At 38.3% G+C, this 54,103-nt stretch overlaps 1 protein-coding gene across 3 annotated transcripts; it reads left to right on the plus strand.

The window, feature by feature from the left end:
• Positions 1 to 6,806: 6,806 nt before the first annotated feature.
• On the plus strand, positions 6,807 to 53,388 carry LOC137261304 (sorting nexin lst-4-like). Of its 3 annotated transcripts, XM_067799028.1 has the most exons (17): positions 6,809 to 6,845; positions 28,653 to 28,682; positions 33,834 to 33,920; positions 34,164 to 34,238; positions 36,458 to 36,706; positions 37,315 to 37,427; positions 37,697 to 37,793; positions 38,171 to 38,296; positions 38,783 to 38,897; positions 41,354 to 41,484; positions 41,898 to 42,001; positions 42,165 to 42,268; positions 42,667 to 42,744; positions 43,257 to 43,333; positions 47,595 to 47,684; positions 48,816 to 49,022; positions 49,534 to 53,388. In XM_067799028.1, exons 1-17 carry the CDS (start codon positions 6,831 to 6,833, stop codon positions 49,579 to 49,581), a joined length of 1,746 nt encoding a protein of 581 aa, XP_067655129.1. In that variant the 5' UTR covers positions 6,809 to 6,830; the 3' UTR covers positions 49,582 to 53,388. The 3 variants fall into 3 exon arrangements, with proteins under 3 accessions (XP_067655130.1, XP_067655129.1, XP_067655131.1); XM_067799029.1 differs by lacking the exon at positions 28,653 to 28,682 and having other exon boundaries at positions 6,807 to 6,845; XM_067799030.1 differs by lacking the exons at positions 6,809 to 6,845; positions 28,653 to 28,682 and adding an exon at positions 12,459 to 12,666.
• Positions 53,389 to 54,103: the final 715 nt, after the last annotated feature.

Consider the following 54,103-nt stretch of genomic DNA (forward strand, 5'->3'; position numbering starts at 1 on the left):
GGTATAGGTATATATCTTGCATTATTAAACACAGTAAGTACCAAGAATGTAAAAATATATATATACCTTTACTATTGGGACCGTTGACGCCATCCTCCTGGGGGCAGAATCGGACCTTGAAGTTCCCCAGAGGCCGGACGACAGCCAAGAAGACATTCCGTGGACAGAAGTGGAGCAAGGACTTTTGTGGAGGCAGGACGACTGCCACGAAGCCGATATCGGACCAGACTTTCAGGCAAGATTTTTCAAACAATCTTTTTAGACAAAATAAAACATGTTCTTGTTCGCGAGGACGTCATGTGCAGATTACAGCGTTTGTCACAAACGAGCACATGCATGTACCTTTTCATTCATTATCGATGTAGTAGGTGTCAATGGTGTGAAATATTGATTGTGATCCCTTTTAATGGGCACTTATAGATACAAATCGTTAAAAATACAAATTCAACTGATAACTTGCGATGAAAAAAACCCTTCGAGTTCACTATTTTTGTCCCAGCGCTGAGGTGAAAAGTGGTTTCAAAAGCTATGCTCTGCTTCGCTCATAGCAAATGCGCAATGATGAGGTTCGCATGATTTTAACTAGGATGACTGGATGGTATATTCGCATGACGGTGACACGTAAACACATAGTAAGTGATTCGTGCAAGGGTCATCGCAGTGGTTGAAGTTGGAGAACAAAAAGATGTTTCTTGTGATTACAAGCGTCTTTGATCTGCAGTAAAAAATAAATACACTGGTCCCGTTCTTTTCCTTATTTGTTTCACATTTTGAATTTGAGAGGTTGGTAGATTTAGATCCATGTTTTCGAGAATGTGTGGTATAAGAAATACTAATATCATTGATAAAAAATGCTCAGCTTGAAAACTGAATTGGTTTAATTCATGCATGTGGACACATAGAAAACAACATGTTGATTGTGATGAGCAGCCTCTGCCACAAACTAAACTCAGTATCGATTATATTGACACCTATGTGCTTATCCTTGGCTTTTCAGAGAAATGAACGTCTGCATGTGCGCGGTACCCCTTCCTTCTTCGTGACCATCTCGCCAAAAGGATGCTGGGTTCCTCTTGCAAAGGAGGACGAATGCATCTTCTCTCCAGAATGAAATTGTATGCACTCCCTGATACTGAGTGATGGAGTTTAATTGATTTGTAATTGTCCCATCTCCGGTCATGTACATATATGCATACACTCTATTTTGTGTGCGGTGTAGGTGCAACCCAAGTGTATTGCTTTCGGGTATCAGGAAACAATAGCTATATTTTGTACGAGCAACGTAGCTGGGCTATGCAGCGTTTTCATTGTTCATGTCCAGTTTCATGGGAATGAGAGTGTAAATCCTGCCCGTGCGTATGCTCGCTGGCTGCATTATATGGATGCTGACCTGTTTATGTATTTTATGACACTGTATTATGCGTATCTACTTCTGTAAACCGTTGACTGCTTTATGTGGGTGTTTAACTGTTCAATCATTTTTTGACAATGTATTGTACTTGTCCACTATGCTGTAAACTGATGGCTGCATTATGTGAATGTTTGACTGTTCATACATTTCGTGAAAATGTATTATGCGTGTCTACCACTGTAAACCCTCCAGTATAATAGGTAGTGTTGCATACGTTGAGGGAACACGGTTCCAGAGGATTTTCTCTTCTCAAAAAAGCCATACACTGCCAACACAGCAAAACGTCTCACGTTTTGTTACAATATTGTAACCATGTAATAATCAATTTGGATACAAGCTGTTATATTGCCTATACGGAATAAAGAAGTTGTACAAAAATAAAAAATGTCCTCATCCTTCATCTACCCAAGTTCTAGAGCAGTCAGAGAGGTCAGGGGGAATAGCATATATGTACCGATGCTACTTTTAAAATGTTGAACTGAACAATTCCTTCCAGCAAACCTACCCACTAAAAAAGAAACAGGACGAGTTCAACATTCAACACAAAAATACATCAGCAAAAGGGCCTATTATAATATCTACAAAGTTGCAATACAAAATGCTATCAACCAGATCACATCGCATAGACTAATATTATTACAACGATTTCTTAGTGTTATATGTCCACGTTAACTGATGTAAACAGATAAGGCACTCATTTTAGAAAAGCAATTGAAAAAATGAATACTGAGCAGCTTTCATTTGCTGAACTTTCGATTTGGTCGTGAGTGTAACACATTCTATTTGTTACATTTGCAACATAACTATGCAGTCACTGGACATTTCCACTGATCCACGCTTAACTGAGGTCGAAGGTCGCATGTCCCATTTGGTTATGGAACAACCTCACCTCTTAATTGCTTCTTTGTACATTGTTCAAACGTGAGATGTCATCAAATCTACTTTCATGTGCAGTACAGTAAATATTACTTTACAGTGTCACAAATAGTGTCATTTGAAGCGGACTCTCGTTTACTAAAAAATACTAACGTAGATTTCCTTGACTTCCCTCTTCCATTTTGAAAACTCACATGACGAGCATTTATAGAAGTATTTCACACTTTGGTGTTCCGTATAATGCGGCCTCTCAATCAGAAGATCTATGATGTGTGGTCTGTCCGCCGTGAGTGTCATCAGCTTAACGTAGCTTTTAGCAGCAACGTGACGTTAGAAACGGATTTGGCATTCCGTATTGGGAATTCGAATCCCGAATCTGAATTTTTTTCTGCTTCGGGATTCGAATCCCGAATGAGGTATGCATGCGCACACACATACGTGTGTGTACAACACTACGTACGTACCCTTTTACTCTCTCTCTTTCTCTTTCAAGATATTGAAGGCTAAATGCTGAATTTAATTTAGTGATGTGTACTCCAAAACATCAGCTCTCTGCAGTTTTTGACTTTTAGTGATATTAAATTTGTAAATGGGACTTTCAAGGTTGGAATGCGAAGGTATTTAGTAAATATTTTAGTTTCTCAAATATACCTTTTCTTTTGTATTTATCCGAGATTTTGGATTGTCATATACATACTCTTCAAAAAGGAAAGTTGCTGCAGACGAGAAATGGCTGCAGACGACAAAACGTTTGGAAAGAGAAACATTGAACAAAAACGTCTGAAGTTAATCACTAAGTGAATATGCATGAAATGCGCATACATCATTAAATTCAGTATCATCTTTAGATGAAGCCTATGACTGTAGTCTTTAAAAAGTAACATCATTGGTACTCCACATGCATTGCTTTTGGCCACCATAGACCACACGAGAATGAAGAAAATAACAGAAGCTCAACGACACAATGCCATCGGTCGTTTACATCGGCCGTTCGCAGTGTGAGGTGGCACGTAACTTCAGCGTGACCGTTCAGACCATCTGAAACCTGTACGTACGTACCTACCTGCCTGCATGCACGCAAGCACATATGCAAGCACATCCATCCATCAAGGATGCGCCTGGGTACCTTAAAAAACATAAACAACCAAAGTACAGTTTTCCATATTTGAACCTCAAGTTTGACATTTCTCCACGTTCGGGTTTTGGCATTTGAATCCCGAATCTGAAAAAAATATTCAGATTCGAGGTTCAAACATGGAAAGCTGTACTTAGGTTGTTTGTTTTTAAGGTACCCGGGTTCACAAGGAGCATCTAGAAAAGTGGAAGGGGGTGAAATAATGCATATTGACACTGTTCGTCAGAATTTTGAATCTGAAAAAAAAAAATCAGATTCGGTATTTGAATCCCAAATGAGAAAAAATTATTCAGTTTCGGGATTCAAATTCCGAAACCAGAATATGAACAAAACCCCAACTTCGGGTTCAAATATGGAAAACTGTACTTTGGTTGTTTTTAAGATACCCAGTTACAAGGGCGCTGAACTACAAATGTGTGCGAGAAATACATACGTACACACATACGCACGCACGCACGCGTGCACATACACATACATGCTACTATGCTTGTCGTAAGAGGCGACTAATGGGATCGGGTGACTTGTTTGACACGTCACCGGGGCCCAACTGCGCAGATCGATGCTCATGCTGTTGATCACCTGGAATGTTGCTGAGTCTGTTGTAAAACTAAACTCACTAATTTTTTCACAGCGCGTAATTTGCCGTAAAGCTGGTGTGCTATTTTATATATCAGCGCGTGTTGATGAGGATGTTTACGTCTTTTGTCAGAGGAAAGTCATATATTCCAGAATGACGAGGATTTGATTGAGGTGTATGTTTCACTATGTGACAAGCTACGAGGTCCATCTGCCAAAGCTGTAATACATGATGACCCACTTTGTTGGAGAAGCATATGCTGTTTCCGCTGTTGCATTGTATTCAACATAGGGACAAAAACATTGTATGTATTGCCATGATTATTAAATAATTTTTTTAGTAATCTTTAAAATACACTTGAACAGGATTCCATTCATCATGGCATACATCGGCGTTAGGTTGTCTCACAGTCACTGAACCACATAATTTCCCTTTCTGCTTAGCCTTAATGCTACAGCCTCTAATAAGCCAATCCTGAATGGCGCTTTGACGTTGTAGTGTGAAGATGTTCCAAACTCTGCCAGAACGAAAAAGCCCGAGGTGGTGCATAATAGGCCTCCTTGTCTTAGCATTTGATTTGAAGTGATCACATCGATTTTGTTTGTCAGGGATGGTCAACCTGCATTGCTTATTCGACATAGCACACATGTACAGGTACTGTGTGGTACATTCCTAAACTTAAAAACACTCGCGCATTGCGCTGTTATACTACACCGATAGTTGCAGTTTGTGAAGCTTATTTCTCGTGCTGGGATATTGCTGTGTGAAATACTTTTAAAGTCGGTCAAAAACTCACAAGTCCGCGCGCTGAACATTTTATGTCAGTTTACCGTATAAGATGCATGCATGGGTTTCATCTAAAGATACTCCACAATGATTCTGGGTCAATGCCATAGGTCACTATCATCCAATGGTCACTCAAGGCGTCTGGAAGGATCTCATTTGACCTCCTGATACCAAGCTCCCAGTTTATACATCTCTGTGGTTCCGTTCGCCTGTTCCTCTCTGAAACCAAAAAGACGCTAGGTTATTCTGTCATCCTCTACAATTCGAGTAAGAATTGGTCTTTAATAACTCAAGCTTGTCGTAAGAGGTGACTAACGGGTTTTTTCAGACTCGCTGAGTCATATCATCCTTGAGTGCTCTGGGCCTTATAACAGAACTCTAGTGTTCTCAAACTTCGACCACCCTAACACGAACGAATAAAAACAACAACAACATAAAATGATTCAGAACTTCATTAACATCTACACTGAATACGAAACGTGTGATTGTTATCAAGTTTTTATTACACCGTGGACGGGTAAATGTAGTGTTATAACATCTGCAGTTAAGAAAATGGTCGGATAAGGATGAGATAACTTCCCCCATTTCTCTGAACCTACAAACCATTGTACATGTATGCTCTGGAATACCTTAAACTGAAAATGTAGCACATCACCACCAGTTTTAATACCACGGCCATGATACCACACTCGACATTCACCTTGCTTGGCACGGTATCGATAGTGATGTGGAGGTCGGCTTGAGCATTACTTCTGACGCAAGCGACGATGTTTGGATCCTCTGAGGCTTTTGTCTTCAGAGCCCCGTCAGTCTCGGCAAAGGTCACATCCTATGATAAATATGCAATAAATACATAAATATACACATGTTGAGGAATTTTCCTCTTGCAAAATATATGTATTTTTATCATCAGTTTCTTTAAAACCTTTGTTGAATGACGCGTCCACCGTTCTGCTTGAGTATACTAGTTTTGAGTATACTGGTACGTCAGACTATAGTTACGGATTTTAAGTCAGTCGCTATATTGTCAATGCGGCTTTGGCAGATTCACAACAATAATTTTACAGGCAGATTGGTTCTGTAATGTGGGGACTGTGTATCTTGAACATCTAAGCTGAAACATCACTCCTATATGACCAAACAGGAACTGGCTGACAGAATGGTAATTGACGGTCTTGTAATGTTGAAACACGGATAGTGAGTGAGTATGGCTTTAAGCCTCTATCAGCAATATTCAATCAGCATCACGGCAGGAGACAGCAGAAATGGCCTTCACACATTGTACCTCTGTGGGGAAACCCAGTCTTCGGCGTGACGAGCGACCGCTTTAACCCCTAGGTTACCCAAACGCACCTGAACACTTTTGTGAACGGTATGTTTAGAGTGTTCTCACAACACAGCCAATGTGCTTGATCGTATCATTAAGTTGGGTACCAAACCAAACCTACCAAACCACCCACATACGAACATTCACACAGATGACCTACTGTTATTACACAATGAGTCTTCCTCGTATTGAGGGCCAACCTCCTGGTAATGATAATACTAGTAACCCTCAAAGGTTCACATAAGATTTACAAGGAATCTTTCAACTGATCATCTTAAACTATTATTTAGTGAAAAGAAGGAAACTTCACTCCCAATCTGTTTGTAACCATGAACGTATTCTGTTTCAGGGGTGGATACACGTAACACGGATTGGATCTGCCCCTGGGTTTTATGTGCGATTCATGAATAATTCTTTTTTGAAACCCAAATCAAACATTTGTCTATGGTGGGTGGTTCTGGTATATGTTATGGAAAATTAACATGTTGTTTGAAAGTACAATCCTCAAATTGTGCATCCTTTGGAAAAAAACAAACCACCTCAGGAATAGATAGCGTACGTTAGCTTATAACAGAATGTTAACAACCATTCGAATTCTGTTCCTTGTGGTAAGTTCAAGAAGCCGGGAGGTGAATCCTAATTTACCAGACGAGGAAAGAGTTATCTACCTTTCATCAAAAACAGGTGGCAGCTCCAGTCAGCTGACCTAGTAATAAACATGGCGGAGATACAGGTTAGTCATCGAGTATGGAATTTAGTGTTTGTCAGTAATTTGTTATTATTTGCTGCAGCGCGTAATTTGACATGTATTATGCACAATATAACCAGTGCATGCCTAGGTGACAGCATGTCGTGCATTTAGGTAGAGCGGAAAGCCAGCGTACATTTGATATGACAGTGACAGTTCTGTTTCTACGCCCCCACTGGCCCCAGTGACGGCTGTGGACAGTGGCATTACTCAACAACAGCAGTCCGACAGGGCTCATGTCGCAATTCATTAGACTGATTCACAGAATATCCGGGTGGTGTGACTTCATCTTTTGTCAAGACATCACAGATATTTTATCATTGCATTCAATCTAAAGTTCACGCTTGGGGAAAAGATCGAAACAACTTACAAAACCCAAAGACGTGCTGCTTTTGAAGTATTCAAGTGCCGATCTACTCTTGTATTTGGAAACTTAAGGTTCGGACTAAATATTTTGATTTAAGTTGGAGCAAGATGCCGATTTCAGTTGGTGAAATTCAACAGTGCCAGTTGGAGGTTTGTATATTCGGTTCAGTGAACATACACCACGCACGTTTCAGTAGCAATAAATACCACTGTTTGTTATATGCCAAGAGATCTATGTGTAATTAAGGTATTGGATGGTCCCATTCATGAACTAGTGCAGCAGTCAAATACATCTTCATTCAACTTTCAGTAATCATCATGATAAAAATAATGTTCTTATTAAGTAATTTACACACATATTTTTCATGTTGAAAGTCCACTGATGATTTCTCAAACTTCTTACATTTATGTTTTCTCTTGTGCACAAACTCTTACCTAAATATTTCCATACACAGATCATATTTTCAGATCAACTTCTGAAGTGAGAAGGTAGTATTGTGGGGAACTTGACAAGGTTTCAGTGTATTGGTACATTGACCCTCTGATAAATGGTTGGGGAACATGGCAAACAGGAACATTAAAGTGGCTAATATGTTGTTTTTCGTGCATATATAACAATGCATATCACCATCTGACTCGATTAGAAAGTTATTGTAGGATGGATTCGATGGTGTGTTTTACAGTTTGATGTCATGGTACATAACTGTGAATGTGCAGTTAGTATTGCAAAGATGTCAGTTTGTAAGTGGAAGGAATTGACAGGAGAACATAATAACTTCAATTTTTTCAATTTTAGCTTTAAGGCTATAGTCGCATGACTTTTCCCACCAGGTACCGTTTTTCTTCTGTGTGACCTGAGCTCAATGCAGAGGACCATGTGCCAAGTAATTACTTGTTTAGCCTGCATTGTCTCAGTGGCATCTCTTCCATTTACTGGCATGGGTCCGCCGTTCAGTGACACATTCTTGTACATTAGGTGCACTTGTTTGGTGTGTTAATCATCTTAATGATGCCTGGGCATTCTTTCCAAACATTTCCTATGAATGGAATGTTGGCATCTGGTCTTAACCACAAATGAGTGATGACTTCAGGTTTCTTGGAATTACTTTCAAAGTGGCCACTATTTCACAAATGGTGTTGCAGTGTGACAGGATATTGGGGCCTGTACAATGTTCAGATGTATGACCCATTGAAAATTCACAGGACCCAGTGAATAACAATTAAACACACATTTCTTATAATTGGCGTTGAAATTATTAATAAGTGTAAAATATACAAGTGTTCCATGTCACAACAACCTCAATTAGAGTTATTGTGAAATATACAGTCAGACACTGGGGCTGGTGGGTTGTGGACTTCAATAGGGCTTTCAGTGAATCTTTTGGATTTGTGAAAGGACCTGACACTATTCGTGAAGGTTAGCTTTATGGTCAAAATGATATTGAAGACTGATATGTTCACACACTCTTCATGTATTTGAACAACGTATATATGAACATAATTCACCTTTGTCCTCTGTCATTACATTTATTTGTGACATATTCTACTCAGTTGTGTCACGTGTGAGACACTTTGTTAATACCTTATTGGCTCTTGGGTCGCTTTTGATTGGGATAATTTGTTCATGGATAAGGTTTTCTTGCATAGTGCATTAAGCACAGCAAACATGATTTAATGCCATGAGGCTGAATTCCAGCACTTTAGGATTTTTAAGGGGACAATTTGTTTCATCTGCTTTGTATTATTTTCCTTTTTCAAATATAATTTTGGTAAGGGGAAGAAAAACATGTATAATGAAGTCTTTTGTTTCCAATCTTGTATATGTCTGCATGTTTCTGTGTTGTTTAAAACACTGTTGTGTACCAGCTCAAGAGCTGATTAAGGGATACAGCACAATAAACAGATGGAAGAGATGGTAAGGATTAGCAGGGTTGGGTCCTGTACATTGTCTTGCAGGTGGTCACATCCTAAATTGCGGTCTGCCCAGTCATACTGGTGTTGGGGTGCTTGAGGTTTGCTCATTTATGAATCTTGGGCCCACTTTATCATGTTCAAGTTGAGGGTTATAACAAGGAATGATGGAGTTTCAATAATTTATTTCAGTGATTTATGAAGTTTTGGACTTATAGTCCAAAGTTAACTGAACAAACAGACCTGTAATCTCTTTTATGACAGTAATAACTTGCATAAGAATTGACAATTGTATGTTTTCAATCTTTTCCATAAGACTTCCTGTGGGACTATAACTAAGGGTGGAGTAGTTGTTTGTGACGGGAATTTGAGTGTCAGGTCATACTGAGCCTGCTGCTACTTTAACAGACTTATTGATATTATTATAATGATAGTACCCTTCTACCCCAAACCATTATTTATGTTTTGTTCATTATTATCATGAATATATTTCAGTGTGTGAATGAATATATTAATCTTTCAGTGTTGATTGAAATATTAAGATCACATGAAAACATTTTTTAATTGGTTTATCTCAAACAGTTACTTGTCAGACTGTTCAATTCAGCATGTGTATGTGTGGAAGTGTTTCTGTAAGTGCAACAAGGGTTTACTTATAATAGACTGAGTTTTCTTATGAAAGATAAGCTGTTCAACTTTGCTGTCTATTTTATTATTACATCATTTACGATTACATTTTGTTATGCTTGCAGTTTTTGCAGATCAGTATTTACAGCAACCAGGATCAAATGAGTCATATCATTCTGACACTTTCAGACTTTATTGATGAAGTGTTAACATACATGTAGATAAATAGCTATGTTTTGAATATGTTTGATGAACTCTAAGCACACTGTGACTGGTAGCTGTGTAGCAGAACATGGCTGTACGTGTGGTGATGATTATTATGATGGTGACTATGATCACTGTATGATGTCATCTGTATTTGTCCCAATGACTTCCCTCTGTAGTGTGGGTCACCTGTAGCAGGTACTGTCTTAGGGTGTGTGTGCAGTGATGTAGTGTGTAGTTGATGGCCTAGTGTGTCTCACCTAGTCACGCAGTATGTGCAGGTAAGTGTTTGACCTTTAGCTTGACACACCTCTACCTGTTGAGGTTAGACAACAGTTTCCTACTAACTGACATATGTAAATGCATCATCCATCATGACCCATGGTGTAGGTAACAGTGATTGTTGTTTGTATTGTTCATTGGACGGACCATTGCAATGGTAACAGAATCAGTATTGCTTAGTAGCACGGCAAACCTTTTGACATTCCGTAATGTCAGGGCACTCTGGAGCATGGCTGATAGGGCTACATCGATTCACACATACCTTGAGCTTGACCTGTACTCCCATAGTTTTTCACACATTGACACATCACAAAAGCAATAGGTTATGAGAGTTAAAATCACTGTAAGTATTTTACGTTGTAGACGTGACAAATGTGAATCCTTACAGAAGACTAAAACCAAGCATGTCCAGGGGTGGGGCTGTGGGGCTGTGGGGCGTTGGGATGTCACATCACTATTAGTGTATTGACATGAAGTTTCATGAACGATGAGCATTGAATGAAAATCATCCTGTTTCTGTTTTGAATCAATAACATTATAGTTCAGCACATAAAGGGTGCAGATTTTATTTTGTCTTAACTTATTCATAATTCCAGCACTCGATCACTAACCTTTGAACTGAATTTCCATTTTTGTTTTATGGACTCGACAGATACCATGCAGATGTTATAAGCAAAATATAACTGTCAATTTTCACCTATATCTGTATTTTTTCCCAGAGAAAACAAACATTACAACATTGCAAACAACTACTCAAAAAGTCAACTTTGACAAGCTCAACCTAGGGTAGAGATGGCCATTATTCTTGTCAGCTTATGTTTGCATCAGTCTACATTCAAGATGAGGGCAAGTTGTTTTTTTAGAACAAATTCCAATTTTAAAATTTCTTCAATACATCAAGGTTTGGAACACAAAAGTTTTATATCACTAAATGTATGTCACATTTGGTGAATCACATGAAAAATTCAGAAATGGCGATAGCTGGTCATTTTAGTCGTTGGGAAATCACAATACACACTACCAGAGTTCCTGCTCACCATGTTTCGGAGAAACACAGTCGGCAACTGTAAACAAGCAGGGAACATCAGTGAATATCTAATCTTATCACATTGTTGAAAGCCACTAAAATGGCGATACCTAGTCACTAGCCAGTAGAGATGTATGTTTTCTGTTTGTTACCCATTGTCTTTTTTCTAAAGAAAAGTGTGCGTGTCCTGGAGGCAAGGACATAAGCACAGTAGCACAGTGAATCTAGTCATCATTGTTTAGGAACAATTGTCACATTCACACTTGCATGCATCAATGGATGAGGTCATTTTCGGCTTGTTGATGGAAGACACGTCGCAGTTACTGAAGTGAGTTATAGTCTGTTTGTAAAGAAAATGTACTGATGAATTTCACTTTAAACTAAACAGTAATTCAAATAAAGTGAAATTAAAGTGAATCCTCGTAATTCTACCCAGCCAACTCAACATTTAAACCTCAGAATTTTATTAGGATAAAAATTGTTTAACAAACGATCATAGTTTCAAATTGCTATTATTGGATTATTAGAATGGAGAAACTGCTTCAACAGTATAAAATATAAGTCACTCCGCCATCACATTTCAGTGATTTGATTGGATGCTGTGTGCATGGTCGTAGTTAGGTTATAGGATTTACAGTAGCGGGAGTGTCAGACCAGATTGCAGTCACAAATGATGAAAACTGTGTCACTTTGTCCTGTGTTTAAGACTGCTGAGTGTGCCTGATGCAGATGTGTGAGAAAGTGTTGTGACTCATCATGAGCATATCTGTATGGTACACATGCATAGACTGAAACATATACATGAAAATCATGATGAATATGGTAAAGGACTCAAATCCCTTGTAGTATCATTAAGCTCATGAATAAGCTATAGAGAAGGTTAGACAGGTGTAAGAGTTTTGAAAGACAGTACATTGGGAAAGGACTGTATGCTAGAGGTTTGTTGTGAAGTGTTAACCAGCCAGCACTGTGTACATAAGTTCTAGCAGTGTCAACACATCCGCTTGACAGTGTACACACTGATGCATGCAGTAGATGCTGGTGCTGCTAATGCTGACATTTCCTCCTCTATCGTAATGTCATTAACAACCCTTCATTTCCTCTCAACTAGCCTGACTGTATGGATGGGACTTAGGACACAGTTACAGTCACTAATGAGCCATGGTTGACCTCACCACTCATGGCCTGTAGTGTGTGACAACAGTGGAGAGAACTTTAGTACATCAAAGGCTCAATCATTGTTTACGTCCTCCATTTGTCAGCTGGCAACATTCACCAGTGTCTCGATGTGAGAATATTTGACTAGTCTGTTCATCTGGTCTAGGATTGTGATTTTCTGTTGTTGGATTTACCTTAGCAACTTATCTAGCCGCCATGCACCAGGCAAAGGTATGTGTTGTATTTAAGGAATGATGGGTATTCAGACATCTCAATGTCCATTCCCTCTGGCAGTGTTTGTCACATTTAAGTTGGAATTAGCAGTGATTAGTTTGTTTTCTTTGTCACGTTACGCCCATTTTGATCGGCTTTAATCTTATTAGGTAAACAATTAAGCCCAAAGTGCCACTTTAAGGCTATTGAGGGAGACCTTTATTCCAGCTTACCCCATTTCTTGTGTGAAATTTAGCTTGTGACTGATTGTGGTTTGAAGTATTTGTGGAATCGACCCGAGAAAGGAGAGTAATACAGTATATGCATGGCAGTTGTTGTCTGATATTTGGACAAAGGGGAGCGCTGCTCCTGATCATATCTCTCTTTTACATGAAACATTGTGTATAGATGGGGATGATGTCACTCCTGACACAGAAGCATCTTCAGTCATCTTATTCATGTCATGCCATATGAACGTGCTGAGATATGACACTTTGAGAACAGAACAGAACACTTGTGTTTTTCAATACTATAATGAATATACTCTATTTTATGGTTATCAGTTAACAAAATGTAAACATTACAAGTGGTCTCTGTAGTGGGGTTTTGGTTGGAGATGTTCTGAGAAAGCAGGACAATTACTATGGCAACGTTCATTATGCTATTTTGAATAGGGGATAAGGGGATGCAACCTTGCCATCAATGTTTTAGTTTAGTCTACAGGATCCAGCATGTTCAGTGCAGGATCTGTGCCATGTTTAATGAGTCAGTAGTAGTTTCTCTACATATAAATATGGTATAGATAAGTACAATTTGCTGTACTGAAGTATAGCTTAGAGTAGTTTTATAATCTAGGTTTCACCAGTGTGCACTGGCATTTAGCTTGATCTTACTTCATCATTATGCTCACTTGATGGACTTTACTCACATTCCAAAGCTGTTTCCAATTTTGTAATTGCTTGTATCAGTGGGTAGTTCTACTGCCAGTGTTATGATGTAACTATTGAACAACCTCATACCTTACTCTTTGATCAACAGTATTTATGGCAGAACACTCCAGCCAACTTTCTGGGGTGAATATCCAATTTTGTGTACTTGTTAGTTACTTAATCTTTCATGTCTAGGTTAGTAGCAAGTAGGAAACAATTGGGGACTTGTTTTTCGCTGTAGGCTGTGTTACACAATTAGAATCCAAACCATGTGGTTGTCTTTTGCTGAGCATTTGTGCATTTTGTTGATCTGTTCATATACAAGTAAAGAAAACAGACTGAACATTTACCTATTTATATTATTTGAAAGGGATTAATACAATATTTCTTGCATTGTGAATGTTGATGCAGTGAGAAAAGATTGAATTAAACTGTTTTGAATCATAATCAGTTCAAATATTGCATGGCAGTAGAACTTGCATGTCAGTATATTTTTGTGTAAGGGTATTCACATTATTGGATGGATATTTTATTCTAATTAAATGCTAGAAGCATTTTGACTATAGTTCATTTGGTTCGAAAGCAGACCAATGAATTGCAATCTAACTTGAAAACTAATAAGCATAAATTACTCAATGAAATGCTGATCGTAATCACATCTTACCAACTTTGGAAGTTTTTGCAGACGTTTTGTCCTAAAATTGAAAACAAGTTGTGTAACAATCTGTCATTAAAATATTGACGCAGTTCACTATTTGGTACAAGAGAGGTGTGCAGAGAATGGGACAGCCAGGTATGTGAGAAAGGATGGAGATATCACAGGTTAATGAATAAATAACTTTGTGCATGTTCTTCCCAAACACTGTGGCTGTCCCTTTCTCTGCACTCCTCCCTTGTAACACACTGTGAACTCTATCAATATTTTAATGATAGTTTGTAAAACAAATGTTTTCTTTTTAGGAATAAAATTCTGTAAAAACCTCACAGAGTTTGTATCATCTTTTGATTATGATCAGCGTTTCATTGAGTATTTTATGTTTATTAGTTTTAAGTTAGATTGCAATTCATCTGTCTGCTTTTGAGCCAAACATACTTTAACGGCTTTTGACTGAATCCTTTGTAAGCTGAAATATGGTTGGTATGTGATGATACTTATTCATTAATCCTAAATGTGCTTGTCATATATCATGATGACTTGTATATTACAGCATTTATGAATAAACAGTATAATCACTCACCTGACGAAATTACCCCAGTATCGGGTAAATATGCTGCAAGAACCACACAGCTAATGTCTAATGACATGACACATGGTAGTCCAACATTCAACTTTGTGCCAGGACAAAAAACATTTTATGAATTACATGGGATTTGATCATTATAGAAATACCTGAACATGTTTATTAAGTGCCCTCATTGATACTTGTCACAGGTAATGATGATGTATTTTGTTGACAGGTGTCATATTAATTCCCCTAGTCATAAAATTAGCGTCATGTGCACATTCTTGTCATAGATTGCATAGTTAACGTAGCATTATGTTAATGTGGTAGGGGGGTCAATGTTGACAGGTCTTGGAAGATTAGTAGCTGTAGTGTTAATAATATGGCTTTACAACAGACACATGTTTACATGTTAAAGAATGTTTTCTACTGTTCAAGTGGGGAGACTGAACTGTTAACATATTTTTTTAGAATGTAAGATCATCTGTTAGTGGTTCTAATTGTGATGAAGAGGCCGGGCCAGCCTACTTGTTGTACACATCTTCCTTGTCTTATATGCTAAAATGCACCCTTAACAGAATGTTGTCAAAAGGCTGATGGTTGTAACTCACACTAATTTTATGGAGAAAAATACTAAGCACCTTTAGATATTCAGTTGGATGTGACAGTTTCAGTTTCATTTGGTTTCTTGTCAGAAAAAGAATGCCAACAGTGTCACATGAGAAAAGGGTATGAATATGAATTGAGTTTTGCTTGTTTTTTGTATTTTTCTCAAAGTTTGATATTTCCATTGTCATATTGTTTTCTTGCAAAAGGTCATTTGATATGGTTAAATGATATGTAACTTGACTCTGAAAGTCAACCTGCAAATCACATATATGCAAGTTATTTAGCCTTTCAATGAGGCATCTATCAGCAGTATGCTTGGTGTCAAAACTGTGCCTGGGGGTGTGAAGAGCTACTCATCACTTATCACCAAATGCTTGTACATCAAGCACCTTCACCCCCTCTTTGGGGCCTCCATGCTAACACACCCCACACATCACACACCTATATACAACACATGTACACTTGATGGGATTGCTGTAGTCTGACATGGTGTTCCTGATAACAGAACTGGTGCTTTGTGTTTTAATAGTCTGTGTCTGTTGTACCACTGATGTACTACAGGGTTATGATGACATTAGCAACCCTGATTCTAAAAATGGTTGGACAGACAAACATCTTTCATCTTCCTTTCACCTGTGTCTCACAGGTCACTGGAGGAGACTACAATACCATCATACACAATTAACTGGATGATTGTGAAGGACAAGAATGTACCACAAAGGTCATGAACCAGTATGTTCCTCTTGGTGTTTTGAACTGTGAAGTTTGATGGCAGTGGGTAGGTCATAAGATGACAAGTGTAGTTTGAAATGCATGTCGTCCAGAGCTTATGACCATGATAACTGTTGCTGACTCTGTATGTAGGTTCAACTGTTATGAAATGTTACCTGGGGCATTGCATATCATGAATTCATGATAAATAGCCTTAATCCACAGATAAGCCACACAGATTTAATCTACCCTGTACTGGATACCCATACCCACAGCTCTACCATAGAGATTGCTGGACATGGTCAGCTATTGTGAACTGGTTTCAACATTGAATTGTGTCTGACCTGGTGACCATCACTGTCATTTATATTGTCATTCACACTTACAAGTAAACAGTAAGAAGACGGAATGCCATCGCCCTTCATGTGTGTCTTGAAGACTGTTTACAGGATTGATTGTTCTCACAGATAATGTGTAAATTGTCTTAATTTGGTTGCATCTTCACCCTGATGATCTCGGGACCTTTTCATTAGGTGTCAGTTCACACCAGTTCCTGTTGACGTCTACAAGTTAAGGTCACCCTAGCTTCTCATAACTACAGGTGACAAACAAGCATCAAGAACTTGTTAGGAGGTCATACAGTTGGATTGCATTATCTTTTTTGATGACAAGGATATAATTTGTTAGAATGGTTTTAAATGTTTCGTCAACTTCTCAAGTTTGTTTTTGTGACTTGATGTATTGATGGTGTCTGACAGTGAAACAACTTATGCTGTTCATCACAGTGTGAAATCATAGTGATGCAAGAAATGAAATCATAGAAAAATGCCTGGGAAAATGCTGCTTCATACATTCAGTATAGCAAACATCCAACATCGCCACAACTCGCGTGGGTCCTACACACTGTATCCGCTGGAACAAAATGTGGAGAGTGAGTTGCCGCTACCTGATCCGCCAGAGGAAATCAGCACTCCGGTAGGTGGGACGTACTGACACTTTGAGGAAGTACATGATGATACAGTCATATACTACACCCTTGTTAACTCACGTCACTGTGTCTCCACACAATACATGAATGCTGGTCACAGTTCATGATGTCAGAACCCTTTCTCCTTGTAATGATTCTGTGTGTTCAAGTGTAAATCAAAGTAACTGAAAGGGTCATTAGGAACGTTGATGATGAAATATTTATAGTTATTTGAACATAGGGTGCTCTGAAATAGGGTGCTCTGTCTCCACTGCGAACAGTATATTTAAGAATATTTATAATCTCAAATGTGTTGTATCTTATGTTCTCTCAGCATAAAGACATAAGCCCCAGTTATATTCACTGATACTTACAAGACTCTTATCTTGATAAAATGGTGAGCAAGATATATGTAAATCATGGTTTTGTTGTCATAAGGATAATGAAAATGTATATGGTTTGGTGCAAACAGATTGTTTGTTAAACCATTCATATTCACAAGTTTTCTTAGTTTGCCTTTTGAGTTTGAACATGCTGACATGATCTCTTCTTTTTTGTGCACAGTGTCTCGAGTTTTCATTGCACTTGCTCTATGCCAAGAACATTTGTGGTATCATTTCCTGTGGTCCTAGTATATGCATCATGTATATAGAATGTTATCATGATTAACATATGAGGCCAATTTTCTACACAAGGTTAAAGGCTTAGTGTGTTTATGTAAGCCATAGGACATAGGTTGTTGTTGATCACGGTTAAACCCAGATATAAAATAATCCAAGTAACAGTAATAGTCATCAGTAATGTCTTAGGACTTCCTTGTCCTCCTTTCCAGATTAAAAGTTGAGTCTAAAAGCATAGTCTTCCTGCTGGCTGTTACAACTACAACAAATTTCACAGTCAGCACATAGCTATACAGAAGGTGTTGCCTGACTGCCAAGACATTACGCAACTTTGTCTAGATTGATGCAATGCTGATATCAGTTAAAATATGCAGGTGTTATAGTTCAAATAAATGGAAGTAAGATATGTTGCTACAATACAAATTTATGTCCTCTGTTCGCTACACTCATTAATAAAGGGTTTCTGATAAAATGTCTGATTAAAGGGTTTTCTGATCAAGTTAGATGTGATAGAGAATAAACAGAATCTTAGTACCATACCAGGAATTCATGTATCTAAATGATAGTCTTAATAACATGTGACCAGGTACAGGGTAAAATAGGGATTCAGCTACTCATGCTTGCCATTGAAGGCGGCTATGCTTGTTGTAAAAGGCAACTAAAGGGATTGGGTGGTCAGGCTTACTGGCTGGGTTGACACGTCATCGGTTCCCAATTGCGCAGATTATTGCTCTGGTTCAGAATCGATTATTTACAGACACCTGCCAATGCCATACAGCTGGAATATTGCTGAGTGTGGCTTAAAACTGAACTAACTCGCTCACAAAATAACATACATGATCCCTTTGATAATCAAATAAAAACACAAACGTAATTAGTCCCAGGGCTAAATTTCGGACATGATAAGCCTACAGCAATTATTAATGACCTCAAATGGTTAAGTTTCACAGAACAGGTGAACTGTGAACAAGAACACGTTTTCCGGTACAAAAATGTTTCGGTTTCACATTAAACATGTATTATATCAGTATACAGGAACAATTAGAACATTTCTTGATTGAAGCTACAAGACAGGAAATGCAGGTAAAATTCTTTATCTTCATTCTGTCCTCGCATTATTGCTCCTGCTCTTTGTTGGGTAAGTGTCATTCTTAATAGTTCTTGAAGACCAGAAGCAGATTGAACACTGTACAAACACAGCTGAAACTTAGTGAAATGAAACTGATATCAGACTGTCAGTAGTGTACATAAGAGAGCTGTGCATGTGCCAAGTTCTGTAATGTTTAAATGACAGATGAGGGTTCTAAGAGATAATTTAGCTGTAATCTTCAAAGATTGCTGACACCCCAATGAGTATTTAATGAAAGGTTTTTACATCAGAATGTGTCTCCATCTCGCCATTGAAGAGAATTTTTACATGTGCCTATTAAATTTTGTCAGTCAGAATGAGTCCATACATATTCACATGATTTAGTGCTCTGGTAATTGACTTTACCTACAGGAAAGTAATGAACTTATTGATCATTTGTTAGAAGGAACGATTTTCAGTTAGTTGTATAGAAAATGTGTAGAAAGTTTGTCATTTTGCTGATTTCTCGACGTCACCAAAGACATGCCGAATTGTTGTGTTGCTGTCAGTTGCTCCTTGGGGTCGGGTGATCGTGTCACTATGCACAGATTTCCACCGGACCCCGTAGTTTGTGCTTAAATTGGTTGTTTGTGTGTGTGAAGCAAGCATTATGAAAACGTGTGGTATATACTAAATTGGATGGTTTGCCCCCTACCACAGATAGAAAATGAGTTCAAGTATCATCGAGTTACCACACATTGCTGACCAAAATGATTTTGCATGAATATAACGCTTTCTTCCTCGGAAGCGAGGTTGTCGAAGTGACAATACATTGGACTCTGGCAATATCGGCCTTTGTAAACATCAGCATTCTGTCTACAACGGCACAAAGTTTCAGTCCCAGCAGAAATGCACTTAATTATCATATAGAAACGTGTACACATCGGCTTCTGTCTACTCCCGACATCGGCATTGTTTTTCAGTCCCAACAAACAAATGGTTATGAAAAGAAATCCGGAAAAAGTGGCATATGAAAGACTGCGCAACCCTTTGATGCAATTAGGTCCAAATGATGTAGCAACATAATTTGGAGTTGCTACCCGAGATTATTCGGAAGTGGGAAGTGTCAATGAGTGTCTCTTACATAGAATGATGAATAGTGGGCAGTATTCAGAAATGTATTATATATATATATTATTCAGAAACGGGAAATGTCAATCAGTATCTTGTTAACTAGTGAATGGTACCTGTCACATACAGTAATTAGAGGGTATTTAAGGTAAAATCGTATAATGTCAGTAGTGTAACAGTCACTATTGCCAAAATGTCTCGACCCACAAAACGTGCAAGATGTAAGTTGACACTTCAACAAAATGTGCAGCTGATAGAAGAGTTTGATTAAACACCTCGATCCACACAGAAGCATGTGCACTCCTATTAAACACTTTGCATCTAGCCAGGAAGTACGACTTCTACATCATGTGCAGAACTGGGGAAGTGCAGCGGAGGACATTGGTCTCGAAGCATTGGCACAGAAAATACAAAGCAAGTTCAGTGACTTTTTTAAAGTGTGAACAACCTTGTTATTATTTGAATGTGTAATAGATGACTGCATTCTGACACTGCCTTGTTCCTTATTCAAACATGTTGTTAATGCTAACAAGACAGTACGACTTCCATTGTGCGTCAGCGTCATGAGGCAAACTGCCTATACCAGCACTTTTTCAAAACTGGCATTTTTATTTGGTCTCGACTGGTGCCGGTATTGACAGATTTCACTGTATTATCATACGTAATTTTATATTGACCCCCGTCTCGCTTCCAAGAGTGAAATTGTTATGTTATAAGCAATGTCATGTAAAATCCTACTGTCCATCAATAAAGTACATATCTTACTAGTAGCAGAAAGTAATTTTGCTTTTGTAAATCTGTGAAAACAAACATCAAATAGCATTCAGACCGCAGACAGGGCGCAGCCATTTTTTAAAATCTTGAAGTCATGGACTAAAGTCCATTTGAATTAATGAGATTATGGTTTGTTTTCATCAAGTTAGAAAATCAAAACTACTTTTTACTAGTAGTTAAATATGTATTTGAATCATTACCAAAAGGAGTTTGCATGACACAACCTGTAACATTACATAAGTGAGGTTGGGATCAAAGTTACTTGGTTAGATTTACTTGGTTTGTAACGTTCACTCACCAGTATGTAGACACTTGTCAATGTACGTCTTTATATTTGGTCTCATAATCCTTATTACTTTATAATCATACTTGTATGCATTGTATGTCGTCTGTATCATTACACTTCATGATGAAAACAATGATTCTGTTGAAAGCTACGGCAACTTAATAAAAAGGAAATGCAAATATTAAAATTAAAACAAATTAAAGTTATACTACCAATGTCAGGCTATTACCTTGTTCCACAAAAACGAGTGATGTGTAATTCATCTGCAGATTTCCTAAATGTTGTGTCTTTTAACAGTCTAATAAATGAAAACGTGATGTATCTTTTCAAGTTTTTCACATTGCTGTATAGTCTCACTGGTCTCCCAAGATAGCACACCTGAGAACATCCTGTAAACAAAATAGTTTAACCCCTAAAATTTAGATGAATTCTGCATAGACCCTCATATTTATACCTACTGTTATGTCACGGAGACGCGCCGCTCTGATTGAAATTTTGTTTGCGGTTGAGAGTTACTGTTGTCAAAAAGGTCGATTTAAGGTAATGGCGGAAATGAGCAGTTTTAATGACTGGGTTTCATTTATAACGATGTCAGTGAGTGATTTATGCATTTGCACCCACTAGAGTACATGTGATCTTTAAAATAATGATAAACCCAAAACTACGCCTCAGAAAATGAGGAATGATTGCATACATTGTTGTACAAGGAAAGGGTTTATAAATACTTTGCCTATCAACCATGTTTCCCAGCCTAAGGCTGTGGCACATGACACCTCATTTTGTAGTTTATCATTTCCCTCTAAATTTTCCTCCTATGAAGATCTGGGTTGGAATTGGTCTTCAGCTTTTGGTAAGAAACAACTAACTGGATCGGGTGGTCAGGCTCCCTGGCTTGGTTGACGGATGTTATCATAACCAAATTGCGTAGATTGATGCTCATGCTCTTGAGTACTGGATTGCCTGCTTCTGAGTCCATGGTTTATAGACCACTGCTGGACAGCAGGAAAATTGCTGAGAGGCATTAAAGAAATAAACCCACAACCAACCACATTAATTTTCCATGACATAACCAATGTTTATTTAAGACATTTTAGTTTGCCTAAGATAAAAGATTTTCAGTTGTCAAGGAATCTCTTGAGGTGCCACGTTCTGTTATTCATGAATCAGGAAACAAATATGTATTGGTCATGTTTGTGACTTTGGCAATGATTGTTCTGACTGGCAAAAACTTTTCCTTCCTAACCGTCAGGCTTCAATAAAGTGAGGTCTTTTCTCCAACATTAACAGATTGCACCCTCCATATTTTTATCTGCCAGTCAACCTCTCGTTAAAGAGAAAACTAACTGATGAACTGAGCCCACCTACAGACAGGTATTTTCTTATGAAAGTCTGTGATGCATCTAAAAAGAGTAATCTAAACAATTTCACTTAGCCTCATTATCAGCTTAGCTATGCCTCAGGAAGTGCCTATTACCGGTTGTTATGTTCTTCCTGTGTGCAATAGGTACTGGTAAGAACATGCGCCAGTGTTCCAAGTATCTGGATTGTGTAGATACCAGAAGTTATCTTGAACCCGCCACTGGGCCAAGTGGTGTATTTAACATATATGAAGGTTTGTGAAAGAAAACAGTAGAATTACAGTGTAAACATTTTCTTTGGATATAGGTTGCCTTAATCTGTGGTTTCCACATACACATGCAGAAAATGAAATGAAAATTGTAACACTAAGTCATAGCTATCCCTAGTGGTGTAATCCTTAGACCAAACAAACAGAGTTACCTTTCTTGACGTTACGTCACCCATTGTTAATTTGAGCAACATCACAATTTTTCTGTATGGTGAACGCATCACACATATCAGAGAGTGGAGTGAAAATTTTCCATCTAGCATGTTTTCAACACTCACTTAACACAAGAATTAGGTTAAAGGTGTTGACATTGATCTGATGCGATAAGCAGATCGTGTAAAGTTTTCATGTAAATTTTGCAGATTTTGGCATAAATTTTAGTTTCGTCTAGTTTTCTAGATTTTCATGCCATATTTTTCTACTTCAGTTGTGGTCAAGAATAAATATGGTCAGTGCCAAAAGTTTATGCCTGATACAGACCTTCATTCCTTATGCTTAGCTAGTTTTTCAGGTACACCCAGTACTTTAGAAGATAACTGTCTTCTATGCTCAGATGTATCAAAGATAGAATGGTGAAACATAGACACATGTAGGTCTCTGATTGGATAGTGTCATCTATTATTACCACCTCTTTTAACATGCAGCTGTATTGTCCAATCAGAAACTGTCATATACCGGGAATATATGACAGGAAACATTGTAATGCATGCAATACTCGTTCCTTATTCAGACTGGGCAATTAGATTGGAGAAAAGATCTACAGTCGTGCCTCGTCTATCCAAACACTTGTGTTTTTATTGAAATTGTCGGGATAAGCGAATTTTCGTATATCTGAACCAAGGGCCATATGTACAATGAAACGTACAAAGTAACGAACATAGTATGCATCAGACATAATCTTTATTGATTACACATAAACAAATATTGGTGCGTATATACACCTGTTCATACAGTTATGCTCGCTTAAAGAAATCAGCCGTAGCTTTTTGCACTGATTGTGTAGAAAAGCAAGAGGACTTTCACCGATCAGTTCATCACTGTCGACATTCACAAGAACATTGGCAGTAACAGTCACAGTTGCAACTTGTGCACAGGATCGTAGTGCATCGCAAAATCCCGACAAGGCCATGTCTTCTTGTGGGTCCTCATTTGATTGGATAATATCCACATGACGAAAGCAGTTACAGCTGTCCAGACTTTCTTTATCATCCGGATGAATTAATTATAGTGACCCACAAACTGACACGCCTCAAAATTAACTCAATGTCACCTTGCTACTCAGAGGTAGTTAATCTTCTCACGCTTCAAACACTGCCGACTTCTTTCATGTTACGACATGCGAGGCCCTCGGTAATCGCATATGTAAACATACGGGTGCTTAGCCATCCGGATATACGAGACAAAAAATGCATGTAAATTTACTGTTTTGTGTGTGAAAATGACTGTACGGTTACGTAAACCTGATTTCCGGTGAGTAATTTTGCAACTTTTTGAATTCGTTTTAAGGACTTTTCATTCGGAGGGTGAGTTTTCCGGATATCTGAGGTTCGGATAAACGGGGCTCGACTGTACCACACATGGCTTTATATACGGTTTTCGTTTTACTCTCCTTTTCTCTTGTAGTAAAAGGTGCTCTATCTCATAACTGATAACTGCCACACAAACTAGGAAGTGTAGGTAGATTGCCAGATATTATCATACAGGCAGATGAGTTAGATACATGTGATAGGAATTAGATAATGAAATTTTCGGCAGGGTCAGCAATGAGATTATTTGGAGTATTTGGTAGACAGTATATGGTGGAAGATAAAGATACTGGTATAAATTCATTTAGTTACAGCTGAAATGTTTTACCCAGGTAAGAGTTATGTCCCTTGAAACTTGGCTCCTCTTGTTCATTTATATCCCGGATATGCCTCTGTATCATGTCGATGAATGTTTTCTGCTCTCATTAACACAATCAAGCTGTCACCTAAGTGTATCTTAGTTATTATCCAATGATGTGCTTGACTCAGGCTGTCACCTGTGTCAGGGATGTTTCCAACTGTCATGATAGTTTAAATGTTTTTAACAAAAATTATGAATTACATGTTTAAAATTTTGTGGATTTTATTGATATTCAATTTATGGCAGCAAATATTTGTCATTGTGTTGCTTATGATCCAGTTTCAAACAGCGAGAATAGCTGTGCACTAGTATAACGTGCAAAGCACTATATAATCATTGGACTAGCGTAAGTGGCATTGTTTGTGGTTTGTTGGTTTTGTGTGTAGAAAATAGCTGTTAAATTTCAGCTTAAGCATTTGTTACATTTATTCCTAGATATTAACCCTAAAGTATTCATAAATATATATTTGTATTTGTTACTATATATATTCTTAAAACATATTATTTGCCTCATTGAGTATTGTTATGGACCTAGCATTGATCATTAACCAATGTAATCATGCACTTTAATTGTCATTGTTAAGATAAAGGTATTGTCAGATTTGTGAAATTTCAGACCAGAAAAGTTTCAGTTAACTACACAGATCATGATTAACAATTGATGGTAAACTTCTTTCTGTGGATTGTTGTTGACCCAGACAGCAGGTAAAGCTGACACGTGTTATCACTGTGTTGTCCTAGGTTAGGCCATAGATAGTGACAACTGTGTTTCAGGTCACCTGCCCATCACAGATTTAGTAGGTCAAAATGTCTTGAGGGGTTTCCTTGACAATTAGATACAGATCTCATGGCCATAAATAAAGGGTAGTTTTGGGTTGACATGGTAGCTCAATACATGGTATTACACATGCTCAAGATGCATTCTGTGGATATTTGGATATTAGTCCTATCAAGTATGTTGTGCTGAAGTTCAAATATCATTTATCAGGAGAGCACATTTATCAGGGTTAGTGCTGGTTGTCAGCTAATGGTGGCCGTCATATCCCGAGTCAGGAGGCTCTGTTTTGTCACTGACGCTCCAATCTTCCGGGTGAGAATATTATAAGTCTCACTCCATTCCATAGTCTTTACGTCTTCCTTTACAGAGTATTATTTATGATGGATATCAAGGTAAGATCATCATTTCAATATATTATGTAATGTTTCCTAACAGTTTGTTGGTGCTTGACATCCCACTAAGTGGAGAGGAGGAGGAGCTTAATGGACAAAGGATTCGCTTGTCATGCCGAAGACCTTTGTTCAATTCCACACCTGGTTACAACCCATTTCTGGTGTTCCCAGCTATGATTTTGCTGGAATACTGTTAAAAGCAGCATAAAACTCAACATGCCCACCCACAAAGGAATATTTTAGCTAAATAGTGGAAGTTACTTCACAAAAACATGCAGTCAATTGTTTTATGTGATGTTTGCGATGTTTGAAAGTGTTTACGTGCTAAAAATATTTTGCACTGCATAAATAGGTATGGAGTGATAATGGTACAGTGTTGTACTTAGTATATTATTTAATTGCCTTGACATTCTGAAAGTGCTGAATGCTGATCAGTGTGGTTATCCTTACTTTAGTGTAAGACATTGAAATAAAGGTTGTTTGGCCACAAAAGAAACATGCAGAAGATGATGTATAATTTTTGTACAGTTGTTGGTAAATAGACTTTGACCCAGGTGTGTTGAAATATGAATTATCATTTTGGTATATGATCATTAAGTGTGGATACACCTGTCTTATCAAGTCGTTAAACATTAGAGATATTAATACAGGAACAGGATGTAACACGACACTGCATAATTTCTTTTCTTTGTTTTGAAAACTTTATTCCATTTAGATGCTGACATTCCAATTGTGGCCTATGTTACATATCCTGAAACCCCACATACACACTGTTTCGTACTTAGCCATGTCCCTCAACATGTGAGCAGTCAGGATCCAACATCTGTGATGACTGCTGTTGCAAATTGGTTAAAATCTCATATTGGATGATTGATTCATTCCTGCCGATCACCCATCAAAAATAATTATGAAATGTTCCTGGTTATTTTTGTTACCGTAAGAAAAAAAACACAAATTTCTAGGAGTTTTTAAGAATAATTCACTCATGAACTTAACATGGTTATAAAGTTTCTGAAATGTAATGGACAAAAGTAACCTTATGAAAAATGTTTATTATGCAAATGAGTGTTCCAGAATTTTTTGTTTTTCTTTTTGAGAAAACATGATTGACTGCTTGGTCCTCAAGTCACTGTGACCAATCTTCGGTTATTCAGTAATTGGACCATAGCTAGTTCTGACGCTGTATATATGAAACCTGAGGCCTATCTCTGTACAGGTAGTTCTAGGTGGACCAGAGATGTTACACAATAGTCACATTAATTTGCAGCTCTTTGCATTGATGAGTGAGGGGTTCCAACAGACCACTAGACTTAATTCTAGGCTTGTTTAGAATATGCAAAAACACACACAACTGAAGTAATTGATCTTCATTTCTTTAACATGCTTAAATTAGTACTATACATAGTAGTATCAGCACCGTCAACCACACCAAAAAGTTTGGCTATTGGAGTTAATTATTTTTTACACCAAGAACAAGTCCTATACTTGTGTGTGAATATGTGGAGGTTGCGTTAGTATGGAGGAGAAGCCTGGACATGGTATTCCCCGATTGTTTGTTAGCTTTGTTATATTAGAAAATTCAAGTTAACATAGTGATTTCTAGTGTGTTCTACTTACCATGATCGCTGATTTTCCTGATTTTTCCTGAATAGGACAAGATTCCTCTTACTTGTAGTGTCTGTTTCACTTTACCGTTGTAGTTCTCAGAATAAAACTCTGAACATAGTAAGTCTGTCGTCCATCAGCTTGAAACAACTGTTGTCAAATCTGTAGTCATTGTCAAGGATGTTTAATATGCTGTCAGTTTGTGTTGTGACACACACTTCTTCATTGAACTGCACTGAAGACAACACTTCCTCATCGTGCTGAGATTATGAGGCTGTGTTTTGTTCAGTGTGACTGAAGCATTGTTAAGAAGGTTTATTGAAATATACTATAATCTGGGTCTGACATCTTCCCTGGTTACGATTTCATTTAGTGTACAGTTGAGTTTTTCTGCGAATAACTTTGGGCTCACTTTTTTCATGAATTTTCTTCATGCAATTTTCTTTATGCAATTTTCTTTACTGCAATAGATAGAGAATCTATACAACAATTTGCCACATGTAAAAGTGTGTGTTGTCGTGTGTTTGTTGGGCATGACTTCAAGTTAAAGATTTCATGTAACATCAACTGTATGTCCATCATACAGTCATACATGCATATAGCTTATTCAGCAGTAATGCAGCACACATTAGTGGGGTAACAATACAGCAATACTGCTCAATAGTTCAGGCTTCTGCCATGTTGTATGTTTCTACCATAAAATATCTTGTCTTCACTGTCTGAGATTTGAAAGCAAATGATTCTGGGATGTGATTCACATGCTGAAAGGGAGACAATATAATGAACTTATGAAATGAGAGTACTTTATTGACAAACAAATCATCTGACTCATAGTATTAGGATATAATACAACCTCCCTGTTTCTTTCCAGTTCTGACAGGCATGGATACATATGCAGTTTAATTATTGTTAATAGAAAGGAAACAATATATTGTCCCAGTACACAATTATGAATGTTCTCATTAAAGGTGAAGAAGGTAAGTGGATATAAGTTCACATGCATGAATGTGGGAATGCCCTCTGTCAACATGATCTTCTCCATGATTATGACAAGAACGTCTTTGGAAAAGACATATTTGTTATTATTCTTGGCGTATTATGTGCATAAATGTTTTCATGAGAGACAACCAATATTTACACTGAAGTCCATTGTTGATTATGCTATGTTGCATGTCATGAACATTAGGGGCAGGTAAACTCTTTAAATCAACTGATTACACAAGCCAGTTGATCTCACAAAACACTGCCATTGTTCAGCCATATTAAGCTTGTTCTGAGACAGTGAATCAAGTTGTTTGATGGGGGTTTAGGTAATTCATTGAATGCTGAATTAGCTGTGTCTTGTGTCAACAATTTCTGCTTTATTGAGTTGTGTTCTCCCTTTCAATGCTGCCAGGATGATGACGACTTACCTGTTATGTTTGAGGTGATGTACTTTATATTGTCTCCCTTTGTGGCCTTGACCTGTAAGACTTTCTTGCATGACCTTCTGCAGAGCTTTACAGCCTCACCTGAATTACAGTGAATTGCTGTGACTTCATCCAGGCTCCAGGCTCCAGGCTCCAAGCTCCATGCCCCCTCCTTCCTTGATCGTTGTGACAGTATTTGTTGTAATGAGTGAGTGAGTTTAGTTTTACGCCGCACTCAGCAATATTCCAGCTATATGGCGACGGTCTGTAATAATACTTCTTACAACTTACATAGTCGCCTTTTATGGCAAGCATGGGTTGCTGAAGGCCTATTCTACCCCGGGACCTCCACAGGTAGATATTTGTTGTATATTGTATTGACAGTTGCCTTGGTCATATGTCTTCTTTAGTATGTTAGTGTGTTCATTGTAAGATTAAATTTGTTTGTATTCATTGATTTAATGATTTTGTATGTTTAAGTAGTTACATCATTATTTTCCCATTTCCTATTCAAATGTAATGTTTATTATAATAATAACGACATATGTGGGGTTTAATGTGAGAATGCCCCACCCTCTCCCCCAACCCTGCAGCACCTCCTATGTTATCCCATCCACTAACACATGATCCCACCCCATCTTATGGATACATATACTCATACATATTCTACCTGTTTGTGGATCACCTCGCCTACCCTACAGAATTACAAAGCTTATGGATTTGAATATGCCATCTATTCACTGGGTGTGAATCTTTCATTTTTTAACATGGGCAAAATGATGCTGTATTTGTGAGAAATTTGTTACTTTTTATTCTTCTTTTTCTGAGCTGTTGAAGTTATTTGTTAACCTACAGCAGGTGCTTGTGGTGCATAAGGTACTAAGAGGCATTAGATGCCTCTAGCAATCATGGGTTCATGTCACGATTTCACACTGGTTCAGTATGATCCTTGAGCCGTCAGTACTGATACTTGTGGGTTTCTCCATGGAGTTACCTGATATCCTGCCTCTTATTGATCATGTGACCTGATGGATGAAATGATGCATACAACCTCTCTAAAAGAAACAAGTACTTTACAAAGTTACAGATATGTTGTGGGTTCAGTGAGTAATACTATGCAGTATTCCTTCTGTGTTTTTCCGCATCTATTATCTACATTTGAGCATGCGGGATGCACATTTGTGTGTCACATATAATGAAATACTATAGAGGCGTCACTCACTACACTATAAATAGTATAATGAATGTTTACATACTGACGTTATTAGATCAGTTTTTGTGAAATGCCATCACCATGGTCACCACAGGTAATGTTTCTTCAGTCATATAGCATCTATTTACTGGTTTCATAGTAACTTTGCCATCAATAATCAGTGGCCATGGCTTCCACTCTTACTTAGTTTTTTGTTTGTGCTGGACCGTTTTGTATAATCAGTCACAGGCCACATGGTGAAATGCACAAAATGTGCTGCATGTATTAGTGAGCTTCAAAGAATTACTACTGTTACAGGTTAGACGTTTTTGTTAAAATTTGTCATTTTCATACGATTAACAGATTATGAGGAAATTTCATTTTCTTCTATTGTGTCAGTTTGAAGTGGTGGACACTGTGAGTGAGTAAGTTTACTTTTACGCCGCACTCAGCAATATTCCAGCTACATGGCGGCGGTCTGTAAATAATCGAGTCTGGACCAGACAATCCAGTGATCATGAGCATGGATCTGCACAATTGGGAACCAATGACATGTGTCACCCAAGTCAGGAAGCCTGACCACCTGATCCTGTTAGTCGCCTCTTACTACAAGCATAGTCGCCTTTTATGGCAAGCATGGGTTGCTGACAGCCTATTCTACCCCTAGAGTAATATAAGTAATGATGTTGATCAGTCCTTGTAATGCTGATGTTGATTGTTCAAATTCTTCATAGTTATGGTAGGTGTCTTAGCTGTGTTGGTTGTGGTGTCATTTGAAGATAGACTGTGACACCCCACCCATCAAAGGCAAAGAAGCCAACATGCATGTGTACATTTATAACATCATGATACATGATCATGATACATGTATTTTGTTTTATTTAACACAGATAAACATACTTAAAATGAGATGAAATGGATGTAGTTTTGTTTGTGAAAGTTGACACAGGCAGTGTTTGACATTGTCATTATGAGTTCAGGTTACATGGTTTAGGTACGAATAAACGCAGTGTCTATTCTAGAACTGAAACTCTAGGGGCAATTTCTCGCCCCCTCACGAAAAAGGAGGGGGATTTGAAAAATCACAGTCTGGGGAGACGTGGCTGACTTTGTTGCTTTCTCAATGGTTTTTTGTGCAAAAGTGTCAGTTATTTTCATTCTTTTGCATGACATTAATCACCCCAAATTACCACAATCCATTGTAAATAAGAATTTCTTATTCATTTGTCATCTTCAAGTGATAATATTGTCTGATTTCGAAAACGAAGCTAAAATGAACTGATGTTCTGAAAAAAGATCAACTAAACTGTGTTTTGCAACCGCTGTACACATGCACTATGTTTAGTGTTCATAGTCTAGCGTTGTCAATTAATCAATTAATCAAATCATAACTTTATCGAAAAATGTGATCTATTTTCATACTGATATGAATGGAATTTCATTTCCACAGTGCCGATATTGGTTTTAACCAAGGGAGGTTACTCTGTTTACACGTTGTCACTCGAACTTCACTCTGTGGCCGACTCCGATGTAAAAAGTAATTCCTTGCCAATATAAAGCTTTTGTCATATGTTTTTTTTTAAGTTAGGTAGGGAGCAAATTACTATTACTGTTAGCACTCTGTTGTTTTTATTAGGGGCGATTTGATCATTATTAGAGCGAACCACTCAATCACGCGTCCTAGAATAGACACTGTAAAGGCAGACATTGTAATTAACAACAAGTGTAACGATTATTTGTTTGAGTGTCATGTCAACCAGCTTAGGCTGGCTATGCTTATATACAACAGAATGTAGAATAAACTGTCAGAGCCCTTGCTGGAGCTGAAATCTGATTGCACTCTATAATCAATTACTGCTGTCGAACTCCAGGTGCTAGCTGCAGTTGTTATTGTCATAGCTTCAATTCATTTCAACACCTCAATGGAACAAAAGGAAAATTGAAACTTAAACATGCATGATCAGCAATGTTCAAAGTCATTGTTATTAAGTGTATGGAAAGGGGGTTATAAAACTTGGTAAATGCATCCACTCCATTGATAAACTATCAAATTCACATCTGAAGCATTTGTACTTCATGCTGGTTATAATTCACCTGTCAACATGGCAGGACTTTGTGCAAATTCCATTTTATTCATTGCTATTCATTTTATTCAATTGAGTTATCAATTGAAGCATCACGGCCAAATAATGCAATCTCCTGTTTTTTCTTCGATATTGTATTGCCGCATTTTATTTTGTGAATTGTGCAATATTGCCACTGTAAAAAGATGTTAAATATATATCATTGTAGTTTGTTCCCAACATTAAGGGAGTTCATTGGGAGAAACAGTGGTCTGGATATTGATATGTGTTAATGAGCAGGATCCTGCAGACAGAATTGACACAGGAAGGAAATAGAGTTCTGTTATTATTATTGCATGTGAAAGTACATCTGATGTTACAGACCTCATGCTTTGTTAGCTTTTTAACCCACCCCACCCCCATGCCTTTAATCATTACAATAATGCCCTAGTTTTCTGCTTGCAGATGCACAAACTAGGTCATTTGGTGACCACATGACTGAATGATTGCACTTGATCACATTAATAACAGGAAGCAGATCGGACAGCAACCTACCAGGCTTACCATAGTTATTCGTTAGCATGTTCAGAACTTGGACCCAGTTAAATAATTATATGTGTAATCAAAATTAACATGATTTGAATTTTTTTCAGGAATGATAAACAAGTTTTAAACTGAGAACCTAGGATGGAATGTATTTCCTCATCATTCATATGATTTGAGATGAAAACAGAAAAAAACTTTGAGCAAATTGAATATTCCAGTTTGTGATCTGGTTTTTTTTTTGTGGATTTGTTGCCATGTTGTCTGTCAGTGTGCTTGCTGTGGCAACGTGAACATTGATGAAGCCACCCTACCTTCCTCTTCCTGAATACTGCTGTCAGAACAAATTACTGGTCATTGCACAAACACAACTAACACAATTTTGTGGAACATGCTAAATATATATCTTTATGCAAACTGTGTCCATCCGTCACCATTTCGTACTATTAGAGACTTTTTTCAAATCTTGTTTTGTTTGTTTTTGAAAGGCATTCTTTTTGTAATAAATTTGGTAGTTATGCCATGTTACTACCCATGTGCTTGCAGCATTTCTGTTGAATGGACTCTTCCAGTGTGATTCATATGATGAATGGAAATATGGCATTGGCAAGACGGTTTACTGTATGAATGCCTGTATGCCCCTATACCCTCACCCCACATTTTCAGAGCCTTCCATCTCTGGACAGCACTGACATTTCCCTGTACAACCACATATATAGGGCCTGTTGTATTTTACCCATTGCAAATCTGTCTACCCTTGGTGCTTATCATGCTTCTTGTACTGGAAATGTATATGTATATTAGTCTACGGTTATCAGATTGTCATGGTAATGTTTCATGTATGACATGCTGTATAATGTATTTAATTTAAGAATACTATTAGTATTAGCAGGAAGAGGGAACTTTAAGGCCTTCCTTGCATTGTTACCCATTTTGGCTGCAGCCAGGGTCACCAAGGCTCACAGATCTGCAGCAGGCTTTTTTATTTCCTGCTTATTTGATGAAAATGTTTTCATGAATCACAAATTTAAAAAAATGACTCACAAAACCTATTTTTGTAAGTCACCCAGATTTCCAATTGTCAAAGTATATGTATGACCCAGTGCAGGCGTAATGGCTTATAATCCTCCCTCTCTTCTGCCTGTTCTGAATTATGTCTTTGACCTATTATCAAGACGTTCACACCCCATGTCTCCATTTATGTTGCATGATATAAGGATCAATGGAATTTATACTATCTCAGAAACAAAGATTGAAAAATTTGACATATGAAATACATTTTTAAGTAATATTTGGCAACTTACAAGACTAATGAGTTCACTTTTCTTATGGCTTGTATGTATAATTTCTCATGTTGGTCGTTTTTACAGGCGAATGCCCTATATGACTTTGACGGGGACACACAAAATGGAGAACTTTCCCTGGCTGCAGGGGAGACTGTCTATGTGCTGAGACAGGTAAGGGTCTGGGACTGACACCAATCATCAGCCAGCTAGCAGCTAAACAAAACACTTCAAATATTTCACCAGGTCTTGTAGATCAATTATTCAAATACCCATATGGAACCAGATTTTATTTTTTTGATAAGGATGTTGATAAATTTCAAACTATCGTTTGCTCTATGAACAGGCCTAAATTCATATGTACTGACCAACTGTTTGGTAAAAAGTTAAGGAAAATACTGTTCACCTTTTTTGTAGGATATTGGAGAAGGATGGTGGGAGGCCAAGAATTCCAGGGGGGAACAAGGTCTTGTACCTGAGTCATACCTGGAGGTGAGTCACAGTATCCATGGCATTGCTGTATTCAAATCAGTGTAGGATATAGTGTGGCCCCTAGTCTCTCGTACAGACCCTGAAGTTTAGAAAGTCTAGATTTCCACAGCTTCAGGAAATGAAGAAAGTCACAGGGCTCCTTTCTTTTCTTTTTAGTTTCTTACACTATGAACTTTTCAGTACAATATCTTCATTTCAGAGAGTAGTTGTTGGTCTTGTCTGGCCAGATGCTACTTGTACAAGGGACTACACAACATGTCAATCTTTGCACCATCTGCACCAGATGTCTCATGCACTCAAGTATTTTCATAACCAAAAACATTAGATAATAATCAGATGCCTGTTGACCATTTCAGATTTGGATACAAATGTTTGGAATTTTGCTTAAATTAAAAAGTGTTTGATATGTGGAGAAGGGACCCATCAGTCATGACTGGTAGGAAGATGTATGAAAAGCATTTACCCACATTTCCTCAAACCAAATGATTTCATGTCCTTCTCTCATCTTACATATCTTCCTCAGATACCGAGCTCTCATTGCTATGATATCTCCCCTTTTACAGAGTGTCAACTTTTAGTAGCTCACTCACTGGAAGCTGTATCCATATGTGAACAATAACTTGCACGTTCTGTACTTGGAGGCATGGATATCATGGTCATCTTGAAGTAGCTTCATCAACTTTCTGGAAGATAGCCTCATTTTTGTCAAATCCAAGTTACATCCCACAATACTTGTATATCAGAATCATCCATTTTCCCCTTTCTTTGGATGTTTTGAGATGTTCCTTGATCCACTCAGGATTTCACTGTCAGACTCTGCACTCTTGGTAGAATGAAGTGGACCTTTTCGTAAAGCAATTCAAAGAAATAAAGTTCTTTTCTCTGTTGGCTTCTTTCTTGAAAACCCATGTAGTCTTTTAACTATGTCACGAGCAGCTTTGACAGACTATAATTGTTTTGATGTTTAAGATTAACTGTATCATAAAATGGTATGGGCACCGTTAGTTCCACATCTCTTTGGTGCCCAATGGCACATTTACTAAAAGTTACTCATCTGTCCCCGTTTTAGGTCAGAGCAATGTATGTTTTTGTAGTGAACATTTTTCCATGGTGTCCTTGTGAAAGTCAGTGAGATAGTTGAACTAGTGTCACTTCGTTGTCATACTAAATTCATATATGACTTCATCTCTTGACATCACGCCGAAGACCCGGGTTCGATTCCCCACATGGGTACAATGTGTGAGGCCCATTTTCTGGTGTCCCCTGCTGTGATATCGCTGGAATATTGCTAAAAGCGGCGTAAAACCAAACTCACTCACTCACTCACTCACTCACTCACTCACCCACCCACCCACCCACCCACTCACTCACTCACTCACTCACTCACTCACTCACTCACTCACTCTGGAGGCCAGAGAAAACAACCACCGCTCGCTGTTTTGGAATATTGTTACATAATAAGTTCACCAGTCCCTTGGTTACCATGGGTTTAGGTACCTCGATGTTTGTTAATGTTCCCTGTCAGGCTCTAGAGTACCTCAACCCATGGTCCCCAAGGGACCAGTAAACCACATATTTATCTTACTGAGCACCTCAATGTTAATTTTGAACTGTTTGAAGCATAGGAATTTGATTGTACACTTCAGCCAACCTGTGTGAATCAAACAATTCGAATCTTGCATCTTGCTGTTTTTTCCTGTAGGTATTGTCATAGTAAAGTTGCCACGAGGTAATTCTCCTTCTTAATATTCACAGGGACTACATTTGAACGTTTAGTCAAAATGTATTTATTGGAAAGAGCCATCTCTAGATTTTGGAGACGACACAAGAAAAACAGATTTAGATTTATCTCCATTTCATTGTTTCCCATTTGCAAAACATTGGTAATTTCCGTTCATCATGTGTCATTTAAGGTTTTTTCAGATGAAAAAGTAACTACCACGGAGTACCGAAGGAGTTGCTATTGGCAGCGGGGGGTTTTGCAATAGACCTTGCTAGTACACAGGGTACATTTAAAATAACAGAATAGCACTCAGCCAATCAGAGAATGACATTTACGTGTGAGGAAGATAAGTGTGCATATCAATGGAAGTCATTGTTTCCTTAAGATAAATATTTTCAAACCAGCTTTAAAGAGAGAATTTGGGGAAGGGTTGTCCTTTGAACATGACAGACCCTTTACTGGCACAGAGTATTCTTGATGATTCTGAATGTTTCAGGTGGTGTCAATACCCGAGCCACAATTCCCACCCCCACCCGTGCCCATCCCAGCTACCGTCCCTGCCAGCCGTCCCGCAGACTTGACCCCAGCTGCCAATGGATGGGGGGGAGGAGGATACAACCAGAATGGCATGCATGGTCAGCATAGTGGCATGCAGCAACAGCAGAGTTACGATGAATGGGACGAAGACTGGGACGATGATGATGATGATCAGTCCAGCAATAGCACCACGGGAGGGGCAAATCAGGTACCAGTAAAACATAATGAAGGGAGTTTGGTGAGGTTTCTTTTTATTCAGATAATAATAATAGCATTCTTATATCGCACATATATGTATGCTCAAAGCACACAAACCATCTTATTTATTACACTGGATAACCCAAGCTGCTTGTAAAGCACTAGAATAGCCACATGACTTATCCCACTGGGTACACATTTTCTGTTGGGTGAACACCTGGCTATTTTGATCAAACTGATGAACACGACCACCCTTTCCTCAGTCAAATTTGCTTCACTTCAACTGATCTGTGACCTGAGCTTTATGCACAGGACCACACACCAGCACCACATTAGAGCCATTAGATAAGTCACATTTAGGGGACAAAACTACCAATGACATGGAAAACAATCCTACTCCTTGCACTTACAGGCATGCTATTCTATCAAACATATTGAGTAAAGGAATGTTGTCAAATCTCTTGGTCATGTGGACCTCCACTCATATTAACTTATCCTCATGTATCTTATGGTGGTTTATTAAAGCTGCCTTAGACATGTGGTTTGTTTGTCACGCTATTATACTTTTAATTTTAAAACTATTGTGAGGTTTCAGCTCAGGTGACTGTTTTGTTGTAGGACCTCCAAGGTACGGGATCATTTGGTCTGTCCGTGCCAAAGAGGGAACACAAGGCCCACTCGCCCACCTCTGAAATGTCCAAATACGGCACCATCAAGAGCAGTTTTAATAGGTAAGAGTAACTCCTTAATGACTTTATCATACAAGCTATAGGACCATGCATCATATGATTCTTGAGTGAATTCAGTGTGTTAGTGGATTGTTTGCTAAGGGTGTTTCAGGTCAGAAGGTTGAGTTGTTTGTAGCTTATTTTTGCGACCCATTATCTTGATTATTTTGTGTAGTTTTCTTAAAGAATGGTGTGGCCAGATAGGGGTTATTTGTTTTGACTTTAAAGTTCAAAATGAAGTAAGCTGACTAACGCTGGTGTTATTTTTCCAGATGGTCCCACTTTGCCAAGTCAGGAGGGGAGGCCTTCATGATGGGGCAGAATACAGGCAACACACGAGTAGCAGAGAGTGACCTCATCAGGATGATTGTAAGATTGCCACACATTGTAACTTTCATATAATGGACCCTCACAATCATTTGCAGATGTTAACTCCTATTTTATTAAAATCAGGGTGTTGTTGCCTAGAACACTGATTGTGTTGAGCACAAGAAGGGGTCAGTGAAATGTCCATCATCCTAACAGATCTATGTAAAATTATCTGCTTTATCAGTGTCTGGTTTAAGGAATCCTTTATATTACAGCAATTACATACATGAAGGTGTTCCTAAGAGTGACAAACAAGATTTCTATTACAATCAGAAACAGGATGACATTTACAGATATGAATCATTTTGAAATAGTTCAGATTCAGTAATTCAAGGCAAGATGGTATTGATGATGTAACTTATGGTTGTGTTTGTCAGGAAACAGCTGATGGGCCTGAGTGGACTCCAATACAGAGTCAGTACACATGTGAGGTGGCGTCTCCAAAGAAGGAGAGTAAAATGAAGGGACTCAAAAGTTTCATTGCATACCAGATAACTCCATCTGTGAGTAGTAAAGATGGTTTTAGATGTATTTTGTCCTGGAATAAATACTATGATGTCTCTGGAATTTGGCGCTATTTTATGATTATTTTTTTGTTCTAGTTTTTCATACTTTGGTGATATCTTGGAGATCTCATCACAAGTAGATAGATTTGATCAGCATTCACATGAAAGGGAAACAATTTGTAAAGATGATTGGCTTGAATGCTGCACAGAATTCATGACATGATATTTATTGCACAACTTTTTTCAGGATACTATACAGAAATGGAAACAAGTTGGTTAATATCTGAATCAGCCATGATTTTAGCATGTTAAACTCTTCAATTTTGCGTTGCTTCAGGGCAATACATGCAATTTCTGATAATTGTGATCGGTCAGTGAAATGCATTAGACATTGTTTTAGACATTATGTCTATAGCATTATAGTTTCGTTTTGTTTTGACTTACTTATTCTGAACTACTTATGTTTTGGGGTTTTTTTTTCAGTTCAATGGTATTCAGGTCAGTCGAAGGTACAAACACTTTGACTGGCTGCATGAAAGGCTAGAAGAGAAGTTTCCCTGTATCCCTATCCCACCACTGCCCGACAAGGCAATATCTGGTGAGTCCCAAACGGCACAGAACGCCAGGGAGATGTTCTTCTCATCATGTTTCAGCTTTAAACGAATTAGCCTTCAGTATGTCAAATGGTGAAGGAGGCATTTTCGAAAGATTTCCTTGGGGTGAATACATATTTTTGTTTGAGGCAGTAGGGTTGTCAACTTGATGATTATCTTAACTAGATGTAGATTCAATAGCTCTGGAGAACTGTAGATGTCATGGTAGAATAATAAATGTAACTGACCTTTGATGATACTTTAGTAGTGAGAATAAGGGTAATTCCAAAGGATTTTCCCTACAAATCCTTAATCATTATATAGACATTTTCTTCTTCCAAGTAGTACCACCTGCCAGGCCTTCTGAAAATGCATGTAGTATTTCAGACTAAAGGGTGAATTGCTTTTCAGTGTTTTTAAGTCTTCCATTTTCAAAATATGATGCCTGTGAAAAGTATAGAAATACTGATATATTTTGAATGTGATAACATTGAATGTGATGGAATTTATGTGATAAATGTGAACATAGTCTGTCCTCTTTCATCATATGAAAACATTTAGGGTAATTCCACTTGGATTAATGATATAGGAACTAAACACTCATTTGTGTTTCAGATAATATGTCATGTTATTATTTTCCACAACATTGACACTACTCATTTAATGAGTAGTAAAATATATTTATTTTCCTTACCCTGACTCATGCTTATTATGCTTATCTCCTCCCTCTACGTAAAGATAGTGGAATACTGGAAATCCTTGAAGTTCCCTTCTAATTGAAGCAGACGTACAATACACTCACCCATCGGTAGTCTCCCTTTCCTGCCTTTACTGTCACATGACCAGCCGTGCTTTTCATTCTCTCCATCACCCGACGAGGACGGTTGAAGGCACACTTGGGTCCCAGTACAATAATAAGTTTTTGCTTCAATTTTAGACCTGTAATCTAAATTATGTTGTATTCGGTTTCTGGATTGTAATTACTATAATCTTTGTATAAAATTTATAAGACATTTTATGTTTATGGACCCTTTTTCATCAACTTGGACTTGGTCTAAGTTGACAAAATCGAGCTGTCGGCTATTGATCCACATGTAGTATGTCCTTCATGCAAACCTGTTTGTTCTTCCCCTGTTCGCTGTGAAATTTGAAAGAAATTATCTGATTCAGAATTTGCATTATATTTGTATTCTGTTCAAAGGCATGTAAATGATAAACAACATAGGCTCTCACTAGTCATGTCTAAATTGGTTGATTCTGCGTCTTGTAACCGCATGTTGTTAACAGCTGACATTCATCAGTGATCAGCCAGACGTATGTTGGGGGCATGGTTGAGATACTAGTGAATGGTTGTCTAGATCTCGGAAGAGAACATTGTCAGAATCAGTGGTAGTTTACATGTATTATCAAGTGTGTATTAAGACCAGTGAGTGGCCATACACGGACACACACATGTACACACACACATACAGACACACATACGTACACACATTTGCTGTAACTGGGTCTGCCTGTGGCCTTTCCAAAATTATGAATGTTCATCTTATTATTTTTTCCAGTTCCGGTTTTCAGTTCAATTACAGGTTTGATTTTCACCTGCAATAATACAGAACCCCCCATGTGATATTGCTTTCCTTGAATTGCTCATTGCCAATCTTGCTCCTTGAAATATGTGACCATATACTGTCATTACTACTTTGCTCCACATCATAGTAAAGAATAAGTAGAAGTCATTGAGTGACTGTCAGGATGTGTGGTTACCTTCCACCCAGCACACTCGCCCAGCACACACACAACATGGCCCCAGCACAACAATTTGACCTAGATAAGTAGACAGAAGAATTCTGTGTTTGTTACCCATTGTCAAGAGTAGTGAGAGAAAATAATATAAAAGGGCCATTGACATTAATAGGTTCAGACCTTTGAATGATATTATTTTAACATTAGAGAGTAAAGACAAAGATTTGTTCACTTTCGTGCTTAATTTCTACAACTGCAGTTTATTTTGTTAAATTGTTCATGTGAGTACTTTCAAGTGCAAGGTGGTTTTCAGTAGATCAGATGATTTTTGCAATATGTTTTTTCTCAGAATTCCCAAATCATGTCATAAGCAACGTGGGGAATTTCAATAGCCAGTAATAGTATTGAACATTGTGTCTAACTCCTGGTATGATTCTATGGTAATATTATTCATTTTTTTTTTATCTATTTTGAATATCGTCCCATGCTCTTTTTCATGATATTGAACTATTGCATTTTCAGTCATTTGATGAAGCTTGAATGATAACATCTAAAGGGAGAGGCCTGACAAACCATTACATTTGATAGGGATTTTTTGTATTGATTTGTACTGTTGTAGTTCTGTAAAACAGAAACATTAACATAAGACAGAGATAGTTGGGCATTGCCTTGTGCTAGTATCCATGGTAACAGTATGTATGACAACACCTGTCTCCTGCAGGTCGCTATGAGGATGACTTTGTTAATGAGAGGATGAGGCAGCTGCAGATGTGGGTGGACAGAATGGCTCGTCACCCGATAGTGTCCCAGTCCGATGTCTTCTCTCACTTCCTCACCTGCACAGATGAAAAGGTAAGATTTTATGTGTAGGAACACTGTGTTACACTCAAAGATGAAAGTCATGCCAGTTCATTCAAGACTTTCCAGAGACATGTATTTGTTCTGCTCTGTGGGATGGGCCATCACAGTATACAATTATATTTTGCATGGGTTAAATCAGTTTATATTTCAATGTTTGATGCTGTAATCTTAGGTTAGTGTTGTAATGTAAAGTGGCCCAGCAAGTTATATGTTAGTTGATTCAGCCCGTATGTTATGGACACAAAGGGTTATCTTACTTTTTCAGGATTTATGTAATGAGTAGCCAGACCCTGAACCATCCATGAATGCCATCTGAAGGATTTGAACTGTTAGAGGAAATCTATGAAAGTGCTTTAAGCTATGTCATAGTACATATATAAACTGTATTGTAATGTGAATTTCAGAGATGGAAAGCTGGGAAACGAAAAGCTGAAAAGGATGAATTTTTGGGAGGAAAATTTTTCCTGTTATTACAAACCCCACCACATCCTCTTGATTTGCGAGAAGTGTGAGTATTTCAAGTTATTTTTCTGAATCCTGTTTTCTTAATTTTCTACTCCTTGCCCTTGGCACAATGCCAGTAATCTTGTACATTGTCAACCCAGTATGCAAGAAACAACAGTATTTTGGATGTTAACCCAACTCATGTGTTTCTTTATTTCTGGTTGCAGAGAACCTAAGATGGAGAACTTCTGCAAGTTTATAATGAGTATGACGGAGAGTACAAAATCCTTCATGAATGTTCTTCATGAACATGCTAAGAAGCAATCTGGTGGTAAGTGTGTGGCTGTCCGTCCCAGCTGTTTAGCACTGCCTCCACGCCACTCCTTGTGTGCATCAATACACAGTTCACACAGTGGATAAGGCTGTACTGGTATACTGGTATCAGGAAAAGATTTGTCATGACACAGGAAATACTGAGTTGTATTCCATATATATGAATCATGTGTTCCATGGAAATTATTAAATATGTTGAACCACAGTATTCTTTGGTTTTCAAGTGATCTAGGTTGATTATAGAGTCACTCCCTCATTATCGACCTTGTGAATTTGACTTTCAAATATATTTGCACAAAAGTGGAATATAAGTTGGTGTGAACACACACACACATAATGCTGAAATCCCTGTTGTACTTTCTATATGTACTGATCACGCCTGTTTTCTGGATTCAGGATTTAAAAGCCAGTATCATAAGATAGGAAATGGATTCAAACAGCTGGCCACATCATTCACCCTGGACAGAGGAGATTGTGAGTGGATATAGCTTACCTATATCAGTTGCAGTGGACTTCTTGTTAGACGATGTCATTCCTCAAATGAAAAATTTGTCTTTTTGCACTTCTGTTTGGGAAGATTCATGATGATGTCAACCACTTGTTTATCTGGTGCATCCACAAACCACTAATGGAGCAGGAGTAGTCAACAGGCAGTTTGATGATATATATATTTACAGAGTAGGTGATAGTGTAAGATATATACTTGCAGTATAGGTGATAGTGTAAGATATATACTTGCATGGTAGGTGATAGTGTATGGTATGTACATGCATGGTAGGTGATAGTGTAAGTTATATACTTGCATGGTGGGTGATAGTGTATGGTATATACTTGCAGGATAGGTGATAGTGTAAGATATATACTTGCAGGATAGGTGATAGTGTATGGTATATACTTGCAGGGTAGGTGATGGTGTAAGATATATACTTGCGGGCTAGGTGGCAGTCAGTGTATGATACATTCAGTGAAAGGTCCTGTGTTTTCAGATTCCCAGGCCCTGACAGGAGCTATGGACTATACTGCAGATACTTATACCGAGATTGGAGACCTGTATGGAGAACAGGTTAGTCAATGCCACCATCATTACTGTTCACTTACCATGAGGCACTAGAAACAGCAGGTTGATTTCCCTCCATTTTCTGATCTGAGAATTGTTGTGTAAGATGTACTGGAATATATTGTATCTTACCTTCATATAAAATGCTTTAAAGTCATTGGTCAATGATGATTCAACAAGTTTCGGTGTGACGCCTCCCAAGCGGGTGACAACTGGAAAAATATTACCCACTGCCACGGTAACTACCGAACACTCCACTGAGAAGCAGTAATGTTAACAATTGTATGCTATAATATGATGCATGCAGTTTTTAAACTGTTCATTAAGCTTTATTTTTAGCTTACCTTACCATAGGTCTTATGAAAATTACCTCAAGCTTCACTTAAATGAGATCAGACAATCGTTGATTTGCCCTTTCCTTGAATGGCTACTGCATGTATCGACAGTTGTTCAGGAATGGAAGTGACGTGATCTCCACTTTGCACAAGCGCGGACTATCCAAAGATTCACTTTTACTTCAAGCATCCTACGAGTTAATTTTGGGTTTTTCACTAAGTTTGCTACTTACTAATGGTGCATCTATTTTAAAGTTGTTATTTGTATCTGGTAGGTTTGTTTTTATGACCTTTTCTCCTTTATGCATGGGTGAAGAAGAAAATACTTCACTTACCTGGATACCTCGTGTCTCTGAGGGGTATGTTTCTCTCGTCACTTGTATCCTTCTGCTTGGTTATTGTGGTGTTTTGTAGTCGTTTGTGTCTCTTTCACCATAATGTACTTGCTTGTTTGTATGTTTGTTACATTGTATCCTGATTTTTGTTTGTATTTCACACTCTTCTTGGCACAGTGGGGCCAGCCATTTTGGCTGTTTACTTTCTACTGTCCCGCCTATATGGTCGTACCCATATTTCTGCAGGGGTGTTTTCCATTTTCATAAAGGCGGGGTGTGTGTGTCCAGCTGGTGTTTGCTTCTTGTTTACATTTCACTTTTTTGTGTGTTTTACAGCGTTGTGTGTATCACATGATAATTTTGTTATATCTGCAAGGTGAAGAAATTTGCAAAGGACCCCCATTCCTGCTGTTCAGACTGTGGTATTGTGTACTCTTACTGAGTGCTGCCATCACTGTGCTTCGTAATCCATCCCTGATTTTAACCTGTTTCTCTTTGCGAAAAGGAAATAGTTAACAGATAGTAAGAGGAAGATGTCATCTGCAACTTCATCTTTTGGGCTCATGATCCACTCTTCCAAACTAACACTCAACTTGATGATCAAGACTCCAAAGTTACGCAAGTTTCATAGTTTGGATTTCACCGATAGTGGAGCAGCGCACAACGAATTCCTCAAGCCCTTTTCCAATTCTCCTCAGTCCTCCTATCGTGTGCAGGATTTGAAGATGTTAGCGATTGATATGGAACTTAAGTGGATGTTAAAACCCATTTCAGTTTTGGCCTCTGCTACTTTGACAGCAGTCTGGGATCTAACTGAATGTAATGCATTGATGGTTGACCAGTTGTATACTTTTTTCCAATGGCAAGGGAAATATCTATATGACTTACTGGCACATCTTTGAGTGGTATTGACCATGACAACCACTGTTGAGAGCCCATTTCATGTCTTGCGTTCTCTTTGATGATAAGATCCTGGAGCTATACAGAGAACATACTGAACTCACTAACACGGAAGTGTACCTGTCTGCGTTTGAAGCCTTGGGTTCTGCCGTTAGTGGCAAGTCATTCTTAGGGCAGAGGGAAGCGCTGGATATTCCAAGAAGGGAGTCTATTCGTAACGCCTTCAGCAGAGGATGCAGTCAGGGCAGGACAGACTCTTGATGGACAGCACCGTTAGCAGGACTGCCCCGGGAGGTCCCTGCGATGCTCAGTGGGGAGTTGAAACTACGCAGGTCGCTTAAGATGTGTGCCTCCATGACTTAGACCTCCTGCCCCCATTTCTGCTGGTTCGACCTACTCCTGTAGGCTGGAGACTGGGGATCTTCTGGTGCAATTGGTCAATCCTAGAAGATCTGTTTTGTCCAGTCCTCAAGACCTGCTATAAGTTGCCAGTTGCTGTGTTACTGCCTCTGACTACAACACCCCAGTCACGCAAGTATACTCCTGCTCAACAGTCACTGCTAGCAGACATTCCGACTCTGTTAGACAAGCATGCTATAGAGACAGTGCTAGACCCCCAGCAGTCCCCAGGATTCTACTCACTGATCTTCCTGGTGCCCAAGAAAGATCCAGGCATAATGTGCATGATTCACAACATGGCAGTCTTCATCAAGCTATATCTGCTGGAGCCGCCTCACTTCCAGATAGTATTTCTGGAGCAATTTCGAGCCAAGCTTGTGCCCAAGGTCTAACTGGCCAGCCACGACCTTCAGGATGCCTACCTGCATGTGCCCATTTATTATCATCACAGGAAGTATCTGACGTTTGTGTTCAGTGCTCTGGTTTGGAATTTCAACGGCCCCGTGGCTTATTAGTGGGATTATTTCACCCGTTTCTTACATCTTAGGGGCATTGTCTTTGACCCTTACATAGACGACTGTCTCACGAACAACCTCGACTCTCAGTTGCTACACAAACAGTTGAACTTGGCCACTCGTCTCCGAGAGCAGCTGGGGTGGATTATCACAAGGGCAAGATGCCTACCCATTACAAGCAAAAGCTTTGGACAATGCTTTCTTTGAGAATCTTTCCAGAAAGTTTTTTTCCTGGCACTTTCCACAGCGGCTGGAGTTAGCAAGATTCCCGCACTGGATGTCACCAGGGTGCGGTTTGAATAGTCCCTGCATGGTCTTGTTCACTTAGGACTTCTTAAGGATTTTGTGGCAAAGAATCAACTGGCTGGACAACCGGACAGAATATTCTCCATTCCTCCTTTGTCTTCCATCTTAGGACCCCATAATGCTGAGGAACTTCTGCTTTGCCCTGTGTGGGCTCTTGGATGCACATTACCAAGTCAGCACCCAGGAGACAGTCTGACAAAAGACAGTTCATTCCTTTTCCCACTTCAGCAAAGGGTGAGTTTGACAGAAACATTACTGCGCTCTGGTTTCGTACTACCATCTTGGCTACTTATGACTCATCCTTCAGCCAATAACCCTTCGAAGATTAGGGCCTTGGTTTCTACCATGCCTCTCCACAGGAACTGCACCTGGCTAACATGGAAGGGTGCTTTTGGAAATCTTTGATGGCCTTTGCTACCCAGCACCTGTGAGATCTAGCGCTCGAGGATGTGGAGGGCCTTCAATCCTTTGGTCCACTGATAGTTGCCCAGCAGCTCTCCCGACTTTCTGCCCAGTAGGTGTTACCTGTGACTGCCTTTCAGTTAGTCTGCCTAGATTTCCTTTGGCATGAGTTCTGTTTTTTTGGGGGACAGTCCTCGGGAGCCCAACACCACCATCCTACTGTTGAATCCTTATGCATAAGACCTATGGTAAGGTAAGTCCAAAATTTATGAAAATCTAAATGTTCTAGATATCTAAATACTTACCTTACCATGGGGCAGTAATTACCTCCCAATGCTGGATGCTCCTCCGCTCTTTGGGCTCTTTGTCCCTGTTTTCAGTAAAAGTGAATAGTTTGGATCGTCTGTGCTTGCGCAGAAGTGGAGTTCACGTCACTTCCGTTCCTGTACAATCATTGGTACATGAGGTAGCTATTCAGTGAAATGGTGAATCAACGATTGTCTGATCTCTTTTAAGTGAAGCTAGAGGTAATATGCATAAGACCTATGGTAAGGTAAGTGTTTAAATATCTAAAAATATCTAGATTTCAATTATTTTGAGTTCACCATGGACACATTTTTATACTGACTTTCACTATATTATTTGAACTATTTTATACGTTGAATCATTTCCACACTCAACTTAAATATTATTAGCCATTTTTGTGGCAGTTTTAATCTTGTCAGCATATGTTTAGCTAATTTTGAGAATCCAGTCTAGAGACAGATGCCATTTTGTTAACACATTATATCGTCAGTAGCGCCACACACCCTCCTCCCATCCATCCCCCAAATATATTTAACGTGGCAGTAAGATAAAAATGTTATACATTTCTCCCTTATGTAGTACGGTCTTTTTGCAGCTATGTCATCCCTCACCTACCAGCTGGTGTGACACTCCCACAAAGAGGCTTACATATTACCCTTGAGAGATGCATAGAACTTATCATGTAACGTGGCATCTTGTATGTGGTGTAACCTTTGAAATTTAAACTAGAATGTCAGAAGTAGCTGAACATGTATTTTTGTCCTTTCAGCCCCCCAGAGATACGTGGCCACTGTTTGAGTCCCTAGGGGAGTACAAGGGTATTCTCCATGTGTACCCTGATGTAGTGAAAGTTCATGAGGTCAGTATTGTGCTACACTATTTAGCCTCTTTAACATTCCAGTCAGTCAATTTTTTTTTTTTTTGTCAGGGAAAAAATGGAAACATTAATGAGATCTTTCTTTTAGCTTTTGTTGGTTGAATTCTAATGACCCCTACAGAAAGATTATTTCCTGTATATGTGATTATTCATATTGGTTGAGGATACATGATTAAATAAATCACAAAACAAAAAAACTCATAAAAATATTTTAAGAAAAATATATTGACCCATTCATGTCACACTTGAAGTATTCCTTCTCAAGGAAGAAGCCCGCCTTTGATGAAATTTTGATAATTTGATAAAAATAAGTCTGGGATCAGGGTTTTGTGAAACCTGGTTTTATCATTGTCAGTGTCTTAGGTACATCTAGGCATTCAGTTCCCTTAGTCGTCCTGGTTAGAAATGGTTCTGAGCAGCTTACGTTGGTCAGGAGAAGTGTGCAGAGGGATAAAGAGATGAGATTCAGAGAATTGGTAGTTAGTATGTCATGACATACAGATGGCACGAATTGCTTCTCATAATGATATTTAATTCTCTGGTCTATAATTGGTTAATTACAGACCTCTCTCATACAGCTAAATATTGGTTTGTGTGATATTGACCAAAAGACCCATACAAGACAGCTTAATATGACTGTGATATTGGTAATAAACACCAAGAGTGAAATACATGTATCTGGCATTGTGCCTGCTACGCAGTGATTAGTTCACATCAAGATATGACCTTTTGCTTATGTTGCTCACAACATGAAGAACTGATATGACTGTAATCTGTGCTCGCTGCAGACACCTAGCATAAACTACACTCGCTACAGACAGCTAATATTGTCCACTACAGGAAAAACTAGTAAGGCCCTAAGTCTCACTTCAGACTGCTAGAATATGACTGTATTACTTGTATTGCCCATTACGAGAAGAACTAGTAAGTCCGTCTTCTGACAACTAGGATATGACTGTATGATTAATTTTGCCCACTTCAGAGAACAATGAAAAGACTGAGGTAAGGTCCACAAGGTGTCATGATATGGTTGTTGTAGTTCATTTGCAGAAGTCACTTGATAATGTGATGAGACTGTAGGTTTATTTCAGTTACTTATGTTTGTTCCATTAGGGAGCCATCGGAAAGGCAAAGGAGTGTCAGAAACTGCAAGAAGAGGGGAAAATGGGAGAGAAAGAGATGCAGGATGTCATGCAGAAGGCAGACATCATCTCCTATGGAACACTGGCCGAGATGAACCACTTCCAGAAGGAAAGGGTCATTGACTTCAAGAAGATGACCAAGAGTTACCTGCAGGAACAAATCAACTTCTTTAAAACGGTAACTTTAATATCATCATATTGTATACATTTTCTGATTTTCTTGATTATCAGATCATAATGAGGCTGTGTACTACAAATAATCCATTGCTACTTTGTGGCATCCTTCTTTCTTAGTATCCCAGCTTAGTATCATTACTGCAACCTCTTTAGTTATGTAGTGTTTGACGATTAACTGAATATGACTGCATGAGTTACACTGTGCTCTGAGCTGCTACTACACTGATTATCCCTACCTGCCACAATCAGAAAACTCATCAGTAGGTGTATATCCATGAACCATTCCATTTGGTATGTCAGAGTCTCATTTCACGAAGCAGCCAAACTAACCTTAATTTCCAAACTTTGCGCTAAGGTTACTTTAGTGTCTAACGATCACCTAATTACTTTGTGAAAGGAGGTTCACATTTACATCTCTTAGGGCCTTCCTTCTGGCTGACAATGATGCAAGGTCATACTGTTCAAAGTGGGACTAAACTCCTCCTTTAACACACGTGTGTCTTCCTTTTCAGATCACACAAAAGCTGGAGTCAGCTCTGGCCAAATATGATGATGCATAATACAAGTCATTATACTAATAGTGGACCAGAGTGAATGGAGAGACAGGTGAAGAGCATATATATTGCTGGCAGGAAGTGATGGTGGTTACAAGATGTTCTCAGCAAAGACTCTTTGTCCAGTGGACCTGTGTGCCTGAAATGTGTATCTGCTTGTCAGTACCTTGACTGAGCATTTCCAGCTGTCTAGGCCAGGATGTGTTGGGAAGATGGTGTTCATGGGAAGGTGACACGGTACACAGCAGCCATTAGGCTAACATTAGAGAAATTCATGTGTGAAGCTGAGTTGTAGACATGGTGCACTTGGTGCTGAAATTTTTCACAGGAAGACCTGTGACATTGACGTTGCAAAATTGCCACCGGACTCAATTGTGGTTTTATATTGAAGAAATGAATTGATTGTTCCTTCAATTTGTTTTGATCCTTGGAATGTGTTGGGCATACTACAGATCTGTCTACCAGAACTTCAGAACAAACAGAAAGTTGTATAGATTCCAGTTGTTAAGTTTGCTTTTAAAAGCAAAGGATAACATAAATTACCAAACTGATACATCAGTTGCAAGTGCTTTTATTTGTGATGAGTGGTTCATTTACAAAAATTGTTAATGATTGAAGTTGAAGTTATGCAAAGTCAAGAACAGTTGCTGTTGCATAATTGTATCAAGGGAGTCTCCAGAGTAATGATGTAATGTTGTATTGTTGAATGATAATCGTATCATACAATTTATGCAAAAACTTTGTGGGATGTATGTTGATTCCCTGTGTGAGGAACCTATGAGTAGAAATGGCAATCCTTCAAGTAATTATTACATGACTTAGAGGTGTGCTCCTGTATGTTCTTGTTTTGTAAGACTGCTTTTTTTTATGGTACAGGAGGTTAATCTTGTGATAGCAAGCCGGACAAATGAGGATTGACATATCCTTAGTACTGATTATGTCTGGTATTTGGTATCAAAACCTAGGAACGGTATGGATTGTAAGACGAGTAATATTTTAAATTTTACTATGTGTCCTAAAAACCTCAGAAATAATCTATTTTTATATCCCAAGAATGCTGTACTGAATGTGCTCCACTATGGTGGTTCCAGCCGAAATACAGAGACATTCAAACTACTGTTCATAGCAGCATTAAGTCCATCTCACACACTCTTCACTGTATATAGATTCAAGATGTCTTTCCGGTCTGTGATGATTTCCTTATTTTAGTAGAGAAAAGTCCAACAATGGCCAGTGACGTACATCATGCATGTATGCTACTCTGTATGCACTGACATATTATTGGGGGATATTAGTCAGTAATTGCCAGAATAATCAGTTTTATTTTACCAAGTATGGGAGTACTTTCTTGTATCAGCCTATAGCATAATTGAACACTTTCATTGTCTCCTTCTCTGTATCTTCACTGCAGCTAACAAACTGTTCATCAGATTGCCATTAACAATGGCAAATATTCTTTTATATGAGCTTATTTTAATTTTCTTTCAGCTGCATTAAGTTTGGAAGAATCATAATGTCCTTTTGACCAGCAAGGATTATGATAGACAGTCTTTTGTTGATGAATCGATAGTGAATGGTATACGTAATATGTCTACCATTTATTATTAACTGTCAGTTACTATCACTGAACAGTGATAGATGTCAGTATGTTTACTCCCACTTTTTATTCTACACTTTCATGGTGGTGAATTCTGTTTGAATTGACATACATATTTCAAATGAGCAATTAATCAGTGCTGTTATTTGAACTGACAGAAAACAAGAAATGATATCATGTTTTCTTGATACTGTGGTTTTGCTTTACAACAGTCTGCTTGGATTGTGGGCTGAGCTCTGGTTGTGCCTCGTTTCTGATGTAGTTATTCCTGCGGTAAAGGTTTGATGTGGCGAAGGCGCTGAGTAGTTGCTGATGAAGGGATATCCCCGACTCTCACCCCTGAAGCTCATCAAAAGGTCTATATCCAGGAGCACCACACTCTGGTTATATGCCAGTTAGCATTATAACAATTCACATTCTCTAGTCATACTCTAGGATATTCTTAAAAATTGTCCAAGAGATTCAACATGGTTATTTAACACTTAAGGTGACAAAATATGGATACGTAATATTCCTACATGCTTGAGAGCAATGATTCATGCCCGGGTATAATACTAGTAACCTCCATCAAGACCCAGGGTTTTTATTAATGATTTCACCAGAGTAATAAATGTCTTAGGCCTGCATCACTTTGATCTTCCATGTCAAGCTGACATGGTGTCATACAATCTGAATACTGTTCAATGGGTGTCACCCTAATCTCTCATTCACATGCTGTTTGAGAAGATGACCTAAGCAGAATAACAGAAAACTTTCTTATTGTTCACACTTGTATAATATGATTCATTTTCATGTCTTTCAAACCATGTGATAGCCACCTATATTTTACTGAATTTATCATAATTATATGTAGATTATGTACAGTATTTAGTCTTTGTACTTCCATTTGTATTGCACTTATTAAATGCTTATCAAAGTTATCAAAGTTTGAGATTGATCAAAACACCTATCTTCTTTTTTTTTGCTCATTTGCACATTGCAAGTGAGATATTAATCTATGCATGCTGTGAAACCTATTGTATATATGTCACTGTTACATCTGACAATGGAGCGAATGTATGTCTAATGTGTGTGGTGTCTAACCTGTGCATGTTTCTGCACAATGTTGTTGTCCTGCCTTATGTTCAGGTCCAACCTGCAGGGAATGCCGTGTAGGCTGTCCTTATGTATGTAATTTGTTCTCAAAGGATTCATTTGTAGGATTTGGTATTGGGCATGTGGTAAAAGTTTAGCATAAGACATGAGGATAAAATTTGTAGTGACTGGAACAGAAAAAAATTCTCGCGGACATCTTAGACTGTGATTTTGTATAAAAGAAATGATCGTATTGCAATCAACAATGCTGATATTTTCATTTTCCTTGATGCTAGTGAATTCATCTAGACAAAATAATAATAATGAAATTTTGACTTTCAGTTTGACAAATTACTCCTGTATTATATGCAAACAGGATGCATTTGATTTGATTGATTAAAGGGGCATTGTGGTGAACTTAAGAACCAAGAAGGTGTTTGCTTGTTTTACAGCTTTGTGAAATGAAATTTTCTGTTTCTACTGACATCAGTGAAAGAACTTTCCCTGGTGGAATTGTGGACGTGACAAAGTGTGCCTGTGACAGTGTGAATGTATCCCCGCCTTACTGACTGTTACAAGCATGTCTTGTTTAACTGTTTAGAGGTGTACTATCAGTGAGGCCTCCTCTGCTCACAACCCAGCACCATACTGTACTGATAAATTGCAAGAGTGTTAGTTAAGATTTCAATTGTATATGATACTTAGAATTATTAACATTTACTATTTTTTATTGAAAATTACGTAGGCCATTAGTACACAAGTAACACTGCAGACTTCTGTTTAAGTGTGTTCTTTTTTTCTCAATGTAGCAATTTCAGTACCCATGTTTTGTTTGTGTGTTTAACTTTCACAAACATGGAGATGAACTTTGGGTGCCCAGCAGTTTGAATGTTAAGGGGAACAATTACTTTAAGGCAGCAAGTTTTTCTAAAGTTATGCTGCCACCCCTTTTGTGTGAAAAGTGTTACAAAATGCATTTGCTTTAAGCAAGCTATAAAGCACTGTCTGATGTCCTGATACTGTAGCAGGTTGTGCCTTGGCTCCTCACTGAAGTCAGTTGTACAGATTTGATTTATATCCTACATTCTTCAGTGATCAGTGTTTGATGCACATGTGAATCTAAAAATAAACTTTAAAGATTATGTTTGGGGACCTTGTTTGTGCAAGAAGTGCAACCCATTTCTGTGTCTACAACATACAGAGTGACTCTGGATATTAATATTTTGTGATGAAGTGCCAGACTTTAGGCACAAGAAGACCTTAGGTGTAAGCTACACTACTTTTCTGCTGCCTAGTTAGGTTGACTCTTCCACACTCACATTTTAAGTTACAGAGTGTTTAATTGGTGACATTTACTTTACTGAAATACCATGAAATCACACATTCCATTTTCAAATCATTTTCCATTTTCCATAATACCAGTGTTAGTACCTGTTTTTGTGGTGAGGTCACACGCACGCACGCACGCACGCACACACACACACACACACGCACACACACACGGAACGTCTGGTCAGGTTCACTGGTCTTCTACTTTAATGGTTGACTAGGAATCTCAATGGAAGATAAGTGATCTTTGACCTTTTTATTAAATGTCAGATCATGAATGGACCTGAAAAGTTTATCATATCATCCACAATACTCATTTTGATTTCTCTAGTAAAAGTTGTGATTCACATTCGCAAAAAATTCAGATGAGCTGGTGGGGTGTGTGGGAATGCCTATTCTTGCCTAAATATATTACATTCAGATTTTATAATATGTTTTCAGTGAGGAAGTGATGCATTTTGCATATTGTGTTCTCACCGGACTGCAGATGGCACTGAAGTTTGACAAATTGTCTTCAAAGTGGGAAGA

Source organism: Haliotis asinina, chromosome 14, assembly GCF_037392515.1.
Source record: "Haliotis asinina isolate JCU_RB_2024 chromosome 14, JCU_Hal_asi_v2, whole genome shotgun sequence".
Lineage (NCBI taxonomy): Eukaryota > Metazoa > Mollusca > Gastropoda > Lepetellida > Haliotidae > Haliotis > Haliotis asinina.

Bases quoted from the DNA above. Each gene is read 5' to 3' on its own strand.
- LOC137261304 (XM_067799028.1), top strand. The intron at 38,297-38,782 runs GTGAGTAGTAAA...TTTTTTTTTCAG, and splicing joins CATACCAGATAACTCCATCT to TTCAATGGTATTCAGGTCAG. The intron at 38,898-41,353 runs GTGAGTCCCAAA...TGTCTCCTGCAG, and splicing joins GCCCGACAAGGCAATATCTG to GTCGCTATGAGGATGACTTT.